General features: G+C 42.9%; 1 protein-coding gene across 11 annotated transcripts; it reads right to left on the bottom strand.

Moving 5' to 3' along the window:
* Window positions 1-15867: 15867 nt before the first annotated feature.
* Window positions 15868-61329, bottom strand: LOC147422192 (protein NARROW LEAF 1-like). Of its 11 annotated transcripts, none has more exons than XM_086502781.1 (8): window positions 61052-61324; window positions 60795-60945; window positions 58836-59352; window positions 30942-31085; window positions 30601-30844; window positions 28839-29342; window positions 27895-28384; window positions 27362-27498 (listed from the first exon to the last, which is right to left on the bottom strand). In XM_086502781.1, exons 2-7 carry the CDS (start codon window positions 60824-60826, stop codon window positions 27927-27929), a joined length of 1899 nt encoding a protein of 632 aa, XP_086358907.1. In that variant the 5' UTR covers window positions 60827-60945; window positions 61052-61324; the 3' UTR covers window positions 27362-27498; window positions 27895-27926. The 11 variants fall into 11 exon arrangements, with proteins under 11 accessions (XP_086358908.1, XP_086358907.1, XP_086358906.1 ...); XM_086502780.1 differs by having other exon boundaries at window positions 61087-61324; XM_086502786.1 differs by having other exon boundaries at window positions 58836-59348; window positions 61087-61324.
* Window positions 61330-72089: the final 10760 nt, after the last annotated feature.

Genomic DNA, 72089 nt, shown 5'->3' with positions numbered 1-72089 from the left:
AGATACATGGGGAGCTAGAGGGGCAACCTGGGTAACACCAGATGGGGAAGAGATACTACACATTGCACCAGTACGACCTAGTACGACCTAGTACGACCATCTATGGTAATTTATATGAGAGTGAAGAAGATACAAGCGAAGACCTATCAGGCGAGTCGAGTTCAAACATTTACCAAAATCAAAACCTTAACAAGAAACAAAGGTCATATAAGAGACGACGATATCGAGCAAATGTGAGAGCTAGGATAAACAAGGAAAGATCTACTGCAGAATGGCTTAGCTATCTAGGGGCATGTGATGCTCATCGAAAGCTAGTAGACAATTGGAGTGAACATCTCCAAAGTGTCATGTGGTGCAGCCCGCGACCCATTGACCTCGCTCAATTGGAGGTTACAGAGCCGAAATTGAGTCGAACTATAAGAAGACGTCAAAACCGAGAGTTAGCACAACAACAAAAGGAGGCAGAACGAAAAGAAAGGTCTCCGTCAGGACAAGAGCCTGCTGACTTACATACGGCTCCTGAACATTTTAAATCTTATACCACGGGGGAGCGAAAGGTTGTGTATGCCAAAGCCCAACGAATACCTACCAATGGAAGCAGTGGAGTCTATGATGGTCCAGCGGTAGTTAAAGAGATAGAATTAGCAGAACCAGGTGAGGAGTCTAAACCAGTCTTTATTGCTCGAGACCTTACCGAAACTGAAGAGGCTGTACTTAAGGAGCTCCTCAAGGAATACAAGGATATCTTTGCTTGGACATATCATGACATGAAGGGCGTTCCACCTTCTGTGGTGAAACATACAATTCCCATGATCAACATTGCTAAACCCGTCCAGCAACGACCCTATCCAATGAATCCTAAGTACGCCAAAATTGTACAAGAGGAGATTGAAAAACTTATCCAATGTGGATTCATATACCCTATTGAGCACTCAGAATGGGTTTCTCCAATAGTCATTGTGTCAAAAAAGAATGGGAAACTAAGAGTTTGCGTGGACCTCAAGAAAGTTAATGCAGCCACTAGGAGAGATCATTATCCCTTGCCATATTCAGAACATGTGCTTGAAAGAGTTGCGGGCAAGGAAGCTTATAGCTTTTTAGTTGGGTACTCTGGTTACAATCAAATCACAATTGCATTAGAGGACCAAGCTAAAACTTCTTTTATCACAGAGTGTTTGCATTTCGTGTTATGGCTTTTGGCTTAACAAATGCCCCTGCTATATTCCAACGATTAATAAACACTGCGTTTAAAGAATTTCTAAGGGAGTTTTGTGAAGCCTTCCTAGACGACCTTTGTGTTTATTCTTCTTGGGAGAAGCATTTGTTATATCTACGAAAAATATTTGAAAGGTGCAGATTTTATCGCATCTCATTGAACCCTTTCAAATGCCAATTTTGGGTTAAGCATGGAGTCATTCTAGGGCATATAGTGTCCAAAAACGGGATATCCACAGATGAGAGTAAGATTAAAGCCATTGCCGATTTGCCACCACCTACTAACTATAAAGGAGTTCAAAGATTTATGGGCCATGTTGGTTATTATCGAAGGTTTATTCTAAACTTTGTCGAGATATCGCGTCCATTGTACAAGCTTCTTATCGAGTTTCATTGGACGGAAGAATGTCATCAATCTTATGTGTTATTAAAGAAGGCCCTAACAAGTGCTCCAATCCTGCGAACACCTGATTGGAATGTACCTTTTCATGTGCATATTGATGCATCAAATTTTGCTATTAGGTGTGTTCTAACTCAACCAGGAGAACATAAATTGGACTACCCTATTAGTTTTTCAAGTCGCCAATTAAATGAGGCCGAGATGAACTACACTACTACAGACCGCGAAAGTCTGCTATGATTTACGCAGTAAAGAAATTTCGCTATTATCTTCTTGCTACCAAGTTTGTGTTTTATGTTGATCATCAAGCATTGCTATATTTGGTAAACAAGCCGTGTTCCACAGGTCGAATTACACGATGGTTGTTAATTCTTCTTGAGTTTGACTTCACCGTTGTTGTGAGGCCTGGGAGGAAACATGTCATGGCGGATCATTTATCTCGTATCCCTAATGGCGAAGCTCCTACGGGGGTTGATGATGAATTTCCTGATACTCCTGTGTTCATTGTTGAGACAATGCCTGAATGGAGTGAAAAGATTGTTAACTTCTTAGTTAATGGTTTTCCACCCAAAGAGCTGCGAAAAGATATAGCTCGAAAATTAATCAAGGAATGCGAACCCTATTGCTTACTGGCTGGAACTCTCTATAAGAGAGGAAAAGATGATGTTCTTAGACGTTGTGCCCGCGAGGTTGAGTATTTATATATTCTACAAGAGGCACACATGGGCGTAGCTGGTGGTCACTTTTCAGGAAAGTTGACTGCTCGAAAGATCTTACAGTCATGCTATTGGTGGCCCACTCTGTTTAAGGATGCATCACTTTTTGCAAAGGGATGTGATGAATGCCAACGCTTCAACAAGACCCAAATAAGGGATAGGATGCCTCTACATCCCATCAAGGTAACCCAACCATTTGAAAAGTGGGGCTTAGACTTTGTAGGACCGATTAGTCCGGCTGCACGTAACACGCAATCACGATATATCCTTGTGGCTACCGACTATGTAACCAAATGGACTGAAGCAAAAGCAACACGAAAGGCGGATGCAAAAACAACAGCTAAGTTCCTCTTTGAGAACATTATCACACGTTTTGGATGCCCCTTTGAACTTGTGAGTGACAATGGAACTCATTTTATAAATGAAGTAATAAAAGAACTCACATCAAACTTCATGATATCTCACCACAAGTCTACACCCTATTATCCCCAAGCAAATGGCCAAGCTGAGAGTACCAACAAAACTCTCATCTCCATTTTGACAAAGACAGTTGAGGCTCATCGCACTGATTGGGACCTAAAGCTTATATCAGCTTTATGGGCTTATCGTATTGCGAATAAAGTTGCTATTAATTGCACACCGTTTAAGATGGTGTATGGCCAAGAAGCAGTTATGCCATGGGAGTTTGTCATTCCTAGTCTTTGAGTAGCTTCTCAAGAAGGTTGGGATGGTGACCCCTTAGTGAAGCGATTATATATCCTGGAAAGGCTAGATGAAGAGAGGCAATTAGCTATGCGAAATGCTCTAGTGGAGAAGGATAGGAGAAAGAAGTGGTTTGATAGCCATTTAAAGGATAAAGACATCAAGGTTGGTGATAAAGTTCTTATGTACGGGGTACGTAATGAAAAGAAGAAATTGAAATACGTTGGTAAGGGACCATATTGAGTGTGTGAAATTACCCCGTAAGGTACCATTCGTGTGGAGACTCTAGATGGAGTTGAAACCATTGGATTCCTTAATGGGAGTAAATTCAAAGGATATTATGATCCTCTAAGCCAGGAAAAGTTGCAAGCCATCCATCAAAAGAAGGCTGCCAAGGAACAAGCAGAGCTTTAAAAAATCCAAGCAAGAGTTCAGGCTCAAGAACGACAACAACGTCTTAGACACCAACGAGAGGCTAATATGGGAATCACGCAAGCATTTTTCGAGGACACAGATGACGACTCATTAGAATCTGAGCCACCCCTACGATACCCAATTGAGCTAAATAGCCCCTATGAGAAAGTACTATACAATGCCTTATTAGATACGGGAGCTAAACACAATATGTTGTCCTATGGAGTTTGGTGTCAATTAGGGAAACCGACCCTATCCCCGAGTACGATGCAAGTCAAGGGCATTAATAAAAACAAAACTACTATTCTTGGAGTCCTTCAGACCCCTGTTGTCTATGACAATGGAAGCATAGTGCAGAGGTTTCTAGTCATGCCCGCGGGAGCTATGGAAGGCAACGTAAACCTGGGACGCACGTGGATGTTGGCAACCAAATGCACTATTGATTGGGATACTGGTAGTGTCACGACGCGACCACCGACTCTTACCCCTATCATTCAAGCAAAGTCACCTACGTTGCAAACTCTAGCAAAGTTGAAGGATAGCCAACATTCACAAGCCAAGGTGGTTAACTCGTCCTTGCCGGCTACCCATGAACCTAGCAATTCAACACTTGTAGTTGCAGCAAGCAGTAATATTGCAAGTACTCAACCTGCACGACCTAAGAGTACATATCAATGGGTCCCCAAGGCCTTACTTCCAACTACCTCAACCCTTCCATCCATTCCAAGAAAAAATTTCCCTGGAAAACCAAGAGCGCGCTCTAGGAGGGTCAAGACCAAATCACGATGGATTCCAAAACGACTATTAGAAGCCCAAGGCTACTATGATGGAAATGAGCAAATTTGGGTACCTAAACGTAAAAGGTGTCCTTCCCTATCGACAACAAACCCATATGAGTCAAATAGTGTAACGCTAAAGCCAATGGCAGACCGTGGGAAGGGAAAGATCAAAAAATGCTAAACACCTAGTCCAGAGCTAGTTTGGGCTCCAAGGCAAAACCAATTTATTCCAGGAAGGGGGGAGTTCCATGAAGCTTCTAGCTCCTCATGTAATACATCCATAGAGGTAAAAGCTTCTACACAGCCTCCACCTACAATAGGGGACCTCCATGAAGCTACAAAGGAATCCACACCTTCCAGTGTTCAAGAATCACCTGATGAACCACTTCAAATTCGATCCTGGGAGAGTACCTTACCACCCTTGCAACTCGACTAGGCACCTAAGGTAATAGAAAACTACTGGCAAAAATCTTCACCTATAACAACTTGGAACAACTGGTTTCAAAGGGTGACGACATCATTTCAAACGGTATGATCTACCCAAGGAAGGGGGGAGTGTTTGCTGACAGTCATCACTCACTCACTTTCCTCTCAACCTTTCTCCCTGACCTCTTAATCTCCAATCTTAGGGAATATATATATAAAGCCTTATCCTCACAAAAACAAGATAAAACAGTAAAAGAGCAAGAGCCATAACACAAAATCATAAAAACAAATTATGCACAAGAACACGACCCTTGTAATATTTGCACTCTAACCATCATCTATTTGTGTGTACATATATGGCTAGTACGCTAGATTCATCCACTCCTGCCTTGGGTGAGAGGTACCCTCGTTACTTTTCACAAATATTTCACATGGTCTTTACAGTGCTTGCATGTGAATGGGATTTGATAGGTACGCTAGCATGTGAGAGGAATTTTGAGGAGTTAGAATGGCTGATACATCTCTTGACCACGTTTGATCCATACTTAGTAGAGAGCGTTTCTCCCATTGCACAAGCCTACCCTTTTGACCAAGATGACTATAGGCATCTAGTGACCTTCTTAGTAAACATGGGCACATATGATGAAGAAGAAAATTTACAGGACTACACGGATAGCACATATGGTCTCATGGATGATGACTTTGTTTATCTCGACGACGAGGATAGGGGTTTAGCCTTAGGGTTTCCCCCGAAACCTCTACAATATCCTATTCCCTTGACTCTCTAGGGAGAGTGCAAATAATTAGGTTAGGGTTCCTTATGTTTTTTGTTGTGTTCAATAAGTGTTGGTACCTTTTCCCACTAATGTGCCTCCTGGAGGTATTCCTTTTGTTTCCTAGTGTGTACAGGAGCGTGTTGCTATTGATAGGATTTGGACCTTCATGGAATCTTTATCTCGACTCACTCTTCAAATCAAGTGCGACCATCGACACAAACAGGTGTTTCTTGTCCATTAGCATTGCCCCTTATCTTTTTTGCATCTATGATTGTCTGCTTTAATTGTGATTGGTAGCCTAATATTCACCGCATTTGCTTAGTATCAAACATTTAATTCAATGTAATTGTTTGTCATAATCACTTGTCTAGGTTTAAAAATCAAGCAGTCAGACTAAGCTAGTTTGACCAAGTTAGGTGTTAGAGATCTTCTCTTAATACCATGGGGAATGCCTTCCTAATAATCAATGGTTACTTAGGTTCTTAATCCGATTTAGGTAGCATTGTGTGAAATGTACTAGGGCTTTCTAGTGGGCTTGACCCTATTGACCTTTAGCTTAAGTATTATAAAGGGAGTTTACTAGTGTGATGAGCCTGGGGAGGTGTATCAGTGTTATATGACCCCCCAAAGTTACAAAATTAAAATGCTGAAAATGAACTAACAAAAAATCAAAGTGCCACAATGTAAAATCTTAAGCTAGAAGAGAAATCTCAGCTTGATTTGGTACTTCACTCACATGTATTGCCTATGGTACTAGAGCCCTAGAGTTCCCAGTGTGGGCGCTTTTCCTTGAAAAGCAAAAAACCCAAGGCATACAAAACAAGCACACACATCAAATTGAATCACTGTGAAAAGACTTTGGGGGGTCAAAGAAAAGGTAATCAGTCAGGCGATGATTTCATGAGAAATTCCTTTTATCGTAGCTACACTACAAGGTCCTTTAGATATAGCCTCTAGTTAGCCCTCGAACATGAAATACTTGGCGCTCGCGATTAAACAACTTAATTAACCAGAGAAAATTAAGAAGCTTACCCATGGTATTAATAGTCGATCTCTAGTGTCTTTCGATCGTTAAATTAGTGACCCCATACTTGTTTAATTTTTTACCTTTACATCTGTTTATGCATTTGATTTCATTGCAATTTAATGCTTATTGCTGACAAATTGTTTAAAATTCTGTTACCAATCAATTGTCTACCTAAAATTGCATATGCTTTTTAATCGCTTATGAGAATGCAATTACTATGCAATGTTGTTTGATTTCGCAGTGACTAATGAAGGCTAAGGACATTCATTTCAAATGCTCTTCCACCTCGACCAACGAGCTTCAACCCAATAGCTTCCGAGGACGGAATCTACATCAGGATGGGGGGCATGTTAACCCTCACGGCTCACGGACACCCTATCACCTACAAGACGGACGTTGTAACCTACGGTGGACATTGTATTATTTATTTGGTAGAGTCAGGTACCGGGCTTGTCGGTCCAACAAGAAAAGGGTAAGAGTGATTGCCGATGAGAGGCGCACTCTAACTAGGACATTCAAGGGATTAGTTGGCTAAGCATGGGCGCCCAAGTGTGAATGGGATGAGCTCATATAAAAGCCAACTAAACCTAAAATTCACTCATTCTCTCATTTGTGCAATAGAAGAATGCGCTTGCTCCATCTCCATCTCCATCTTCTTCTTCTTCACCTCCTTGTGTGTGTGTGTGTGTGTGTGTGTGTGTGTGTGTGTGTGTGTGTGTGTGTGTGAGAGAGAGAGAGAGAGGGAGTGCGATCGAGCATTGCGGCGGCACGACGGCGGTGAAGCGGTTGAGCGCGACGTAGCGGCGTCTCCTTCTTCTTCGCGGCGAGGAATCCTCCACGGCAGGAGCATAGAGCAGTGAGTGACACACCATTGCCCTCTTTTGAGCTTACTAGTTAAGCTAGTTGTGTGCTTGGAGCCGTCTGTGGCTCGCGCACAATGTTAGGCAAGTCCCTTGCTTCGACAGTGCGGCAAGGAGCGCATACCCACCCTGAGGTTGGGGGGGGGGGGTTGACCCTTTAAAAGCAATGCACTTGAATTGGAGCAAAAATGGCTTTAACAATCTAAAGAAGTGGGAGAGGTGAGAAAACCTCGTTATCAAAAAAGGTGTGTGGAGACTTTGTGTCACTAAAGGTCGAATATTAGTCTTTATGTGACACTGTCAGCAAGAAAATATAAGCACAACAACATTTTGTATTCATAGCATTTATTTACTTTTTGGCCTTCAGAAGGCCATAGGAGAGTGGGTGGAGAATTGGTGCACTTTTTGGACCGTTGATTAAGAATCATAGATTGGCGACACATGTCAGGTGAGTTTTTTTTATAATATATATGGATTTTTTCATCATTTCAACTTGGTCCCTTCCTTTAAATGCTCAATTGACTTCTTTGTTTAATAAAAGTTATATGTTTTTTTATAATGTAAATGGATCTTTCCATCATTATAATTTGGTCCCTTTATTTAATGTTCACTTTACTTTTTTTGTTTTTTAAATCTTTGTTTAGTTTAGAAGTTTTATAAAGGTTATATTTTTCTTTTATAATGTAAGTGTCTCTTTTCATCAATGTAATTTGGTCCCTTTATTTAATGCTCACTTGACTCTTTTTTAATCTTTGTTTAGTTTATAAATGGGTCTCTTCATTTAAGCATCTAATTACTTTCTTGTCAGCGTTTTGATTTTGAACATATTTTTTTCTTATAAATTTTCTTTTCATTTACAGACAATTTTTAACTAAAAATTAATAAATTGTCCTTAAATGAAACAATTTTTTCATCTGGACTAAGATTTTTTTTTCAGCTTTTAGTTTTGATATGAAAATATCTCTTTGTTACTTTAGTGCATATGTTATTATTAGGGATTAACCTTTTTTTTTTAAATCACAACTAAGATTTTTTTTCATCTTTTTGTTTTGATATATAAATGTCACCTTATTACTTTAGTGCATGTATTATTATTAGGGATTAGGTTTAGACATTTTCAATATTCATTTCTATCCTAAAGATACTATGTATTTATTTCATTTAATAGCATGCATCATTTTATTGTGTAATTTGTTTTATTGATATATTTATACAAGAATTAGATCAATTCCTACACTCTCACTAATATTTTATATGCTTTATATTTTCATGAGGTCAATTAATATAACACTCATACATAAGGGCATAAGGAATTCCTCCATCAGAATTGAATTGTTGGCTGATCTCCATCTGGCATTTGAACGTTTTTGGATTTTAATGTGTGCATATGGAGTGCCCCCCCACTCTCTCACTTCGTTGGAGTCAAGGTATCTCTCTCTCTCTCTCTCTCTCTCTCTCTCTCTCTCTCTCTCTTCCTTTTGTAGGCCGTCGTAAATCTTTACCTTGTTTAGTTAGAATGGATACTCATTTAAATTATCCAATGCCTCAAAACAAGACATAGATTTGTAGATGAACTAGGTTCTCATTTTCAAGGTAGAACCGCAACACACCTAAACATCTTTGCGCAATGATGACTCTCACTTGCATCCGTATAAACATGACAATATATTTTGTTAAATTTGGGCATATTATACGTGTCAAAGAGTCTTATGATTTGTTATCCATGACTCTCACTTGCATTCATATAAACATGACAATAGATTTTGTTAAATTTGGGTGCATATTATAGGTGTCAAAGAGCCTATAATTTGTTGTCCATGACAAAACTTAAATATAATTAGTGTAACTACATTCCTACTTTATATAAATATACAAACTTAACTAGCTTGAAATTTATCTAAGACATTTTTGTCAAAACAAAAAACAGAGTATCCAGGTAGTGTTTCTTTTATAATCCAAGCACATCATTTTTCTTATCTCTTGAAGGTTTATGATCCCAAGACCCACAAGAAATCCAAGCTTTGTGTGCACGCGTGCTCGCGCAAGCATACCATCCTTTCCCAAACACTATATTCAAATGAGCTAGTGGGTCCATTGAGTATGGACCCACTATCTCATCAATATTATGAGTATGTAAGTAAATCATGATGTCATGCTAGTAGTCATCTCTAATGATAGCTTGTGTGAGAGTCTTGCCTAGTTTTTCTCAAACATTTTATAATAATTATCAATGATTCATGAACATTATACTCTAGTAAGTTTTAAGGATTTGTGAGCCAGTATTAGACAATGTTTCTGCAAACATTGTATTCTAGTAGGAGTTTTAAGGCTTTGTGGACCAATATTAAACAAAGTTTTGTTGAAAAGTATACTCCGATAGGTTGTTCATTTGAATCTCGTCTTTCCTTGAAAAAAGATATCTAGTTTTAAAAAAATTCTACAAAAGAAGAGTGAAATTGATAGTTCCCATCTCCTGAAACTAGTCAAGTCAAAGGACTATCATCGTAAGAAGGAAGCCCGTTTAGAGTCATTGTCCAAGACGCTTAGCACCTGTCCAACCTAACCAAGGATTACCGATAGTGGATCTATCCAAAGACCACGAAGCAACCTACTGTGGCCACTTCTAGTTGTGAGACTGAGTACAGGGCAGTCTTCATAGCTATGGTTGAGTGTGTATGGCTCAGACGCCTTATGGTTGATTTGGGTGTTGGACAAGACACTGCCAACACTATCTACACTGACAGTCAAAGCGCATTGGCAGTTGCGAGGAGCCCAATTATTCATGCTCCCACAGCACATTGAGGTGCATTACCACTATGTCAGGGAGAGGCTCTCATCAGGAGAGATCAGCTTGGCTTATGTGCCAACACAGGACAACCTTCCAGATCTTTTCACAAAGGCATTTTCCCGTGAGAAGCTCGAAGCTTTCCGCAAAGCTTTGGGCTTACTCTCCTTTGTGGACTGATCATGTCCTCAGGACATGGCACTTCCCTTTATTCATGTGCCAGCTTTAGTTCACTGCGTATACTACAGGGGGGATTTGTTACCATATACATGTGGTACTAATGTGTGTAAAAACACTAAGACCACCGGGGCATTTTTTCCCTCTTTAGGAGGTTTTTTCCCCCGTGCATTGTATATACACCATCACTCTAGGGCTATCTATCTTTTCATCGTACACTAAGTAGTAATACAATCTCTATTGTGTGCCTTAAGCTTCCTTCGTCTTCTCAAGCTGTGTGTGTTTTCATGCAACCCTAATTCCAACATAAACCAAAAGATTTTTGAAGTAAACCATTCTTGCCAAGCATTACCTCTTATCATATGGCAAATAGCTTACACCAACCACACTAGCAGGTGAAGATTCCTAGCAAAACAATGAAATTTTATTTAGATTGAAACATAACAGAGTGTTATTTTCAAAGTAGTGCATATTTAAAGGTTATTACAAATCTTTCCAAAGCAAGGATCAACCCCCTAGATCAAAGAAACCGTATTTAGCTGGTAGCCCAGCAAGTCAATTGTATTAAGTGTAATCAGTATTGTGAATACTAGCCAAGCATTCCATTATGTATAAGAACCATATAAAACAATAGCCAACAAGTATTGTCCTCGCACACAATCTCATTATCTCATAAGAAAAGAAACAAAAAACTACCATAAGCTAAATTGAGGGATACAGAACCCTCACCTTGAGTAGTAACATGTGACAAAGTATACTAGTATATGTCTCCTTATTAACCTCAACATAGCCCATACTCAATGTTTTGGAAGTCTTTACACAAAGGTAAAATGTAAGAATCATCCCAACAAAAAGGAATTAGAGATTGTCTCGTAAAGTATAGAAACCAACGTAACCTTAGTAGGAAAGCGAGCCGGTTGACAAAAATAAGGGGGAGTACAAACGAGGAACACAACGGGTAGACTCGTGGTGCATAATCAGCCATGATGATATTATTGCCACAAATCAAAGTGGGTATAATCTGTAAGGGTAAGCCTTTCAATGTATGCAATATTCAGAAACTGATGCACGAAGGAGTCATCAAGACTTAGAATGAGAGGTTGAGCCCGTCAGCATATCACAGGGGATGGAGATATCGGGGTGCATCAAGGACAATGTGGTAAAGTGGAGACGTCTCACAAAAGGTAGGAACAACCAATGGAAGTAGCACAATGCAGAAATGGCCCAGAGAGGGGAGCACGATTTCATGTACTACTGAGGCGTACTCAATGGCAAGCTTGATATGCACTAGGCATGACGAAGAGAGAGAGAGAGAGAGAGAGAGAGAGAGAGAGAGAGAGAGAGAGAGAGGGGGGGGGGGGGGGGGGGGGGGGGGGGGGGACTGTAGAGATTGTACAAAAACTTATATATCATATTGGTACTTTAGGTATTCGTTATTTATTTGCACATGCGAATACACATACATGTGTGTATACATCTCGTATCCATGCATACATATCTAGGGCTATACAAAAAATATATCATATCGGTATTAAGTACTTTAGGTACTTGTTATATATAGTTTGAATTTTTCTGGGCTATGGATTCCAACTCTAGAATTGTCTCACTTTTCAACCTAAAATGTGCCCAAAAAAAAAAAAAAAAAAAAAACGTGTTCTATTTTTGCACATTTTTTTTGCCATAGACCACTCTAAAATGCCTCTTAGTGAGTTCTAGGGTGCTACATAAGTAGCCTTCATCATTTTAAAGGTTTTGAAATGATTCTAATGCATGGATACTCAATCTGTTTGAAGTTATCGCCTACTTATAAAAATCGTGCCATGCAGATTTATTACGCTTTGATCAATTTTTTGGCAATGTATATGCAATAGAAAGGCAAGTTTGATTGTGCATATAGACTCATCACGATGTATTGCACCTTTCTTGAGTTTTGGGGCACCAGATATCCCCCACAACTAACAACACAAAGTCGAGGGGAAAAAATCTATTTTACAAAAATTGGACTCATTTTTTAGTTAGAAATGTATTATGCCCAATATTTCTCAAGTCTTTTAATGAAAATAGTCAATTTGTAGCTTAGTTTGGACCTAATACAATACCAATTGGCTAAAGGAACAGTTTCCAAAGAGATTAAGATGGCCACAATGTGGAAGCCATTTTTTCGTTTTCATGCAATTTTTGGCTTTGTAGTTATGTCTAGAATTGTCATAAGAAAACCTTTTTGGAATAGGAATCAAGAAATATGCATGATATTGTAGAGTGGGTTCTTAGCATCAAGCTCATGTAAGGACACTTAAAACTTCACCCATATACTATTGGAGTAAATGCATTGTGCCTCTTACCCCGCTTCGACATGGTAGAGATTTTCAACTGCCCATTACTTGTGCACACCTTATTCTTTACTAGAAAGAAGAATAAGGGGATCTCTCGCACACATTGTGTTGAGCTGCTCTACCCACATCTCTCTCTCTCTCTCTCTCTCTCTCTCTCTCTCTCTCTCTCTCTCTCTGTGTGTACATGCACCGCATTCGTGGTCTCACAAGTGGAATCAGAGCACACAGCGAGTGCAAAGAGCATGGCAACGTAGTGAAGATTTTTGTGAAGCTAAGAAAGTTTTCAACAATGTTGTGTAGAAAAGTTTTGGTTGATTAGTAGTTCAATTTTTTGCTTGGTTCCCGAGAATTCTTACCAAAAACATCGTGGTCTACAACTTTCCAATTGAAACTTTTTCCAAATTCAACACCAATTTTGTTTTACATTTGGCAAACTGCTTACAGGTCGAGGGTACACAGCTGTAGTTTTTTACAGATTTGTTTTGACTTATAAAAACAGCTTGTTTCATACTGATATGGTGATGTCAGGACAAGTGGATACAATCCCTATGGACGATGATGGAGTAACGACTACCCCAGAGTCAGGATTGACACGTCCATCGACGACTAGTTCTAGTAGTGTTACAATGAGGGTTGAGATATCTACTTCGGATAGATTGGCAGAGATCACTGCGCATGGCATTGATGGGATTGGCATGGATATGCTAACAGAGATTACGCGTTCATCATCAGTCTTCGAAACTCTCATGTGCGACCTCTTAGTGTCGAGACCTGACATAGCAGCTACAGTGAGAGCGTTCGCAATTGGCACTGTCAATCGGGCGATGGCTGACACTAGCATGATGCATCATGGAGCGATGCAGGTCATTATAGAATACTTGCAGGATATGCATGTTAAATACGTTTTCATGCACCACTAGAGCCTATACGGTAGCGTGCATTTGCTTCGAGAGAGCCAATGGGTATAGGTTGAGATGACATTCCTCTCTATACCTCTTGTACATACTACTAGATCTTATAGAGTACCACTTATCAACACATTCACCTTTAAGTGGGAGATTGTTGGGGTAAATGCAGTGTGCCTCCGAATAAGGGGCTCTCTCACACACATTATGTTGAGTAGCTCCACTCACATCCTGTGTTCTCTCTCCCTTGCTCTTCACACACGCACCGCCTGCATGCACTCACATATACAAGGAGTGTTGCTTTTTTCTCCAAAACCGTGAAAGGGCACTTTTATGTCATGTTTTGTTACCAAACTAGTGGTAAGGATGCTTTTACATGTATACAAAGCATGCATACGTACACATGTATGTCTACTTGTATTCAATACCTAGCAAATCTGTCATACTGATAGTGATTACCTATACTGTATAATGTTTTTTTGGTAGTGACTACCCATTCTATAGTGATTACTCTTATTGTAAAATGTTTTTTTGGTAGTGACTACCCATTCTATAGTGATTACTCTTATTGTAAAATGTTTTTTTTCGTATTTCCACTTTGAAGCTACCAAACTTTTATGTAGTTAGTCACTATTTTTCAAGATGGGTATCCCACTAAGTCGTGGCAACTTGGAGGGAGAGTTTTTCAACAATGCCACTCAAAAGAATATGAAGATTTCCTAGAGCAAATCTCCTTATAGGAAGGAGCAATCAATTGCTTCATTTTACTTCGACAACCGACACTTTGTTTACATGCATTGACTTCTAAGTCTTGACCTTCATCTTATCGGGTGACAAGTGCATGCATTGGTAGTTGTCAGAAAGAATGACATCAAGGAGGGGGAGAGAGAGAGATTTTGTTGATTTCTTCAAAAAGCCAAACTCAGCTTGTGAGACAAATCAATATACATATGTGGTATATCCTCCATCATTCGAAAATAGAAAAAGCTAAATTGGATATGAGAGACTATCGCTAACGCATAGGTTGCTACTAGGACACATCAATGAGTGAGCCGAGAGCATAGTCTTGTCCTCTCTCTCTCTCTCTCTCTCTCGCGCACACACACACACACACACACACACACACACAAAAAGAGAGAAACAAAGAGTGAGCAAGCTTGTCCATTGAATGAAAGGAGGAGGAGGTTGGACGCAATCCAATGAGATGTAAAATAGAGAGTGACTTCCAATGTTAAGAGGAGGCAACAAACAAAAAAAGGAGCAATCTAAGTTCCTAGAACATTGCCAACACGAAAGTGCACATCTTGAAATTTATACCTAATAGTTGAGAGGCAATTGGGATAACCAATCTACCACAATTGGTTGATAGAAAGATTATTCCAATTTTCACTTCTTATTCACACACACATGCGAGAAGCGTTTAGAAGTTTTTCGGTTACAGGAAAGAAAAATCCAGAGAAAGAGGTATTCAAGATGTAAAATCTTTGGTAGACATTATTTGTACATTTTAAGGGAATGTTAGCCTCTTAGAGAGACATGTGATGGATGAATTTGCTTCGCTTAAAGAAAAAACGATGTTTTCATCCACCTAGATCTCTCGAGCCCTATCTTTCATCTAGTAAGAACTTGTAATGAAAGTTGGCTTTCAACCCTCCTATATCCTATGTTACTTTTAGTTTCATTTCATTCTAAATTGCGAGCAAACTTCAATTACTTTAAGAGTAGTGATGATTGTTGAATAATCAAGTTTTTATCACCATGGGATTCATCCTTAAATCATGCACTAGTTAAGAGGCTAAAAATAGGGTGGTTAGACTCTATGCTCTTTATAAACGTAGGGTTTGATTCGATTAACCCTCTTTTTGGTGACACAATCTTGAGGATTTTGTTTTCTCGTCATGAAGAAACATATAAGTCATATTATTACCATGCACAATCTCATGTTGCGATTATCTAGAATCGATGCCAAAATCAAAGAAGATACTGCTCGTACCGTTCACCTCAAGAGTGTACAAGACTACAACATAGTCACTACCTCAAGGTTGCCTCACTATAGGAACAAGAACATGCAACTCTTAACAACCATGAATCTACCGTACAACAGCTCGACTTTCAGAGTACAACATCAAAGAACCTACTATTCCTTCAATCTTGATCAAATTAAGCCTCAAGTCAAACGTTTGATTTGTGGAAAAACTACCCATATCAAGCATGCTTGATTTTACAAAATCAAACCAAAAGTGACTTGCTTTAAACATGAAGAAGAAGATGATCCAAGTTTTAAAATTTAGATTTTTCCTCCCTTAAAGTTATCTCTACAGTCTTGGATTTATGTGTTAAATGCTTGCAATAAGAACTCTAAAGCTTGCAATGATTTTAAATAATTAAAGTATACACTCAAAATCCTACCTTGTAGATAAAGTAGAAGTTTATACATCATATTTGATTTAAAGCTTTATAATGGATGGATAACCATGCTGTGAGGAGCTAGCATCCATAAACAAATGATAAAGTTACTTTGAGGATCAAGGAGGTGTGATTTTCTACCAAAAAAGGAGGCCAACTTTGATAGTCGAGGACGACCAATCAATTAAAAGGAAACCTCTTTTTCAAGTTTAAATTTTGATAGTCGAGGACGACCAATCAATTAAAAGGAAACCTCTTGTTCAAGTTTCAATAAGGTACAATTTCATAAAAAGGAAACCTCCAAGTGACAGAATTCTGTCGATTAATGAGTCCTCATTTTGCACTGTTTGACAACAACAAGGTCAAAGTCGGAAGGAACACTCAGAATTCCCATTTTAGCAAGAGCTTTTCCCAAACCAAGAGCCAAATCTTATCTCACCTCAATTTAAAGCCAATATCAAGAAAATAGTATAGGTTCAAGAATGCTCTAGCTCATTACAGCCTAAATTAATGCAATTATATCATCTCCAGGACCATATCCTAGAGTAATGAATTAGACCATAGTCCAACAGCATGATAAGAAGCAACCTTCCCACAATCCATCAAAAATGGATTTTAAAAACCATCAAGAAAGAATCTACAGCCCCATTTTTTACCACTTTACAAAGGCATCATAACTGTCCAAAACCAAAAAATGCCTTAAAAAATCATAAAACACAAGAGCTTAGGTCAAGGTCCATCAGTAAAGCAAGAAAGTCCACTAAAGAGCCATAAGCAGCCCCATCTTCTTTGTATGTTATGGCCAAAACCAAGGAACTAGGTCAGACTTTGCGAGAAGAGAATATACAACCCCAAATCTTACCATAGTCTAGTATCCCCAAGCAATTCCAAGGAGATTTTCTGACAGTAGGCCAATTTTTGCTGCCAGATTCATTTCTAAAGACATCCGCAACTCAAAATCAAGGGATGATTGTAGGGTCATCAAAAATCATCAAGGCCTTGCAAGATATACAAGATCATCAGATTTACCAACCCCTCATGGCCGCCACCAAAAAATCTTTAGAAGACTCAAAGAACAAAAAGCCATCAACACTAGAACCTTGTATATTTTAGTTTATTTTTAAAACAAGTAAGACCAAAACAGAAGCCACGTTCCTGATTTGGAAAAACCAAATATTTCCAAAGCAAAAGACTATTTGGTGAATCAGAATCATAAAAGATTAAACCATTTGTCCCAATTTTTAACCAAATGTTTCAAGGAAAACATACTAAAGTTGCACTACGGCACAAAAAGATTGACTTGAGAAGAGGTAGGATCTCAGCCAAGTTCATGTCTGAAGTGAAAAAACCAGCAAGGCACCCACAAGCCCACTCTCTCCCTCAAGTACAAGTATTCAAAAAACAAGTGCAAATGCACAAAATGAAACAACTAAAACAAGCCAAAGCTAATTGAGGGTGAGAAACCCTCACCTTCAAAAAGGGTTTGTGGGCAGTAGACCAAGTCATCCTCTCTCCAAACTAGGTCTACAAGGCATGGTACTGCCAAAGTCCCTTCCATCCAACGTCAGCCAGCAGTACCTCATGAGAGAGATTCTCCGAGGCATAAGCACCACATTTGTTTTGAGCCTACACATCTTGACTAGCATAAATTCTCTCAAGGGGAGGCACAGACTTTTGGTCTACTCCTATAGTTAAATTCTCTAGGAGAGACATTTGCTCCTATACCCCGTTGTTAAATTCTCTAGGGGAGGACACTTTGTATTTGGGTGCTACATATAGCACTCACGGGGAGGCTTGTTAGGGTGTGTGACATTCTGCTCACTTATGGAGCCCTTCCCTAGCTAGTTATGCATGCCTAAACATTCCAAATGATGCCCATATATGTATACATGATATGGGCAAATTAGAAACAAAGAAGTACACCCTAAGAAAAAAGAGAGAACATTACTCAGAGAGTGGGATTGGTCTTACTCTATTCATGCTAGCAGTAGCCATAGAAGATATTGTCTCAAGTTGCCTATGCTTTCTGATGTCCTCACATGCAAGGGTTCAGAGAAGAAGCTCCACGATCAGGTGAGCACAGCATGGCACAGAACCACAAAAAACCACAGGTACCCATGGGGGGGATGGGCAATAACTACTCATCCAAAATCCCAAGTTCTTTAGAGGCACCAACGACCAAGATACCACGGGGTGGGTTCCCATCGAAGATTATCAACCACAAGACCAAGAAAGGGACAAAGGTTCAACATCGACAAAGCCAAGAGGGAGCACATTCCCATAGTGTATCCCATAAGAGTAAAAAGAAGTCCAACGAGGGATGGTCTCCTCTTTTTGCTCATGATTTTAATTAGGCCACGGTCTTCTCCAATGATAGTACCTCATTGCCATGTTCAATGGTTTGACAAGGTTAATCCCAAATTTGCATGTAAGTTTGCCACATGCAATGATCTCCAAACATGAAGTCTAGGTCCTAAGAAAAGGCTAGAATTAGAGTAGGGTTTTGTGCATGTAGAGGTAGAGACAACGCCATATGCACAAATATGTGTGTGTGTGTGTGAATGAAGAACTTGCTGATGCCATGGTTTTGCATTATCAACAGGTGTTTGCTGCTGCTCCTCAGGCATCCTCGGTTGCTTGCCATGCGCATCGATTGATGCTTTCCTTTGTTCATCCGATCATATCCCCACAGGAAGCATGTCACCTTGAGGACCCGTTCACTGCCTCGGAATTGCATAGTGTGTTGCTTGCTTTGGGCCGTTGGCGGTCTTCTGGTTGGGATGGGCTTACTGTGGAATTCTTCCTCTCCTTTTGGGAGGCTCTTGAACTTCCATTGCTTTTCATGATAAATGCAGCATGGCAAAAACAAGATTTGCTGTAACAGACTTGGACACTCCAAGTCAAGAATCAATCACAACAGCACCAAATAACCACTTCAAAACAGTTCACAGTTCACAATAGATTTGCACTGGCCCAGCGGAGTTCCGTGCCTAGAGATATTGGCCCCAAAGACTAGCACCCCTTTCGGTATTTCTTTATGTATTAATCAGTTCAAAGTACAAGAGAGCGGTTAGGGTTTCACTCTCAAACTCTGCGTCCAGATCCTCTGCAGAGTAAGCCCAAACCGCTTATTTATTGTTTACAAGGGATGCCAAAAGCAGAGCCCCAAAAGCTTCAGAAATAAAGCAAACTCTCTTTTTTTTCTCTCACAAACTCACTTGAGTTTTTAAAAATAAAGCAAGAGAATTCTCTCTCTCTCACACACAAATTGTGTAGCCAACAGCTGAAACTCAGCGCCGCAATTTCCAGAGATTTCCATACGATGCCACGTCATCATGCCAGCGCATTTCACGGAAATATCAGCTGCTGCTTTTTAGGGTTAGGGTTAGGATTTAGGACAGGTTTTAGGATTAGGGTTAGTGTTTTTGGCAGATTTTAGGGTTTGCAGGTTTTAGGGTTAGGGTTTGCAGAATTAGGGATTTCAGCAGCTCGGCTCCCGGGCAGACACGTCATCACTTTGTGACATATCCCCCTCTTGAAAGCATTGTAATCGCCGTCGATTATGCCTGTAAAACAAAGAGAAGCCATAAACCGTCTTAGCAGACACTGATTGTTAGTACCTACGTACTAGGAACACACATCTAGCACATGTACCAATCGACAGTCACATCACAGGACATCACATGACATTCAACATTCATTCGGATCTTAGACCATGATTTATCGGCAATGTAGCTAGCAATCGCATCTAGATCCAATCAGGACCTCATCGATGTCCAATTGACTAAACCCTATGGCAACCATGTCTATTTGAGATCAATCAGACCAAAATGCTGCAGTCATTTCGTCTATCAGTTCCTGCACTTAAAAGAAGTCAAGAACAAATCAGTATCATAATCAGGAATTCCGTTTCATAAAGTCATACAGCAGAATACTGTCATCTTTCAGTATCCCTGAAGCTCGAAGAGACATCAGTGACTCTAGTATCTAAATCAAGGTATCTGTTGACAAAGGAGCGGAGTGACTCCCCTCTTGTGGATCCCACTGCACCAGATCTCCAGCCAAGCTGAATTCTCGGTTCCATTTGGAGTAGTCTATGCTAAACCAAAAGCCTCGAGGTAAAGTTTCACAATCTTAGGAGTATCTGCTAGGTCCTCCTCCTCCATCCACTTCGCATCCAATGCAGGAACTTAACCAAGAACCGCCTTCGGACTTTACCTTTATTCTTCGTATCCTTATGTGCCAAACTCTGTTCAGGAACAAGAATCTCCTCGTTTTCTTCCACTTCGGGTTGCTCATCAAGCTCCCCATCATCAGGCACATCACCTTTAAAAGGTAAGAAACTCACATGAAATGCATTGTGAATCCTCCAAGTATCAAGCAGTTTCAGTCGGAAGGAGACGTCATTTATCTTTTCAGTGATCTGGAAAGGTCTGTAGTATCGCATATTAAGCTTTGGAAAAAGCCTCTCCTTTCCCTTTTTCTTTCTCAGGCGTGCCTTCTCAAAACGCAAGAGCACCCAATCATCCTTCTTCAATTTCAAGTCGTGACGATGGCGATCCGCTGCCTTTTTCTGTCGTTCTTGAGACTTCTGCAAAGTCTCGCGAGCCTTGGCAAAACCCATATCTAAGCTCGCGTATATTCATCCGCTTCAAAAATCTTATCTTTCGTGCTTAGGAAGGGTGGAACCTTTGCACCACCTTCAACAATCTCAAATGGCGCCTTCCCCGAAGAGTGTATCGTGTTATTGTAGGCAAATTCCACGAAGGGTAGGTACTTTTCCCATTGAGTCTTCTAATCCGAGATATAAGACTTCAATAAATCTAGAACCACTGAATTTGCAATCTCAGATTGCAAATTCAGTGGTCGGTCTGCAGGTGTAACGATGACGAGAACTGCAACCGCGTGCCAATGTTCTCCCAAATTGCCTTCCAAAACAAACTCGTAAATCTGGGGTCTCTGTCGGAGACAATCGTCTCAAGCATGCCATGTAATCTGAAAATCTGGGCCACAAACAATCTCGCTAAGTGATCCGGCTTGACTACTTTCTTCACTCGAATGAAATGAGCCTGCTTGCTAAATCTGTCAATAACAGTCCAGATACCATCGTGACCACTCTGTGTTCTCGAGAGATCAAAAATGAAATCCATTGCAATACTTTCCCAGGGGCGGGTGGGTTTGGGTAAAGGCTGTAACAATCCCTGTGCTTTATGCCTGTCAAACTTGACCTTCTGGCATACTAAGCAAGTTGCCCACAAACTCTTCCACATCCTTTTTGAGTCTCGGCCGATAGAAGTATCTCTCTACCCCTTTCATGGTGGTAGCAATGCCGCGGTGACCCGTAAAAGGTGGACAGTGGCATTCAGTCATAACCTTTTCCCTCAACAGCTATGTAACGCACAACATGGTTTTTCTCATCAAGTAGCCATCCCGAATGGAATATCCCGCTACTGTCTCCCCATCCCGTATCCGTGTGAAAATGTCTGCAAAATCTGTATCTGTGGCATACTGGTCGACCATATCCTCGAAGCTCCTATAATGTATCGCGGAAATAGCCAGAACCAACGGCTTCAGAGACAAAGCATCTGCAACCACATTCTTTTGTCCCTACACATAGACAATCTGGAAGTGAAACTATGACAAGATGTTCGCCCACCGCATCTGCTTTTCCGAAAGCTGCTTCTGTGACAAGAAGTAGCGCAAACTCTGATGGTCTGTAAAGACAATAAAATCGGCTCCGAGTAGGTAATGCCGCCACTGAGTAAGCGCATAGATAACCGCCAAAAGCTCTCTCTCATAAATCTGTGCTGTCATCTCCGGCCTTGAGAACAATCGGCTCTCATAAGCAATGACATGGCCTTCTTGCATTAAGACCGCGCCCAAACTACGACCATAAGCATCACAATATACTTCAAATGACTTCTGCAAGTCCTCCCGTAGTCAATTTCTCTTTCAATGTCTGAAAGACAGTCACCTCTGTGGATCCCCACGAGAAAGAGACTCCTTTCTATGTCAAGATATGCAAAGGGGAAGCAATCTCTACAAACTTTCGAATGAACCACCTGTAGTACGAACACAGTACCAAGAAGCTTCTAACTCCATGGACATTCTTCAAATCGGGACAATCACGTATAGTCTCTATCTTGGCCGGATCCATTTGCACTCCTGCTGCTGAGACAATGTGTCCCAAAAAGTGTATCTCTGGTAGGAAAAATTCACTTTTCTTTACATTAATCACTAACTTGTGATCTCATAATGCCTGAAAGACCTGAAGCAGATGATCTCTGTGTTCTGCCTCATTCTTGGAGAAAACAATGATATCATCAAAGAAAGTGCCAACAAATAGCCTATACTCTCGAAAAATCCTATCCATCATCCGGTTAAATGTCGCAAGAGCATTGGTTAAGCCAAAAGGCATCACCAAAAACTCAAATAACCCAAAAGTCGTCCAAAAAGCTGTCTTGTAGACGTCTCCCGGCGCGATCCTGATCTGATGATATCCACTCTTCACATCAATCGTGCTAAAGCACGAGGATCCCTGTAACCTGTCGAGTATATCATCGATCCTAGAAATCGGAAATCTGTTCTTGATGGTGATTTTGTTGAGAGCTCTATAATCGATGCACATTCTCCAAGATCCATCTTTCTTCAAAACCAACAACACTGGAGAGCAATACGGTGAAGTACTAGGCTGGACAAGACCCTTTTCCAAGAGGACTTTCACTTGGTTTATAATCTCTTCATTCTGTGCTCGGCTCACACGGTAAGGTGGCCGGTTCGGTGGTGTGCTTCCAGGTATCACATCGAAGGTATGATCTTCAGGACGAACAGGTGGCAACTCGCCTGGTAGGCCCTCTAAGAAGCAATCGGCATGAGAGTGGAGAAAATCTTGGCGTTCTTTATCAAGTTTAGACATATTTGTCCTGTCCTTATCGCTCAATTCTTTCATAAAGATCGAATAAACAAACAGACTGGATTTCATTAATTTAGAAATGGCCGAAGCCGATACAATAGAGACAGACTCTCCCTTCAATTTAATATCAAGTACAATGGTTCTGCCCTTTTCTGTAGTCAATGTCGCTTTCCTCGCCCGATAATCGACCACGGCGTTGTTCTTGTGGTACTAGGGAATCCCTAAGAGAACGTCACAACCTTCCAAAGGCATTATGAAAAAGTCCTCATGCCCCAAATACCCCTGACAATGCAACCGAAGTTTGCCAATGACAGGTGTAATGGCTACGTCCCTGCCGGGTGCCGCTAGAACTACCTCCGCAAGTGGTCCCATCCGATGAAGTCTCGCTCATATATTTTGCAAACTTCGGGTCCTTCGCAAAACTGAGCATCATCTTTGTTGCATCGCCGATCAATTGACGATGCTTCATCTCTCGTTGCTCCGCCTGAGTAGGTTGAGGCGGGCCATACTCTCTGCCACGTCGACTGATCCTTGTGTGAAGCCATCAGTGCCGCCGGAAAAAAATTTGGGGATCGGATTTCCTGTAGAAGAGAAATCGGCCGTGCTCTGATACCACTGTAACAGACTTGGACACTCCAAGTCAAGAATCAATCACATCAGGACCAAATAACCACTTCAAAACAGTTCACAGTTCACAATAGATTTGCACTGGCCCGGCGGAGTTCCGTGCCTAGAGATATTGGCCCCAAAGACTGGCACCCCTTTCGGTATTTCTTTATGTATTAATCATTTCAAAGTACAAGAGAGCGGTTAGGGTTTCACTCTCAGACTCTGCTTCCAGATCCTCTGCAGAGTGAGCCCAAACCCCTTATTTATTGTTTACAAGGGATGCCAAAAGCAGAGCCCCAAAAGCTTCAAAAATAAAGCAAACTCTCTTTTTTTTCTCTCACAAACTCACTTGAGTTTTTAAAAATAAAGCAAGGGAGTTCTCTCTCTCTCTCACACAAATTGCGTAGCCAAAAGCTGAAAATCAGAGCCGCAATTTCCAGAGATTTCCGTACGATGCCACGTCATCATGCCGGCGCATTTCACGGAAATATCAACTGCTGCTTTTTAGGGTTATGGTTAGGGTTTAGGACAAGTTTTAGGGTTAGGGTTAGGGTTAGGGTTTCTAGCATATTTTAGGGTTTGCAGGTTTTAGGGTTAGGGTTTGCTGAATTAGGGTTTTCAGCAGCTCGGCTCTCGGGCAGACACGTCATGACTTTGTGACATTTGCCACTATCTTGGAAAGAAGGTTTACTTAAATTGCTACCTAAGCAAGCGCTTTGCGAGCGATTCTCTCACTGGCCCCCGATTACTTTGATGCCGGTGATTTACAAGATATTGGCTAAGATGCTGATGCACCGCATTAATGACCATTTTTTTGCAGAAATCCATCAGGCTCAATATGGTTTCATTCCACGTCGCCAGATTATGGAAAATTTGGCTGCTAAGTACACTCATCAGGATGTGCTGGTTATGCAAGTTGATATTGAAAAGGCCTTTGACACTGTACAGTGGGATTTCATTGCTGCCACGATGAGGTGCCTAGGGTTTGGTCCTAAATTCGCAAATGTGGTTCATTTCTTGTATGCATGTAGCACGTCATCGGGAATCTTGGAAGGCGAATTAACAGAATCTTGGCCTCTTGGTTGTTCGCTCAGGCAGGGTTGCCTCCTTAGTGCTCAGTTATATGCTATAGCCACTCACCCGCTATTGATTTATCTTGATTACTTGACTTCTGTTGAGCGTCTTCATGGTTTGCGGTTACCTTCGGGTCGTACCTTTGTTGGCCAGGCTTATGCAGATGATCCGTTGTTTATGCCTCGTAATCAGAAGGCTGATGTCGAAGTGATTATGGAAGCCTTGGAACTTTTTGGCACTGCGGCTGGACTTAAAGTCAACTTTTGTAAATCGAAGCTTCTTCCTCTTCGTTCTTGTGATTGGCACAGTCTGGTGTGGCCAGGTGAGATTGTTTCTCCAAACGTGATTACTGCCAAACTGCACTACTGGAAGTTATCCACTTGGCCATTACATGTTCGTCTGCGAATTGTTCAGAGCATTCTGTTGACTTATGTTCAGTTCTTTTTGCCACTGATGCATTGGCCTCGTCGTTGTCTTGAGAATCATAGCACGTCCTCAGGAATCCTTGCAGGTGAAATAGTTGATTCTTGGTCTCTTGGATGTTCTGTACGCCAGGGTTGCCCGCTTAGCACCTTATTCTTTGCCATTGCCACTCACCCTTCGCTTTTACACCTGGATTGCTTGATTTCCATTGGCCGTCTTCATGGATTGCAGTTACCTTCTGGCCAGGATTTCATTGGGCAGGCATATGTTGATGACTCCTTGTTTAGCCCAAGGAATAATCAGGATGATGTGCGCGAAATTATGCAAGCCTTAGACTTGTATGGTCTACCTGCGGGTCTCAACGTCAACTTCTACAAGTCCAAGCTTTTACCTCTCCATGCTCAGGATTGGCATCAGCTTCTCTCGCCAGGTAAAATTGTTTCTCCGCATGAGGTCACCAGACATTTGGGATATCCTATTGGCTGGCATGTCAATAGCTCTCAGTAGATTGATTGGGTTATGCATTGTATTAATATCAAGCTACATTACTGGAAATTGTCTACTTGGCCTTTACATGTACGACTCCGTATAGCGCAGTCTATCTTGATTGCTTATGTTCAGTTTTATTTGCCTTTGTTGCCTTGGCCTCATCATTGACTTACCTCTCTTCTGTCATCTATCCTTTCGCATCTATGGCGCACTAAGGCTCACAAACGTGGATTGTGCTTGATGCCTAAGTGGAAAATTTGTTGTCCAGAACGTTTTGGGGGCCTTAATATTCTGGATTTGAGGAGACATGCTCTTGCTCACAAAGCTTTGCTTTTACCTACACTTGTTGAGCAAGGTCAACCATGGACAGTGATGATTGCTGCCTTATGTGAGCATGTGGTTACTTCAGCCTTTGGACATTGGCAGCCATCTCTTTGGGAGGTTGTGTTTGGAAAATTAGACGGACATATCCCTGGCTGTCCTTTTACATCTTTGATATCTGATTGGAAAAAGGTCATGGTGCATTTGTCTTGGGCTGGTCGCATGGGGCTCGAAGGTAATTCTTTGAGAATGGAGAATATTCATTGGAGTAAGGCTTTCAGGCTAACTATGGTGGATAATTTCCCGAGACAAGCTTACTTTCTTTCTCATCGTGGGCTGTGTGTGGTTAATGATGTAGTGGATTCAGATGGCAATGTACTTGGTTTTGATCTTGCTACACGTCATTTTGGACTGGGCATGCACTATCGGCAATTCTGGAGACAGGTGCAAGTCATGCTTTCGGACTTCTTACCTATTCCACCTTCAGCTGCTGAAGATCGTTTCTTGGATTGGCATCTACAGAACTTATCTTTAGCGGACCTTTCAACTCGTCAGGTCTACAAGGTTCTTTAGCCTGCTCCTTGGCTTGCGGATCACTGCAACACCCTAAGGTCATTACATCGTTTTGTTTCATGGTGGCGGAGGGCTCTGAATGCTAGCTGGAAGAGTCACTTGCCTCTTAAGGAGCGTTTGTTTCTCTGGCGTCGCTTGTTAGGTGTTTTACCGGTGGGCTCCTTTCTGCAAGCTCGTCACATCACTTCTTCGAGGTGTGTTCGTTGCTTATCCTTTGAGGAATCTGTGAATCATTTACTCTAGAAGTGTCGCGTTACTCGAGCCTTTATCACTCGAGTGTCCGCACTCATGCGTCTCCGCTTTCCCTCCACGAAGTTTGGCAAGATGTTCTGGCTTTTTGGGATTCTGACACCTGAGACAGGACCCTTTGCTCCTTTTTTCGCATGGGTCAGATATTGGGTCTATTGTAGCATTTGGTATCAACGCAATACCCGCACGTTTGATCGAGTTGATATAGATCCTTTCCCCTTCTTCAAGTTCTCACTTTGACAATCCTTGTGATTTGCTCTGGATGCTGGGGACTTATCTCCTGAACTTCATCAGCTTTCTCATCTTTGTTTCTGATCCCGTTTCACTCTTGAACACATTGGTGTTCCTCTTTATGTATCGGCTTTATTTCGTGGGTTTTCCTCACTTTGAGGTCTCCCACTTGTAATTAATCAAGATGCTTTTACAAAAAAAAAAGTGTGTGTGTGTGTGCGTGTGTGTGTGTGCGTGTGTGTGTGAGGATATCGTATGCTAGAATAGACTACACACACAATATGCTATGAGATAGATGTATGACAGGATGAGAGTGACACTTAGAGAGAGAGAGAGAGAGACAACAAAAGAGGGAAGGGGGGGTGGGGTTAGGTTAGTAGTGCAATGGCTGGTTACATCTAGGCACGTAATGATGAGAGGAGCTAGGTCTTTGATATAATGAGATTTTATTTACCCAATTGTAAACACTCTAATGCACCCTTCAAATTGCAAGCTAACAAACTTCCTCTCTCATTGAACTGAGATGTCCTTCTAGGTGTTCAACTTCTTGCCTGTTTAATCTCGCTCACCAATCATCACTAATTGGAATCACTGAAGCCAAGATGCACTCTTCCAAGGTGAAATTTCTTTGAGCTTCATAGACAAGAGACAATCTGGCTCCAGTATTGCCAATTCGACCAAGACCCCCTTGCCGCCTGCCACAGAGACATTGTAACTCCAATATTAGCAATTCAAGTAAGACTCCCTTGTCTACCATGTTGCAGTACATAATCATTCAACTCTACAAGATAGTGGCAGAATTGCTTGGATATTTTTCAAATGGGCAATATACTGAAAACCTTTGTAAGGTTGTAAGAAGTTACTGCCCTTATGCTCTCTACATGTATCAATTGATATAAACAAGGATAAGCCTTGATGGCAAGCATGACAATGAAGCTCTCAGGTGAGAACAAGACTTGGATTATATCTTCGATACAAGCTTGCCTCAACTGCATCAGACCAGTATTTTTAACACCATATAATCACAAACAACATTCAAAAAATCATGTTACTTACAGACTATGTGCAAAACATAGAAAGGACATATCCACCTGTAGGATGTACCGTTGAGCATGAGAAATGTCTACTGCCGCCTTCGCTTTACATCCTTTCCATGTGGAGCACCAAAGGAAATCTCATCGACGCCAGGTACATTTGGGCTAGTTAACTGCTGCGCTTTGTCCTCCATGTCTGGCTCTGATCGTCTAATGCCAAAATCTAGCTCTTTGAGAGTCCTGTTAGGTGTATTTTCAAGCTTGAATACGGCCGGCAAAAATGGGTAGGTTTCATTTGTTGAAAGAAGCTGCCCTTCTGCTTGAACTGTTGTACGATGGGCCCATCTCTTCTGGGTCATGTAAGAGTCTCTTGATTCTGATAAACTTTCCATCCCTGAATGTCTTGCGAGCAACCCGCCTATATTTGCTACCCCTAAGGCTTTCCTTTGTTGCTCTACAATCGCCTCTGTAAAAAAGCACTGGCTGAATGACAGGAGAAAATTTGTTTCAAGCTGGCTATGGCAAGGTCTTTCCCATATCCAAATTGCTTCAACCATGCAGCACAATGAAAATCCTTTAAAAAACCTTCTTTGCAGCTTCAATTGCAGGCTTGCAGCACAATGATGAAGGAAGAATGCTCGTATCTAAAAAGAGGGGGAAAAATTAAGTGCAACAAACACAGGCTAGCGAATATATGCATGTGCAGAGGGCCACAAACAACCTGCTCTTTGCAATGCAAGTGCACATGTTACATATATGGATGCTTTTTAAAGGATTACTTACACAGTAAAAATACATGAAAAAGGAAGAAAAATGCTTAACCCTGAAACAAGGTACCAAAAATATATACTGCAGCAACCACAAGCTAGCAAGCATGTGATTATGGACTATGGCACAAAAAAAGGTTATTTCCAGCTAGCATACCCTCAATGCATTCACAGCCATAGCAAAAATATGATGGACATGTTCTTTTGTCAATGAACTACCCTAATAAGGTTTACCTTCTAGACCCAATTGCGTTGTAATTAGGTCCAACTGGAGCCACTCAAGGAGGCGCCCTAGATCCACGCCACTCGTCCAATCTTCAGGACCCAGGCCATTCCGTAGTTTAAGCCGCCCACGATTCGCAGTGCCTCCCCAGATGATTCCTACAGGTCTGGGCTTTTTCCTTCCCCAGTCTTCTGTCATCAAGATAAGACTTCCACTATCACCTTCGAGATCAAAAGCTTGCTTGTTCTCCCCTACGATGAGGAAATCTGTGAAAAAACAAATGCCCTTTTCGTCATTGTACTCCAAGGCATATGCCATGATGGTACCTCTGGTTAGCCCTGAACTTCTACCAACTTTGGCTACTTGCTTCCCTACTATGCTGCTGATGGAAGCCTGCAAATCTATGTTAATTACATCTCCAATTTCCCCTATTCCATCAACAGTGGTTCTGATTCTTGAAAGGTCAAAGCTTTCTGCAAAGGGAATAAACGCACCATCGGCACGAACAAATGTCTCTGTCACAAATAGAATAAGCCAAAATAAAATCAGCGTCATTTTTTTGAACGAATATACTTTTGTGTGCAAGTGGTACTTATTGTAAGGATGTGCTACAACATGATGGAGAAATTCTGCATACGTACGGCAAAAAAAAAGATAAAAACCTTGTATACATGGGTCTGCACTTGGAAGGTTGAAACCCGTGGCATGACCACTGTACCTGTTCTCTTTTGAAGGTGATGAATGTGTCCTTTCAAGCCTTATATGGCCTCTTTGGTGCCAACTGTTGTTTCCCTTGGCTAGAGGTGGTGATGTGTTGTGGATCTAGCAGGAACTTGTCATCTAGTTCCAATGTTTTAACCTATCCCCTACATGGTGGTTTTAGATTTTTGTTTTGAAGGGAGGATCATCCTATTACATATGCTTAGGTAGAACAGAAGGATTGATAATACTGGCTGGATGGTGTTGAAACTACCTCATGACCTGTGCTTTATAGATGAAGAGAGATTTGACATTTGTACCTCTTGCATAGACTCGCGCAAGACTACGCGTTCTTTGTTCTACATGCGGTATGGAGAGTTATGTTCAGAAAATTACCCAAACCAGTTTGATGCGCATAGTCTTGATCACATCCCCTCTCCAGACTTGTTGTGCAAGAGTTTTGAGGGTCTCTCCTTGGTTTTCTGCCTAGAGCTAGGGAGAGGGGCTTCTTTGTGGCTGTGCCCGGCTCTGTAAGGCTTATCTCATGTGTACGGGCCCTTGGCAATGCCCATGTTTTGTTCAGCCAAGCCACTTGTAGGCATTTATGTGAGGCTGCCCATTTCATGCGCCAGATCTTTCATATTCCTCATGTATGAGGTCATGGAGTGTATATGAGGGCATGCAGCTTTGTTCAAGGTAGTTTTGAAGGTTTCAAATGTACATGATTAAAACGTTCAAACGAGATTTAAAGCATAGACCACATAAAGAACATTTAAAATGCTGACTTTTTCTCATAATTAGAAGGATAGATAAACATAAAACTAGGTGTCTACTTGAGTTCACATAGACCACATTTCACTTAGATACCACTTTCAGCTGAAGGTCCCGGGGGTTTGGGGGAGGGGGGCGGCATTGTAAGTAGTTATAGTGTGCTTTTTCAATGCTAAGAAAGAAAGTGAGGCATCTCAAAAATCAACAGTGAATGAAGCTATGCCAAGAATGCATACGCAAGGTTGCTGCCAGTGCCAGCCACAAAGTTGGACCTTATCATCACGAGGAGAGAGCAAAGAAAACCTGGGTTTGTACTTGCAAAAATGCTATACCATCCTTCATCTGTGATAAATGATGTGGCGCGTTCCACAGCACCAAGATAGACACCAGGTCCCACATTTGGAGGAGGCAATGGATGGTACATTTTCTGGCTTGGGTAGTCTAAATTTACTGCTACATGTCTATTTGTCAGAAAGCCAACTTGTCCGCCTCCTGTCCTACTTCGCACTATGGCTCCGAGAGTTCCTAGGGTCTCTTGACTGGCAACCTATAAAATTGACACAAACAATGTCAGTGTCAGACGAACTAAAACCACCTTGGTAGTTGTGAAATAAATTCTTTCTTCCTTCTTTAGACAACAAAACCTGAGATCCTGGGCTGATGTATGGATTATTCCCACGCAAGCCTTCCGCCAGGTCTGTATATACTAGCTCCTTTGGAGTAAAAGCCGGTGCACCATAGTAGTAGAATTCTACTACATCAACATCACACCAAATGCCTGCAGGTCCCTGAAAAGAAAAAGACTCCAGTGAGCATTAGCTTTTGTTGAAACTTCCCAGATGGTAAATAATTATCCAGCTATCATTTTGATCTCGTTAACTCACTAGCTAACAAGACTGTATTCAAAGAAAGATTAGAAAGCTTCCTTTGGCACTTTACTGGACTATAATGAGATTGTGTATGTTGTCAGTTTCAAAAAGAACAATGTGAGATTTCACAATGGCCTCCCAAGACAAAAACTTCAAATAGAGAAATAGACAAATGAGTTAGGTTTAACAATTTTACTTTATTGGACCATAAAGGAGGAAGGTAGAATAAAAAATTCTTCAGATGTTTGATCCACTGAAGTGAATTTTTCCAATCACAAGCATTCAAATCAATGTATACATTCCGGGTTCAAGACAAGCCCCAAACTTCCACTCGGATGACCCTCTATTTTCCCAATACCATTGGACCTCTTTTCTGTCCAATAAAGGCTAACAACTTAAAAAGACTGATGCTGGATTGTACACATAAAAAGGCCGAATAAGTTGATAGTATCTAATAAAAATTCAAGTACTACTAATTACATGTTACTACAACCTGCACTAGGCGCTTCAATTGCAAGACCAAAATCTTGCATATGTGGCCACCTGCCATGCATGAACTGTCCAAGTGTCCACTTGCATCTATGATCGTACTGTATAGCAGTACGGTACACAACATTGTACGATATTAAATAGTTCTTGAGTTTACAAAAAAAACGGACAAATCTAAACCATACATACAAATTCTAACACATTGTACTTTCCCGTCCACGACACTGTACTGTACTTTACTGTATGACCCTATGATGACAACCCTACGTGGTCGATAGGTGCTGAGAAACAATTGGCATAAGCTGGAAGGAAACTTTGGCACTTTGACTCTTAACTCTGAAAAACTTCAATCCTCACATTCATTGAAAGGTTTTAGAGAGATAAGAGTAAGCAAAAGGACTTGATTTCATTAATTTTGAAATGGCCAAAGCTAGTACGAGAGGGACTGACTCGCCAATTAATTTTACATCAATCACCACATCCTTGCATTTGATAGTCTTTAATTGGAGCTCCCTAGCCTTTGCCTTAACCATTACATCATTCTTGTGATGTCAAAGACATCGCCAAAAGCACATCACACCTAGGTCGCACGATATGGAGTCCTTGTGCCTATGTAACCCTAAATGCAAGCGGAGCTTGCCAATGAGAGGCGTTTCAACGACTTCATACCCTTGTGCCGCCAGCACTCCATCTATTTGTGGTCCCATTTCATCGGGCTTGACTCAAAGACAAGCCACCATCTCAGTAGAAATAAAATTGCCCCGGGCTCCCATGTTGAAAAAGATTAAGGCCTCCTAATCTTACACCTTGCCCAACGCTTTGCAGAGCTTAATACTCTCATCATTGTGCTCTTTGGGTGTCTCCATGAAGTCTCATACAAGTCCTGCTTGTGGTCTTTGAGTGTCTCCATGAAGTCCCATACGAGTCCTGCTTGGAAGACCTCGATACAAATATATATCCCGACTATCAAGGAGATTGTCAACATTGAATAGCTGTCCACACCAGGTCTATGAGTTGTTGAATACTTCTGCTTTAGATGCCAACAATATCGCCCCATCTGTCCTTTAACAGAACCTTTCGAAAAGGAGCTACTAATAGGAAAGTATCCCAAAATATCTGGCTGTAGTTGGAAAGTATATCATCCGCAGATAATTCCATCTCGTCAAAATTTCTGCTTCGTGGTGTCAACCAAAAACACAAAAACAATCTCTTATATCCCCATCTACGAGGTGCTTTTCTCACGGTAAGAGAGTTGACCAGCACGTCTGTGCATTCCCCTGAGATGAGATGTTGCTTTCACATCTCTTGGGGCTGATCCAGAGCTGATGTAGGCTGATTTGAAGATCCCTCTTCATCCTCACCCATCCTAGCCTTGTCACATGCCGATGTTCTCATCAACTATGTCGAAAAGTGATAATTTTGACTTGAACTCAGTCCAAGATGAAGAGTACGAGAAGAGGAAGTCAATGATAGAGCCACAAGTTGCGAGGAGTGGGGAGATTGGTCCCAGTTCTACTCCAACGTAGGTAATCAACCAATCAAAATTCCCACCCTTCCTACCTTCCTTCTGACTGGCAATTGAATCGCCACAACTATGCCAATTGGAAAGCGACAATGACGGCAGTCTTTGATTCTTCCGAGCTTGGAGGCTTTAACCGTAGAAAATTTTTGAAGGCGAAGGAACCAACCGGAGCACAGCTATGGGAGCATGTCAATGCTCGGATTCGATCATTCATCATCCTCAACACCATCTATCATCAGTCACATCCAATTGATGAAGCACGCGAAGCAAATTTGGGATCGACTTTCCTCCTTATATGATTGAGTTTCTCCGATGAAGAGGATTGCTTTGGAGGTGCAGTTGTGAAACATGGATGCCAAACAGACGTCCATGAGGGACCATATCAACAAGATGCAGAAAGTCTAGCACAAAATACTTTGTATGGGCAAGAGGATCAGTTCAAAGGACATGGTCATTCAACTTTTGGCCCAGTTTCCTCCTCGATATTCCAACTTTTATTATTTGTTGCTTGCAAGTGGCAGATTGAACACTATTGCATGGGACGAGACTATTCGAATGGTATTTGGACCAGGAGGAGCAATTCAATGGAGTGAAGAAGCTAGGCTGCAAAGCCTTGGCCAATTCTTCCAACTACAACAACAACAAGAATAAGGGTAAGAAGAAAAGCAAAGATGATACCAAAAAGACGGGCGTTGAAAAGGATGCTTTAAAACTTGATCGGCATTGTAATCATTGTGGAGAAAAAGGAAATTATTGACGTAAGTGTCCAAAGCGCGTTGGTGAGGCTTCTACTTCTTCAGCTACAGTAAAGGCCCCAGCCTTTGTTCACTTCGAGATGCTACGTACATAGACTTCTCCAAGGACATCAGAGGTTGAGACCACTTGCGGTTTGAGATTCTAGGAGTTGGATCCTTGATAGTGGTGCTTTGCTACACATGACATCGAAAGATCTGTTATCCATCATGCGACGACTCTGTGGTTCCATTTTCATTGGCGACAAATAGGAGATTCAAGTTACATCTTCTGTCCATGGTGGCTCCAGTATTTCCTAGGAGCAGTTTAGGGAGTGAGGGTTGTTTTGTGGATATGCCCAATTGTATCTAAGATAAACGTACCTTCTCGACAATACCAATTACGTGTGTTGTGCCACCTGGGTAGATTGACATGAGGCAAGACCCCTGTTCCTAGGGTTTCTCGGGATCAGAGTCTCTAGTTATCTGCATTTTCCCCTTCTATGCCCAATCGAGGACCAAATTTGTTCCCTTGGGTCAATTTATTATCAATTGAGATGATGTAGCATATTTATTGGCGCCCATTGATTTATTTGTTGGGATGGGAGTAGGAAAACTTTGGGAGTCCCTATATAGGAACCCCAACCCCTTGTACTTCATTCATCCTGTCACTTGCAAATATAGCCAGCGTTTTGGGATTTAGAATTCTCTCTCCTCTCTCTAGTGTTTCAATCACCTACGGTAGATCCGAGGTTTAGTGACTGCCCGGTCCCAAAAGGAGGTTTTCTAGCGGTAACAGACTTGATCATCATCGGATTCACCTTTTCCGCTACACATTTGACATGGTATCAGAGCCAAGGCATGCTCTTGAGTCGGATCGGTGATCTATGCAAGTTTGTGGTGCTATTTTTTGCGACAAAGAAAGGCATATTGCTGGTTACTGCTGTTTTTCAATCTTTTGGGGCTGATCCAGAGTTGTTGGGGGCTGATTTGAAAATCCCTCTTCATCGTAGCCCGTCCAGGGGTCATGAGCCTCACTTGAACTCAGTCCAAGATGAAGCAGTACAAGAAGAGGAAGCCAATGATGGAGCCACAAGTCACAAGGAGTGGGGAGATTGGTCCGAGTTCTACTCCAACGTAGGTGATCAACCAATCAAGATTCCCACCTTTCCTTCTAATCGATAACTGAATGGCCACAACTATGCCATTTGGAAAGCGACTATGATGGCAATCTTTGATTCTTACGAGCTCGGAAGCTTTGTCAGTAGCAAGCCAAAGGACCCAACGGGAGCAAATCTATGGGAGCGTGTCAATGGTCAGATTCGATCATTCATCATTCTCAATAGTATAACATCTATCTCATCAGTCATATCCAATTAATGAAGAACATGAAGAATATTTGGGATCGACTTTCCTCATTATATGATCGAGTTTCTCCAATGAAGCGGATTGCTTTGGAGGTGGGTGATCAACCAATCAAGATTCCCACCTTTCCTTCTAGTCGATAACCGAATGGCCACAACTATGCCATTTGGAAAGCGACTATGACGGCAATCTTTGATTCTTACGAGCTTAGAAGCTTTGTCAGTAGCAAGCCAAAGGACCCAACGGGAGCAAATCTATGGGAGCGTGTCAATGCTCAGATTCGATCATTCATCATTCTCAACAGTACAACATCTGTCTTATCAGTCACATCCAATTAATGAAGAACATGAAGAATATTTGGGATCGACTTTCCTCATTATATGATCGAGTTTCTCCAATGAAGCGGATTGCTTTGGAGGTGAAATTGCAGACCCTCGATGCTAAACAGACGTCCATGAGGGACCATATCAACAAGATGTAGGAAGTCCAGTAGGTGATACTCCATAGGGGCAAGAGGATCAATTCAGAGGACATGGCCATTTAGCTTTTGGCCTCAAGTTGCCTCCTCGGTATTCATGCATGGCCGATTGAACACTATCACATGGGACAAGATTGTTTCAATGGTCTGGGACCCGGACCAAGAGGAGCAGGTCGAAGCGGAGGAGAAGCCAAGATCCAAAGTCTTGGCAGGTCCTATCAATTACAACAACAAGAAGCACAAGGGTAAGAAGAAAAGCAACAAAAATACCAAGAAAACGTATGCTGAAAAGGATGCTTTGAAAGTTGACCAGCATTGCAATCATTGTGGAGAAAAAAGGCCATTATTGGTGGAAGCGTCCAAAGCGACTTGGTGAGGCTTCTACGCCTTCAGTTGCAATGAAGGCACCAACCTTTGTTCATTTGGAGATTCTACCCTCAGAGTTCTCCACGGACATTGGAGGTTGGCACAGCTCTAGCAGTTTGAGATTCTTGGAGTTGGATCCTTGATAATGATGTTGCACGGCACATGATACCTTCCAAGGATCTGTTATCGAACATGCGACGACAGTGTGGTTCCATTTTCTTGGCGACAAATGGGAGATTCCTATTCACAAGGAGGGTGCCATGGAGCTGATTCTAGAATGCAAAGGGGGTATGCACACCTCCAAGATTCTTTATGCTCCAAAGTTGGATTCCATCTCATGTTGGTGCACAAGGTGTGCAAGTTAGACATGGAGGTGGTCTTCACAAAAAATGTAGTGTCCATTCTGGATCTAGACTCCAGAAAGGAGGTCATTGGGGGCACAGTGGAGCAAGGTCTCTATATGCTCCAAGATCTTTCTTCAGTGATCGGTACTCCTACAAGTGATTTATAGCATTAGTGGTTTGGCCACTTGAATGTTGATGTGCTTCATCGTGCTTTTCGTGAACGGTTGATTGACACCTTATGAGATGTTGGGAGTAAGCATGGGAAATGCATCACTTGCATGAATGAGAAGATAGAGAGGCTATTTAGAAGCACTCTACATGCCGAGCTACTGCAGTTTGGAAGTTGGTTCACACCGACCTTAGTGAACCTATGACGAATCCTTCCTTGGGTAGAGCTCTCTAATCTCCGCCTTCTTTGCGCTTCTTCAAGGGTCACCGGCCTCAAGGATGTCTAACAATGTTTAAAAAGAGGTCACAAACCTCACATCTTTGATGGGAATGGAGAAGCCTTTACACACAAAGGCGTGGAGGGTGGGCAAGAATAGTGAAGGCCCGGGAGAGTCCTCAAAGCACAGAGCACTCACACTACGTTTCCCCTCCTTGGAGGAGTTCTTGAAGAAGAGGCCAACCATCAAGAAGACATGTATTTTTCTCAATGATGATCTCACCCTCTCGCAACTAGCTCACGTGAGAGGTGATGCCAGAGATTACAGCAGCAAGGGAGAAGGGAAAGACTGCATTCTACAAAAATGGTCGCGTGGTGATTGTAGAGCGACGCTCTACATGACAGTGTGAGACTTATGGGACCATATTGAAGAGGGCAGCCTGGAATTGTAATGGATCTCATAGATTGGATGTGGGCGCCTTTGAGGATAGCTTTCAGGACAGGGACATTATATTCTTCTTAGAGACTCATCAGGCCCCTGGACAGATGATGCCATATGTGACAGGATATAGATGGGAGATAGCTTGTCGGACTGACAAAAGATCTGAGCATGGGAGCAGAGGATCGAGGGGAGTGGCAGTATTATTTAGAAAGGAGCTACAACCACTTCTATACATTGTACGAAGAGACGATCGTGCTAGATACATGTGGGTGAGACTAAGGGCCAACATGGGCCGATTTTTATACATTGCCATATGCTACTTTCCTTCAGTGCATCAGTCTATGTTGGGCCTAGAGGCCAGTCACCTTTCTCAATCTTAGACAATGACATATCAAGGATGGTAACACCATCCTCCTAGGGGACTTCAAAGCCCGGACGGGCAATGCTCAGATTGTTTCTATGACACTTGAGAGGAGATGCTTAGAGGGCTGGATGTAGGAGATTTGGGGCTTGATAGACATTCACAAGATAGATAGCAAACAGAGTATGGGAGACATCTCACGAAGATGGAAACTACACATGGTCTAGCGATACTTAATGGCCCACAACATTTTCCTAGAGCGGCCGGTTTCACATGCTTTCCACACAGGCATGGGGCCAGCACAGTGGACTACGTCATGGCACGTCCGAGCTTCATCCCTTGCATTCAAGATTTCACAGTAGGACCAAGACCACTGGTTGTAGCAGTGGATCATGCTCTCTTGACACTTTGCGTCTCCTTTAAGTACAATACAGCCCAGGTGTCAAGAGGAAGGACACAAACCCACTACACATTTACACCAGCGACTAACTGTGTTTATACAGAGGAGATCTATACTATATAGTCATCTATGTACAGCAACCAGGCCAGGACTCTCAGTGGAGGAGCTCACCACTTTACTAATTGAGACATTGCATGATGCAACAGCAGAGGCATACCCGCACTCAGCCTAATCAGAGACGTCGTTCTGGGACCATGCCTCAAAACAGTTGGTATGACGAGGAGTCTAGAGAGACGAGAGCACAGCTTTGGAGCAATCTTCTCCTAGGGATCATCAATCACAGACAGCCATAGCTTTCAGGCGCCTTGTGCGACAAAAGAAGCGAGCATTCCTAGCTCAAAAGGAACGAGACTTATACCAATTGTTTTTTAGTAGAGACTCAAGAGAGGCATGGCGATTCTTTCATGAGCACTCCCCTCCCCCATTGATTACTTCTCTTGATGTGTGGGGTCAGTTTGCAACATCCTTATATACGGTCCGTGGGCAGACACCCCTTCCAGATTCTCCTAAGCCATGCCCATCTACAAGTACTTTACCACTGAGATGGTAAAGACGGCCATTGACAGGATCAGGACCAGGAGGGCATATGATCATGATGATCTAGTAGCAGAGCACTTCATACATGCTAGAAATATGCTGGCAGAAATTCTTGCAGTTCTCTTCAATCGTGTCGTGTGTGAGGGTCTAACCTGAGACTTGGAGACTGTCTACTATTGTGCCTATCTTCAAGGCAGGTGATCCTACGGAGCCTGGAAACTACCGTACTATTATGATTGGACACACATTGGCACGGTTGTATGTATCTATCCTTGAGCAACAGTTGAGTAGATAGGCACAAAGACATGGATTCCATTGTTGTTATATGTTGATGATATTGTGTTGATCTCTGACTCACCGGAGGGTATGCAGCGACATTTGGATGCATTACAATGTACATAGCTTTGCGGAGGATAGTGGATTGTCTGTAAACCTTGGTAAAACCAAGATTATGGTGTTTAACACCTCACCACAATGGATCCAAATATCAGCACCTACATTCACTTATGGTCAGGGGACTGTGGAGTACACAGATGCATACGCTTATCTTAGGGTAGTCTTCATTGGGCCAAAGTTTTCTTTGAAGAGAGCAGCAAAGACTAGACTAACCACAACGTATTCCGCCTTGGGAGGATTGGAGAGGATGTGTTCGCAGGTTCAGTTCCAGGAGCCCTGAACAAAGCTCTCGCTCTTTGATACCTTGGTAGCTTCAGCCATGCTCTATGGGGTTCAAGTTTGGGGACCCTCTGTGGGTCAGGATGGGTGAAGGGGTATGGAGAGGCCCTTGGTACTCGGCTTGTCACAAAGTGATGACGTGGCTGCCTGCTCTGCAAGAAAATCAGAAGCCCTAATTTGCTGAAACCCTAACCCTAACTGCAAAAATCAGAAACCCTAATTCTGCTGAAACCCTAACCCTAAAATCAAGAACTCTAATTATGTCCGAAACCCTAATTTTGCTGAAACCCTAACCCTAAAATCAAAAACCCTAATTCTGCCCTAACCCTAACCCTGATTTTGCTGACGTGATGGGCTGACACATGGCCTGCTGTACGGACAACAGTGCGATTTGCGAAAATCTGGGCAGATTTTTGGCATTGCTTTTGCTTTTGCGTGGGTTATTTTTTATTTCAGCTATTGGCATTGCTTTTGCTTTTGCGTGGGCTGTTTTTTATTTCAGTTTTTCGCATTGCTTTTCCACGCAATGGGAAAAGAGAGAAAGCCTCTTTGCTTTATTTCATTTAAGCGAGAGAGAGAGAGAGAGAGAGAGAGAGAGAGAGAGAGAGAGAAGAAAAGCCTCTTTGCTTATTAAAAGAAAGAGAGAGAAAGAACTTTTGCTTTATTTTTCAAAGCTTTTACTTAAGCTTTTGATTTTCAGCTTTTGGGGGCTTTGCTTTTAGCATCCCTTTGTACTCTTTAATTACGTGGGCAGGAGGGCCTCATAACTCAGAGCATCTGGACGCAGAGTCTGAGTGTGAGCGCCTGCCCGCACTCTTGTACTTTGAACACAGATTAATACAAAAAGAAATACCGAAAGGGGCGCCAATCTTTGGGGCCAATATCTCTAGGCACGGAACTCCGCCGGGCCAGTGTCGAATAAACTGTGAACTGTTTTGAAGTGGTTATTTGGTACTGTCACGGTAGATTCTTGACTTGGAGTGTCCAAGTCTGTTACAATGGTATCAGAGCACGGCCAATTTCTCTTCTACGGGAAATCCAATCCAAATTTTTTTTCCGCGACACCTATGGCTTCAGACAAAGATCAGTCGACTCCCTCTGTATCCGGAGATGTGGGAAGGGATCACAACGAAGATTGAGGCAAGGAGTGTGGCCCGCCTCGGCCTACTCAAGCGGAGCGTCGAGAGATGGAGCGTCAACGATTGATCAGCGACGCAACAAAGATGATGCTTAATTTTGCGGCCCGAAAATGGCAAAATATATAAGCAAGACCTCTTTGGAGGAGGTGCATACGCAGTGGCAGAAAACCACAACACCACCCCCAAAACCCGCTCTCAAGAAACCTCCTGTTCCCAAGGAAGTATACAAAGAAGGAATTAGCAGAGGCGGTGGATGCACGAACGAATTGCTCAGCTTTTTGACGCGCAAAACAAAGCTGAAAAGCACGACAAAAAGCACAAGAAAGGCACTGACTTCCCACGCTATTTGGGTCGTCAGTCGACATTTGAAAAGGCAAAGAAACAGAAGAAGCGTGTTCGATTTGAAGAAGTACCCAGTTCTTCTTCTTCTTCTGCTGCTGATAGCTCTTCTAGCTCATCTGACTCTAGCCAAAAAGACCGAAAAGGCAAAAAGCGAAGCAAAAAGAAACGCTTCAGAAAGGGTAAGAAAAAGGCAAAGAAGTCTAAATCTCGCCCCGTGAGTGACAGTTCTACAGAGGACTCGTCTACAGACAGTTCAGACTCTGACAACAGCAACTTTTATGCAAAGAAGAAGAATTTTTACAAAGCCAACCAGTATGACTTTCTGGAAGACAAAAGCAAGAAAGTCCGAGAGTTTAAGGAAGGTGGACAGTCAATTAAATTTGACACGTTTTCTGGTTATAGAGATGCTTCAAAGGCTTTGTCTTTTGTACAGCAATTTGACATCGCTTTCGCGAGAGGACACTACTCAGAGCACTCTAAGATTCGGAGAGTTGCCTCTTACTTTAAGGGGAATGCTCGAATTTGGTGGTCCACACTTCTATTAAGCAAGACTGCGCCAATTAAATGGCTGAAATTCAAGAGGCTTTTTATTTCTTCTTGGTTGACTCGAGAGTATGAACGTGATATACGAACTGCTTGGAACCATCTTCAGATGACCAAGAAAGATACAGTGGAGGCTTATTGCGAGAGATTCTCGAGCTCTTTTCTACCTCCCAGGGACTGCAGTTCGGTACTTGGGCTGTCAGATTGGTTTGGACTCGTCTCCCGGGCAACAAATTGCTCCCCTCCTCCTGTCTATTAGGAGGAAGTTGTTACATTGGAGCTCCACACGACTTTCTTTGGCTGGCAGAGTTGTAGTGGCCAACCAGGTGCTGTGGGCTACTATGTGGTACATCACTTCTTGCTGGATCTTCTAGAGTTCTTGTATCAGCCAGGTAGAGCGGCTGATCAGGAATTTCCTTTGGTCAAGGCGCGACACTCTGACAGCCCGGGCCAAAGTGGCTTGGCAAGTCATCACTCTTCCTTGTTCACAGGGAGGGCTTGGGATCATAGACCCAGCACAACAGAGCAGAGCCCTTCTTGGGAAGTTCATCGTCCGAGGTCTTCTTCCAAGTGAGGAGCCCTGGAAGGAGTTCTTGTTACAGCGGCTTCGTGCTAGGGTGCCTCAGGCAGGAGGCCCCTGGCAACCTTCGACCAGATGGATCTTCACAGAGATGCGTAGAGTTGGTCTGAGCAGGAGACTGGAGAATCGTTTCGCTGTGGGGTTGCTTCGATCTTGGGAGCACTTGCGGCGAGACCTGGAGCAGCGTCAGCCTACTTGCACGGAGGAGCGCCTGCGACAGCCCCTTGTTTGGAACACCATGGTTAGCACTTCAGAGAGGTCACTTGGTTGGTAGTCGGCCTCATGTTTCCTGGGGTTCCTTGGCAGCGAGTCCAGCATGCTCTTTAGCTGACTCGTTACAGTTTTCAGGCTTGTAGAGGAGCTACAGGGCATGAGAGGGGTGCAGAGCATGTGCCATGACATCTCAGAGGCAGTACCAGCTGAGTGGCTCACGCCTCTCAAGTCAGCAGCGCCCAGATGGATGGGAGCCTTAACGTGACTGGAGGTTCTCATCTCTGTTCGGGCTTGCTCAGAGACTGTTCCCTCCCACGATTTTGAGCTACAGGGTGAGGGACGCTTACAGAGAGTTGCAGTAGAGGCCCCGCAGGTGGCAGAGTGCTGTTTTCAGAAGATCCAAGTGGTGGACATCTGTGGGAGGACTTGTGTCATCGATCCTGACCCAACTGCTCTTCAGACTGGACATTGGAGACTGTGGGCTTGGGAGTGTTGTCCACTGGCACGAGTACAGTGGGACCCTGGAGAGTGGCTTTGGAGGGACCCCTTCTCTTCTGCAGACCACCCACGTGTCCCTTTCTTTCAGTACACTGTTCGACTGGAACGTCACGTACTGGCAGCACAGAGAGAGGCTCGCCCTGCTGCAGCACCTCATTGGCAGGAGGAGGGTCTCATAGCTGAGTTCCTGGCAGCTTTTTGGGAGAGGTTGTGGGACTCCACACTGCCGAGGCGAGTCACTTTGTTTCAGTGGTTGGTCGCACACAGAGCTACAGCAGTTGGGAGCTGGCTTGTGCATAGTGGTCTCTCGCCCGCATGCACAACTTGTGACCATCTTGTGGAGAGTCAACGTCACTGTCTTTGGGACTATCCCTTGGCACAGCAAGTGTGGCTTCGTGTTCTTCAGCAGATGCCCGCTCTTTCCACGGCTCGGCAGTACACTTGGGGGGCAGCTGCTTGGTCCACTCTCACGGGCTCGGCACTCAAGTTTGAGCTATCATCCACCAGCAGGATGATAGTGATGCAGGGGGGGCGATCTACACTCCAGCCTGCCACAGAGCTTACTCCACAAGAGTGGTGCAGTGAGAGAGAGAGGTGTGTTTGGAGCTCATCAGTGGCCTGACACACTCGTTCATCTGGCGGGCCCGTTGCTTCCGCATCTTCGAGGCTCACCCTGTACCACCAGCAGAGACTGTTCGGGACCTTTGGCTTGAGCTAGTCCATACTCTCAGAGGACAGTTCAAGAGACTCCAGGGCGTTCCGACCACATGCGGGAGCGCAGAGAGGCTTTCCTTCGACTTATTCCGAAAAGATCAATGATATCTCCTTTGGACTGAAGCTGCCAGAATACTTGGAGGATTCACAATGTTTTTCATGTGAGTCTCTTGAAGCCTTTTGAAGGCGATGTGCCTGTTGATGAACAACCCGAATTGGATGAAAACGAGCAGATACTCGTTTCAGAACAGAAATTGGCACGGAAAGGAAGAAAGAAGATAAAGTGAATTGGCGGTTCTTGATTAAATTCAAGACCTACTTCGCAATGGACGCGAAGTGAATGGAGGAGGAAGACCTAGCAAATATTCCTCGGAATGTGAATCTTTACCTTGAAGCTTTTTGGTTTAGCATAGTCTATTCCAAATGGAACCCAGAATTCAGCTTGGCCAGAGATCTGGTGCAGTGGGTTTGCACAAGAGGGGAGTGGCTCCGCTCCTTGCCTCGATTTTGTACACTAGAGTCACCGATGTCTCTTTGAGCTTCAGGGATACTGAGAGTTGACAGTATTCTGCTGTATGACTTTATGAAATGAAATTCCGGAATATGAAACTGATTTATTCTTGACTTGTTTTTAAGTGCAGGAACTGATAAACGAAATGACTGCAGCATTTTGGTGTAATTGATCTCGAATAGACATGGTTGCAATAGGGGTTAGTCAATCGGACATCGATGAGGTCTCGACTGGATCTAGATGCGATTGCTAGCTACATTGCCGATAAATCATGGTCTAAGATCCGAATGAATGTTGAATGTCATGTGATGTCCTGTGATGTCTAGTGATGTCCTGTGATGTCATGTGATGTGACTGTCGATTGGTACATGTGCTAGATGTGTGTTCCTAGTACGTAGGTACTAACAGTCAGTGTCTACTAAGACAGTTTATGGCCTCTATCTGTTTTGCGGGCGTGATCGAGGGCGATTACAATGCTATCAAGAGGGGCGTATGCCACAAAGTGATGACGTGGCTGCCGGCTCTGCAAGAAAATAAAAAACCCTAATTTGTTGAAACCCTAACCCTAAAATCAAGAACCCTAATTCTGTCCGAAACCCTAATATTGCTGAAACCCTAACCCTAAAATCAAAACCCTAATTCTGCCCTAACCCTAACCCTGATTTTGCTGACGTGACGGGCTGACACATGGCCTGCTGTACGGACACCAGTGCAATTTACGAAAAGCTGGGCAAATTTTTGGCATTGCTTTTGCTTTTGCGTGGGTTGTTTTTTATTTCAGCTATTGGCATTGCTTTTGCTTTTGCGTGGGCTGTTTTTTATTTCAGTTTTTGGCATTGCTTTTCCACGCAATGGGAAAAGAGAGAAAGCCTCTTTGCTTTATTTCATTTAAGTAAGAGAGAGAGAGAGAGAGAGAGAGAGAGAGAGAGAGAGAGAAGAAAAGCCTCTTTGCTTATTAAAAGAAAGAGAGAGAAAGAACTTTTGCTTTATTTTTCAAAGCTTTTACTTAAGCTTTTGATTTTCAGCTTTTGGGGGCTCTGCTTTTAGCATCCCTTTGTACTCTTTAATTACGTGGGCAAGAGGGCCTCATAACTCAGAGCATCTGGACGCACAGTCTGAGTGTGAGCGCCTGCCCGCACTCTTGTACTTTGAACACAGATTAATACAAAAGAAATACCGAAAGGGGCGCCAGTCTTTGGGGCCAATATCTCTAGGCACGAAACTCCGCCGGGCCAGTGTCGAATAAACTGTGAACTGTTTTGAAGTGGTTATTTGGTGCTGTCGCGGTAGATTCTTGACTTGGAGTGTCCAAGTCTGTTACACGGCTTATTAGATCCAAGGCCCCCGTGCCACATGAGATCAACAAAGCGGAGTTAGCAACCCCCCCTTTAGAGATAGAGGCGCTTACCAGATCAATCTCCTTTGTACACAGCTTACGGGATACTACCAGAGACAGATATGCCAGATTGGCCCTTGATTCCTCCAGACAATTAGCTTTACAGAGGGACACATCATGCTAGTACGCACAGACATCATCATGGTTTCACATACATGGCTTCAGCATGGACAACTTGCCTCCCTTCCAGTACTCCCTTGATGGCAGATGCACCATCATTGTCTCTTAAACAGGTGGAGATTACTAGACTCATTTGCCAAAATTTGACCCAATTGGACACCAGGAGGACATGGATAGAGCCGACACAGGAGTTGGGCACGAAGATGGCTTTCTATAGAGAGCATCTTCTCCAATTCATAGGGGATGGATTTGTGCTTCGACCCAGCTATATGGATACACATCTATCTCATGGGTTACGGTGTGCCATTGGTCAGATACGAGCATCTTCACACCAGCTTGAGATTGAGACTGGTAAATTCAGAGGGATACCAACAGCTAGCACGATATGCCGCCTATGCCATACAGAGCCAGAGACGGAGACACGTTATATATGTCAGTGCACAGCGTATTACGAGATGCAGGGTCACTTCCACTATCTATTCAGAGAAGGCTTCGGATCCTTCTCGAGAGTCGTAAGCTGTCAGGACCAGAGATGTGTTGGCCTGTATCTACTTGAGTTACACAGACACGGAGATAGTTTACTGAGGAGATTTGCACAGACAGATTACTGATTTCTTCACACCAAACACTGGACAGATAGAGGAGCAACCACCACTACAAAGCTCAGCCCAAACTCACACCCGTGGTACTCTCATTGACCGAGCATTGGAGCTAGGGAGATCGAGATGCCCACGACTAAGGAGAGAAGGTTCACAGCATCGCGACAGAGACTACAACAAAGGATTCGAGCCATACTATCTCGACATCCAGAGTACAGATAAGGATGGATTCATCACCCATTGTATCTTTCTTTGGCATTGGGCACCCATTGTATCAATGCAACAGGTGCATCACTTGCATTCGTGGTAAGCAACATCGAGAGACTATTTAGAAGCACTCTACACGCTGAGCTACTACGTTTTGGAGTTGGTTCACACTGACCTTTGTGGACCTATGAAGAACCCTTCCTTGGGCAAAGCTCTCTATTTTATGTTGGTGGATGATTTCATGGATGATTTCAGCCGCTCTACTTCGGTATACTTTCTCGAGCACAAGTCAAGAGGCCTTTGATCTCTTCAAGAACTCACATACACTCGTGGAGAAGGAAAGCAATAAGATAATTTGATCGGACAAGGGTGGGGAGTTCACCTCCAATGGTTTTATACAGTTTTGTGCGGACCATGGCATCAAGCAAGAGCTTGCAAATACTAGATTTCCCTCAAAGAATTGAGTTGTGAAACATAAGAATACAACTGTGGTGGAGATTGTCACAAGACAGGCACCACGTCCAATAGAAAAGAACAGACTGAACAGACTTTTAACACTTCAATAACAACTGAACTGAAAGAGAGAGCCGATACACGACACGGAGTGGCGGAATTCCACCCCAGAGAGTATTGGCCCTAAACCTTGGCGCCCCTTTCGGTATTTCTTTATATTGCATCAACATAGTACAAGCCGGTACTCGAGACTCTGCACCTTCTCTAGGAAGCATGCCAGAGAATGAGCCCTAACCTCATATTTAAAGGCCCTTGGCCTGAAAAGCAATTACAGTGAAAAGCCTTCAAACTCAAAAGCATCTGGTCCAAAAGCAAAGCCAAAAAGTTGCCAGCGTAAAACGCATCCGTACAGCCTGCCACGTCACCAGTCAAGGCAAAACGCGGGGATTCGTACAGCCTGCCACGTCATCATGCCAGTGCAATATTCGAAAATCTGCCACGTCTCAGTTTTTGCGTGTGTGCAGGTCCCGCTTTATTTTAATCCTTTTCTCACTTGGGCCCCATCGGAAGGGGTCCCCATAAGTTGGTAGGACTTCTTCTTCTGTTACTTGTTCTTCTTACGGTTTAGGCCCCTCGGCCAACATTTGCAAGTTGGCTCCATTCTTTGGGCTTTGACACGTCAGCAGTTTGTAACATCTCTCCTTCTTGAAAGAGAGTAATCGTCCGCGATTACAATATATCTGCAAAACAACTCAAGTTAGCTCAAAAATTTCCGAGGGTCATTCAGAGGGACAATCAATTTGCTCTTTTATTAAGCAGTCAGCTTCTCCTTTCTGCTCTTTTGATCAAGGAGTTAGCTTCTCCTTTCGGCTGTTTTGATCAAAGAGTTAGCTTCTCCTTTCTGCTCTTTTGATCAAGGAGTTAGCTTCTCCTTTCGTCCAGGTCGGAACTTTTGATATTCCGGCGTAGTAAAATATAGCGATCCCACTCAAACCGTACTGATCTTCCATGGGTGTCTTGATGCACTAAAAAAATTACATACCCAGGCAATCTCATCCAATTAGGAATATTCAGTAATTGGCACATCACAATGCAACACAAATGCTCACATATGCAAGTTACAAGACATAGAAACATAAAGCCACCGATGAACACTCCCCCCGCAAATAACCATCCAGGTCCGGGCCATGAGCTGTTCAACGACTCCCTCATCACTCCTCCCGCAAATAACCTAAAAAGGTCCGGGCCATGAGATATAGAGGCCTTTTACAAACAAACGCTCCCCAGAACGCAACCTGCGTCGTTTGGAGGTGCTGAGAGTAACCACCGCTCAGACTTCTTAATACTCCCCCCGTAAATAATCATGCATGTCCGGGCCATGAGTAACAACAATAATACTCCCCCCATAAATAACCACAAGGGTCCGGGCCATGAGTAAAAACAACAATACTACCCTCATAAATAACCACAAGGGTCCGCGCCATGAGTAAAAACAACACTTTTCAATCATTCAGTACTCCCCCCGCAAATAACCACAAGGGTCCGGGCCATGAGTATGAACAAGCATTCTCAAACATCTTTTCTCACTACTCCACCCGGGAGTAAAATCACCAATCATTGAAACCAGTATTAAAACCAAAGTGAAACAATTCAAATTGGCACCAAGACAAGTTCAAAACAGATACCATCCATTTCAAACAAATTCCAAACAAGATCACCAAACAAGATCAAACAGAACTCAAACTTAAAAAGCAATCTCGACATTAGTCGAGCTCGAAAAGTCGACTGACTTTCCATCTTGAAACCTGCACCAAAAATTAGGGTTAGGTTCCTTCCATAGGTCGTAGCTGAGCACAGCATGGTCCATTAGCTCTCGGACAGACAGTGTTTCTTTGGCGGCGATGGTAGTCCCAAGAGATAGCAATCACACCGAACCTCCAAGGTCATCTGCTCGTGAAGAGACATCTACTAAGAGATGTCGAGAAATTACAAGTTATAATCTGCTAGGGTTTCCATGGCAAGCATTTCAGGATACCCCACTCTGCCAGAAGTTGCACTCCGAAGGAAGATGTCAGAAACCATACAACTCCGGGCAAAACTTTTCTTGAAGCTTGCCCAAGTACTTGGAGTATGCTGCTTGGTAGGTGTAGACATCAACATCTGCATGGCACAGCTTCCGAGAAAAAAAAAGTGACTTGAAACAAATCTGGATCCTTCTCTTGCAAGTGATCTTAATGGATTATGCCCTGTAAGACATGAGCGGTGAAGACGGGAGCGCGCCCGATGCGCGATGAAGTAAGGGTGCAAGTGGCTAATAAGTCCGGGTTGGAGGGCGAAAATACCTCTGAGTGGCTAATAAGTCCGGGTTGGAGGGCGAAGATACCTCAGAGTGGCTAATAAGTCCGGGTTGGAGGGCGAAGATACCTCAAAAAAAAATTCCAATAGATCTATCTCCTCTTTTGTAGGACCGGTATGCTTTCAGAGAAAGCATATGCCTGATGCTCTGATACCACTGTCACAAGACGGGCACCACGTGCCAATAGAAAAGAACAGACTGAACAGACTTTTAACACTTCAATAACAACTGAACTGAAAGAGAGACGATACGCGACACGGAGTAGCGGAATTCCACCCCAGAGAGTATTGGCCCCAAACCTTGGCGCCCCTTTCGGTATTTCTTTATATTGCATCAACACAGTACAAGCCGATACTCGAGACTCTGCACCTTCTCCAGGAAGCATGCCAAAGAATAAGCCCTAACCTCATATTTAAAGGCCCTTGACCTAAAAAGCAATTACAGTGAAAAGCCTTCAAACTCAAAAGCATCTGGTCCAGAAGCAAAGCCCAAAAGCTGCCAACACAAAACGCAGAAATCCGTATAGCCTGCCACGTCACCAATCAACGCAAAACGTGGAAGTCCGTACAACCTGCCACATCATCAGTTAGCGCAAAACACGGAAATCCGTATAGCCTACCACGTCATCATGCCAACGCAATTTTCAAAAATCTGCCACGTCATCAGTTTTTGCGTGTGCGGAGATCCTACTTTATTTTAATCCTTTTGTCACTTGGGCGCCATCGGACAGGGTCCCCATAAGTTGGTAGGACTTCTTCTTCTACTATTTGTTCTTATTAGGGTTTAGGCCCCTTGGCCAGCATTTGCAAGTTGGCTCCATTCTTTAGGCTTTGACACGTCAGCATTTTGTGACAGAGATGGCGAGAACAACATGTTGGGTGCAACGGAAGTGAATGTTGAACTTTGCTCAAGATGAGTGCTCCGAACTGTGCTCAAGGTTCCTTTTACTTACGGAAGGGAGAGCCTTCCGTTCCTTTAGTGAGAGAGTGCAATGGACACAGACAAAGTGAATAGACACTGTGAATGAAGGTGCATGAGTCTGAGAGATAGAGAGAGAAGAATACGACACCAGAAAGTTGTCAAACCCTCCTCCAAGGGCCCCCCTCTCAGTGGCGAGAGTGGTCTACTATTAATTGCACAATCTGGTCAAGATGCTGATGCAAATCTAAGTGATGCTATGTCGAGGCCGACGGTGGTGCCGACGATGACGAGACTAGGGCTGAAAACTGAATGCTTGGAAATGCTTGCGAATCTGCAACTGTCGACGATGACGGGGCTGATCTGCTACCGTTCATGCTACTGGAAACCCTGATGTCATGCTGCTGAAATCGCTGATGTAATGCTGCAGAAAACGCTGATTCTTGTTGTCTAAACACGCTGGTCATGGACATGAAAAACGCTGGCTGCTGTCTATGAAAAACGCTGACTGCTGGTGTCCAAAAACGCTGAACTGCTGACTTTACTTGCTGGTTTTTATGGCTGAAAAACACAGGTCTGCTGTCTCCTAAAAATGCTGGTTCATTGGGCTGAAATTGCCAGGTTTAAGGGGGTGAAAACGCTGGTGTTTCCTTGCTGAAAATCGCTGATGCTTAACCTTGAGGGGAAAAACGGCAGGGGTCTTAGTGATCTTGCTTGAGAAGTTGCCTGTTGAGCAATGCTCCTGCTGCCTCTTCTGCCGTGGAATGCTAGCCCTGGTTTCCTTATATATTATCTTATGGAATTTGCCCTACCCAGTTCCCAACAAAAGTCACTTAATAAATAAGTGGAAAAATGTCAAAAATAGGGAAAATAGGTTTAATGCACTGGAAAATGCTCCTGATGGATTCTCATGGATTTTGATGGTAATGCTGATGATAATGCTGTGTGCAACCAGAGGATATGCATCTACTCTAAGTGTCTGGACATGCACGGTCTGCGAACAGACTCACATAAGTGCCATATCCACTTCCTATTCTAGACTAACTTCACTGAGCTGAACCCTGGTCATGTTGTAGCTTGTCCACGGACACATAGGGTTGGATGTGTCAAGTGACATCCCCTCCTTTTCAAAGTGAGGTACTGGTACCGAACCATATGGCGTCGAGGGAGATCACCAACAACATCCGGAATCCTCGAAAGGACTCTTCGCCAGCCCATTCTGAGGTGTGGGTCGTGCGATACTTGAACTTCATAAAGGTCTGCAAAGCTTCTTTCTTTGAGCCGCGCCAAAAGCGACACAAAGTCATCTGTGGCTCCTTCAATGCTTCAACTTCGTCTTTAGTCATGCGTCTACCTTCTTCAAGAATCTCCATGGCTGAAAATTCCTGAAACCACTTCCAACACAAAAACATGAACATGCCCATTCCATGTAAAGTGACTGGAAAAATACTATTCTTTCGGAAAAACTGTGCATGCAATGCAGATGAACAAAGTGACGGAGTGCCAAACCGTTCATCAAACAGACGCAAACAATGGGTCGAATCTTGACTTTCTGATCTAACTCAATCAACTCTGGCAAATCACAATGGAAATGCCGATGCTTGATGATCAACTCTTTCTGAGACAGTGTCATGCCAAGGAAGAGACATGGAATGTGAATTCCTTGAGTGCAAACATTTCATCTTTTCATGAGAGTTCCGCATACATCCATGCTCATTCATGAGTGATTCGTGCTCATCGTGCAACACGGCATGCCTGTGAAAAGGGATCACATAAGGGCAGTGACTAAAATACAGGAAAGCATCACGAATGAAATTCTCGAACAATGCGTGCTGACTAATCATTCGAACCATAATACTTCATGTGGGGGTTCCTTGGAACTCGACTCAAGAGCCAAAATCGGTTCTTCGTGATCGATCAAATCTGCAATGAGGTTAGCTTCACTAGAACAAGTATCAACTAAACCATCATTCTTGTGAACAATCACAGTTTCTTCCTGCAAATCACATCTTGATCATGCAAATCATCATGCTCGTGAATAATCACATCTTGATCATGCTTATCATTATCATGCAATCCATCATGCTTGTCATTATCATGCAAATCATGTGCGTCATGCTTCAGAGAAGAAGAGACTGAGAAAGTCTCCTTTTCTTGATCCTTTTCAAACTGCGCCTGCACAATAGAAAAAAATCGCCACAACTCTTTTATGTGTTGGTCGCCCCTCTCTTGTCTTGCTTTGTTCTCGCGATCAAATGCTGCTTATCTTTCTTTGTTCTCGCGATCAAATTCTGTGTGTCTTTCTTTGGCTTCCAAGCGTGCTTGCTCGCTCTCTCGCTCTATGGCTGCCATTCTTTCTTCATATTTCCGCTCTTATGGCTGCTATTCTTTCTTCGCTTTCTAACTTCCTGTCCATCATCCTCTTGTCGAAAGTCTCCATAAGAATTAGTGCAATCCTTGGCATAGATGGGGAAATGAGAGGGTCAGTAAAACCTCCTTGGTGGGGAGATTCTTCTTCGCTACTTTCATGCTCACCACCTCCAAGCAAAGTATCCATTCCGCTTCGGGTGATGACAATACTCTGAGATCGTGGGTTCTTAAGTTCACGAGGAACTTGGGTTCTTGTGGGTCTTGGTTCTTGAGGTTCTTGAGGTTCTTGAGTTCTTGAGGGTCTTGAGGCTTGAGGTTCTTGAGGGTCTTGAGTCTTGAGGTTCTTGAGGGTCTTGAGGTTCTTCTTTAGCTTGCAATCTGTGTTAGAGAAGGATCTTCTCTTCACCCGAGTTCTGCTCTTTTCCGCGGGCGCACCCCTCGGCGGCTTTGCACTCACACCAAGGTTGCTTTTTCCCACCTCACGTCGATTGGCCGGCCGCTAAGTGCACGGTCCGCTCTCAATGAGTGAAAAGAGACACAAGGAGACTGGACAAGCCCTTCTTTCTTGGGTTTCCTGTCACTCTTCAAAAACACGATTAGGAATCGACACGCCCAAGTAGACTTGGGTTACATGCAACCGCAACAAGCAAAAAAAATTATGTGGTTCTTGTGGTCTCTCCTTGAGTGATACAGAACACTACCAAAGCTCTGATACCAATGTAAGGGGCAGCGGAAGTGAATGTTGAACTTTGCTCAAGATGAGTGCTCCGAACTGTGCTCAAGGTTCCTTTTACTTACGGAAGGGAGAGCCTTCCGTTCCTTTAGTGAGAGAGTGCAATGGACACAAAATAAGTGAATAGACACTGTGAATGAAGGTGCATGAGTCTGAGAGAGAGAGAGAGAGAGAGAAGAATACGACACCAGAGAGTTGTCAAACCCTCCTCCAAGGGCCCCCCTCTCGGTGGCGAGAGTGGTCTACTATTGATTGCACAATCTGGTACAAGATGCTGATGCAAATCTAAGTGATGCTATGTCGAGGCTGACGGTGGTGCCGACGATGACGAGACTAGGGCTGAAAACTGAATGCTTGGAAATGCTTGCGAATCTGCAACTGTCGACGATGACGGGGCTGATCTGCTACCATTCATGCTACTGGAAACGCTGATGTCATGCTGCAGAAAACGCTGATTCTTGTTGTCTAAACACGCTGGTCATGGTCATAAAACGCTGGCTGTTGTCTATGAAAAACGTTGGCTGCTGGTGTCCAAAAACGCTGAACTGCTGACTTTACTTGCTGGTTTTTATGGCTGAAAAACGCAGGTCTGCTGTCTCCTAAAAACGCTGGTTCATTGGGCTGAAATCGCCAGGTTTAAGGGGGTGAAAACGCTGGTGGTTCCTTGCTGAAAATCGCTGATGCTTAACCTTGAGGGGAAAAACACCAGGGGTCTTAGTGATCTTGCTTGAGAAGTTGCATGTTGAGCAATGCTCCTGTTGCCTCTTCTGTCGTGGAATGCTAGCCCTGGTTTCCTTATATATTATCTTATGGAATTTGCCCTACCCGCTTTCCCAACAAAAGTCACTTAATAAATAAGTGAAAAATGTCAAAAATAGGGGAAATAGGTTTAATGCACTGGAAAATGCTCCTGATGGATTCTCATGGATTCTGATGGTAATGCTCATGATCATGTTGTGTGCAACCAGAGGATATGTCTGGACATGCACGGTCTACGAACAAACTCACAAAAGTGCCAGATCCACTTCCTATTCTAGACTGACTTGACTGAACTGAACCCTGGTCATGCTATAGCTTGTCCACGGACACATAGGGTTCGATGTGTCACGTGACACAACAGGTGTTGCACACATTGCAAGTTTAAGACCTTCAAAAGCGTGCTCCTCTCTTGCTATCCACTTCAATGGCATCGAGACATGCCAAAGTCTTTGTGGGCGGAGACAGTTGCGACAACAGTTACCACCACTAACTGGACTATCCTTGTTGATGATTAGCCTCTTGAGGTTGATGAGCCCTCTTCTCCCGTTCCTATCCCTCAGGCTTCGGAGGAGGATGCACTAATGCATGATGATGCAGCTGATAGCTGTCCTCAATAGGGTGTAATGTTGAGGAGGATGTACCAATAGCTCCCTTTTCTCGGGGCAAACCCGACAAGTTACCGAAGTGGCTATTGAAGACTTGGTGAGATGCAGTTACTTGAGATTTTCCACGAGATTGGCATGAGGTGGATACTACATGATTGTCTCGCTTCAGAATGCCAAGACAGATGGGACTTTATTACATGTGAGTTATGCTTTGATGTCCTCACTCACAAAGGACAAAGAACCTCTTACAGTTGAGAAGGCCCTTTCACAACCAAAATGGAAGAAGGCCGTGTAAAAAGAGCTTCATTCCATCAAGAGGAATAAGACATGGGAGTTGGTTTTGCGGCCAGCAAAGTAGAAGGTTATTGGTGTCAAGTGGGTCTAGAAGACGAAGTACAAATCAAATGGGTCGTTGGATAAGCACAAGGCACGGCTCATTGCAAAGGGCTTTTCTCAGAGATTGGGTGTGGACTATGAAGAGACCTTTGCACAGACCACAAGGATGGCAACTATTCGAACAATTTTTTCTCTAGCATCCCATTTTGGATGGACCGTGTTTCAGATGAATGTCGTGTCAGCCTTTCTCAACGACGACTTAGAGGAGGAGGTGTATGTCGAGCAACCTCTAGGATTCTCATATCCAAGATCGATCGACAAGGTTTACACGTTGTGGAAGGCTCTTTATGGACTGAAGCAAGCCTGTTGAGCGTGGTACCAAAAGATTGACTATTTTCTCCTACGGTGTTCCTTTCATTGTTCTTCATATCTTTTCAGAAAGGGAGAATTGGCGACTCTTATTATCCTCTATGTGGATGTCACAATTGATGACATGGCATGACCACCCATGGCAGGACGAAGGACGTGGCAAGACAGGTGACGTGGCAGGCTGTACGGAGGTCCCGCAAATTGCATAGACTGCTGACGTGGCTGCCGTATGGTTGCTCCGCAAAAAGCGCTGACAATGGCTTGACATGCCACGTGGACAGTTGTACGGATTTTTCCGCCAATTGCGCTGGCTGTTTTTTGGGCAATTTTTGGACCAGATGCTTTTGGGATTAATTGCTTTTGAACTAAGAGATTTTGGGGCTCTACTTTTGGGGCATCCCTTGTAAGAATAAATAGACCCTTGGGGCCTCACTCTACAGAGCATCTAGGCGCAAAGTCTGAGAATAAAGATCCCACGGGTGTTGTACTTTGCTCAAGCATTAATACAAAAAATAAATACCGAAAGGGGCGCCAAATTTTGGGGCCAATACCTCTGAGCACGAAACTACGTCGGGCTGCATTGACTCAAATTTTAAAGTCGTGAAGTATTTTTCAGTGATACTCTCGTGTGTCGTGCGACTTGGGGTGCCCAAGCCTGTTACAGTGGACAATCTTGTGATCACACATAGCTATGACACTCATATACGCGGTACTATGGAAACCTTCACAAAAGAGTTTGAGATGACAAATCTTGGCTTGCTTCACTACTTTCTTGGACCGGAAATATGGCAAACAAAGGGGGACATCTTTCTCCCTCAGCACCGCTATGTCCAAGAGTTGATGGAAGCATGTGGTACGACCGAGTGCAAACCTCTCTCTTCTCCTATGGATCCCGACCAAGAGTTGTCATAGAATGACCCCTTAGACGTAGCAAATGCTACAAAGTATCAGAAGTGTGTCGGTTCCCTTATTTGGGTGCTAAACACCCGGTTTGACATCAGTTCTCAGTGGGACTTCCACCTTTATTTATGCAAAGACCCCCCAAGTCACATGTGAAGCAAGCTCTCCAGATCTTGAAGTATTTGAAGTAGTCAAAGTCATTGGGCATATGGTATGTACCTAAGGTACAGACCTCAGGAACAATCTTTGAAGATAGAGTGATTCATATTGGGGCGGTGATCCGGATGGACAATGGTCAACTACCACTTTTCATTTGGGACGAGCAATTTCATGGTGAAGTAAGAAGAAACCTACAATTGCCTTATCATCTAGAGAGGCTGAGTATCAGACTGTTTCTAGTGCTACGTGCGAGTCAGTGTGGTTATGGAGGCTACTTTTAGAGATTGGCTTGCCGCAGCAAACAACCACGATCTACTCTGACAACTAGAGTTGTAAGCCATTCCCAAACCAAGCATATAGAGATAAAAGTACCATTTTGTCCGTGAGAAGATCAAGGATGGCTGTCTTTGACTAAAGTTGTCCTACGTCAAATAACCCTGCTGAAATCTTCACCAAACCTCTACCACAAACGACATTATCCCCTCATGCCAACTCCCATGGATTGGTTCCCCATCCAAGAGCTGAGAGGGGGAGTTGAAGAGTTACTACTTCTGTCCGATGGAGGCTCCACTATCTCCGAGGAGCAATTTAGGGAGTGGGGACTGTTTTGTGGATGTGCTTGGCAGTACCTAAGGTAGGCGTGCCTTCTCGACAGTACTAGTTATGTGTTATGCCGACCCGATAGGCTCGCACGAGGAGGGACCCTTGTTCCTAGGGTTTCCAGGGTCAAAGTCTCTAGTTATCTGCATTTTCCCCTTCTATGCCTAGCCGAGGACCAAATTCGGTCCCTTGGGCAGTTTATTATTAGTCGAGATGATGTGGCATATTTATTGGACATCCCATTGATTTATGTGTTGGGATGAGAGCAAGAAAATATTTGGGAGTCCCGATATAGGGACCCCATCCCCTTGTACTTCATTCATCATGTCATTTGCAGATATAGCCAACTTTTTGGGTCTACTGCTCTCCCTAGCATTTTCTCTCTCCTCTCTCTGGCGTTCTAGCAATTGCTCTCTCTCTCTCTCTCTCTCTCTCTCTCTCTCTCTCTCTCTCTCTCTCTCTCTCTCTCTCTCTCTCTCTCTCTCTCTCTCTCTCTCTCTCTCTCTCTCTCTCTCTCTCTCTCTCTCTCTCTCTCTCTCTCTCTCTCTCTCTCTCCATTTTTGGTAGTGATCCCTCTCTCCCTAGCGCTTCACTCTCATGCTCCCCCCTCCCCCTTTTGCTGGTATCACAACCAAGGCCCATACGGTGGGCGGTCAACACACAAAAGGACGATAGGACGATAGGACAACGATAGGACGATACGAAGGAGACCTATAGCAGTAGATCCAAGATCTAGTGGCTGCCCGGTCCAGAGAGAAGGTTTGCTCGCAGTAGCAGACTTGATCATCACCTTTTCTACTATGCCTCACTTTACACTCTTGGAACAAGACACCTGCCATTGCGCTTGGAACCATGCGCATTGAGCGTCAGAAAAAGCGAACAAATGTATATCGGGTTCATGCGTGGTGCACTGAAGAGGGCATAGAAAAGCTGCCTTGAAGATAAGTCTACAACACTCCGTTTGCACAAGGGAAGGCATCCTTGCATGGTCAAGACTCGTAGCAATAAGGAATACTCTGCACATCAACAAGGCGAGCATCCTCCTCCAGTGGGTCTACCACTAGATCTTCTTCAATCTCCACCCCACCACCTGTACCTAGTCCAATGCCTCCTCCAAGCTGATCGATGTCTCCAAGGATAAGGGAAAGATGGTTATCCAAACGGTGCCAAGGTTCAAATCTTATAGGCTGATTGAATATCAATTTTCTTTGTCGCCATATGTTGCTCACAAATCAAGTCGAAGAAGTGATGCAAACATTGCATTCTAGGGCCACTCGCTGAATATCTTCTTCCATCCTTGGTGATTATATTGAAGTAAATAAACATGCAAGAACTCGAGTCTCATTATGTCGAGGTAGCCCAGCCTTCACATCAAGGCACAAACTCGGTAGTGGTTGCAGGTGCAGCTAAACTGCAACCCTGAGTATTCAGTGCTTGCCTTTCCTACTCCAAAGTTGCAGTCCTCCCCAATTGGTAGGCCTTGTAGTCCTCATAGTGGGAGTAGTGTCCTTGGGGCCTTTGCAAGCTCTTAGTCAACTTCCAAAAATTAAGAGCATTTAGCAGCTTTGATGAAGCAAAACAAAACCCTCAATCCTTTTACATGCCAAATGGGGCATGTGACCAACCAAAAATGCATAAAAGTGTGAGTAGTAATAGGAGCTAGAAGCAGGCACTAAATAGAGTATATCCATTCACATTTTTCTAGATTGTTCCAGTAACAATCAAAAAACTACTTGGTGGTCTCGGGCATGGTTAATGAGAAAACTGTGGCACGTGCTCAGGCAAGACTCAAAACGCAGATAGCAAGAACAACGAAGCCCATACCTCAAGCTGAAGGCTTTGAAGCCAGACATCCATTTTACCATATACTTCACCCTTTTAACCTGAGTCAAAACTACTCAGGCACTCAAGTCAAGGCTCCTTGAACCACTTTTGACAGTTAAAGTTTTCGTAGCACAGAGCAGGCATGTCACAAGGGTCATGTTGCTCTTAAACAAAAGCAACCATCTAAGGAGGTCAGTCTAATCTTTCCTACTTACAATCAAAAGAAACCGAAAAGCAAGAGCTCATGAAGGGACAAATTGAAGGGATTACCTCGAGATGCGTGGGAAGTGTTTCACTTTCACGCAGCCAAGCCTTGTGAACCTTGTGGGCAACAAATACGATAATTGCTGGAATATTTGTTAGCACACCCTTCCTAGTTCGAAATCCAACTGCTGTTCCAAGACTAACTTGACGTAGTAGCTTGCTATTGTATGCTCGTATGGTCATGAGGTCCAGAAGCGTTGATGCTTGCGGACCTTTTAAGATCCTCTCAATCGATCCAAACTCCACAGCCTTTTGAAGACCTTGGAAATAATTTGCTCGTTCTCCTGCGCTGCCATGAGGGCGATAAACAGGAGGCCATAGAAAATACGCTGCACTACTTTCTGAGCATTGATTTGTGAGTGCTGCTGATGATGGTGATGGTGCACACTCAATGATCGGTTGGTGGTTTCGACCACCAGTGCAAAGGGAGATTTCACAATCCAGAGTAGATTCTTCTGAAACTGGAGAAGAGCAACACCCTCCAGAGTAAAAAATTTTGCTGCCATGCATCTCCCCACACTGCCTGCAAAAGTAGCATTCTGGTGTAAGCAACAAAGGCACCCGGCCTCTCTGACATGCATGTGCAAGCATACACAAGCCTGATTTCTCATCAACAAGTGCCACAATACATGCACGAAGACACCTTGAAGTCAGGACTCAATATTTCCACTTCCATACATTGACAAGTGTTTAAAAGAAACTCAATCAGTACCCTTATATCATGCCTGTGCAAGCATACAAGCACCTTCAATCGGTCCTAATTTGCATGCACAAAATGAAAAAGCAAGTACTTCAAAATTTGTGCAGAAAAAACATCAAAGGCATGTTTGCAAGCAGCATGCCTCGAACAATCTAGTGCAGAGGTTGGAAAAATATATATATATGAATCTAGTCTACAAAAAATTCAATTTGTCCAAGCGAAAATCCATCAAACCAACTTTTCTTTTTATTATTTATCTTACGACAAAGTCAAGGAACATCATTTAATACACTGGACAGCACCAAAAAGTTGACAGGTGATGGTAATCCATATGATTCAGGGGATGTCATTGTGCATCTTCACCCACAAACATCACTTAAAGCAATTACATGGCACAAATCAAGTGTACTTAATGAGTATGAAAGTTTCCATCTTCAACATTCTCTCTTAAATGTGCTTCCATAGACAGACCCTCAAGTTTATTTGTTGAAATCCTCTGTAATTCACTTATCATTACTAAAACGTGTAAAACTCATACATGTATAGTGGCACAAAAGCACCATTAAAACATATTTTGATGATCAAGAGTGTGAGTTCAGATATCCACCTAGCAACTGCACATCTTGATACATAAGCCAGAAAGTAAGGAAATGTCATAACAAAAACAAGTATCAAATTGACAGTTCGCTGTCAAAACATCTGATTTCTTTTCTCTGATCATTTCTCGTCCTCAACATTCATATACGTACAATAGCCAAGACCCTAAGCCACCGGTGAACAATGCTGGCATCCATGAATTAGACCAGCACGTGGAAAACAAACCTAGGATGCTATAGTATATGAAGGGAAGATGTCGGTAGAACGCAAAGATCATAATTTGGATTCAGTTTGTAATGATCAAGATAAACTGTAGAAGCACAAATCACCGAAACAAAATTTAAGAACTTAATAGCAAAGAGATCGAATGATTAAATGTATCGACGCATGCACAATGGTTCACAAATACAAGCTCACATAGAGGGCATGGGCATTAAGTGACTAGATCCATTAAAACATAAATAGCAGGGCATTCATGCAAGTGAACTTGAATGGTTGTTAACTGTCAAAGCATGATTGGAGAGACAAACATGAAGGCCTTCTTGCATGCACGGAGCAATCATACAAGTTACATGCAAAGAACTCAAAAGATACCATCCTTATGCACATGTCTACATGATTGATGAGATAAATACACACAGGAACTCATGAATAAGCAGGGCACTAACCCAAATTGTTGCTTGGCTGTGTCAGAGTCCATGGCTGGCTATTGGAGAAACCAAGACGACTTCTCCCGCTGCTCTACAGAGCCCAAAAGCAGGGCCTTCTCCGCTAGAATGTTCCTGCTCATCATTGTTCCCTGCTCATACGTGTTCTCTCCTGGTGAAAATGAGCACGACTTCGACATTCAGCAGAAAAGGCACTTTGAGGAGGCCCATTAAAAAAGCAGAAAGAAAGGGAGAACAAAAGAGAAAGTGCCCACTACATAGAATAATGGGGAGCTTGTAAGGTCAAATGAACCTGAGCCTGACACGTTTTATGCGGAGAAAGGCTGACGTTGGGCGCTTCACCAATCATTCACAGCAGAGGTATTGTAGGATGTGGGCGCTTTTGTTGAGTGTGCGGCGCTCTTTTGATGCGGCTCGCGCGCACTGCGCAGCGAAAGGAATGTATGTACTATGCGGCTGTGTGTGTGAGAGAGAGAACCGTGTTGCGTATGCCACCGGTTTGTGGTTTGTGTGTCGGGCCCGACGTACTGTTGGAGAGCGCTATAGTGAAGACTGAACCGTATCCCATCCAATTATTCCGATCGTCTTGTCTAGAATCTCCACTCCACAAAGTCAAAGTAGGTCCATTGGCGATTGCAAATCGCTCAAGACCTTTCCATAAGAGCTGAGTAGTCCCGGGGCTAGTGGGTTTAGTGAGGGTAAACCTCACCACTAGGTCGCACTATTTTTGCTAGAGTGGCTACTGTTGTCGCTATCATGTAGATACTTATTTGGGGAATAGTGGATATGGATGTGGCACCTTTGTGTGTTTTTTTATTTAATAAGATGTCTAATTTGGTTTTGAGATGTACATATGCAAATGTTTCATGGTGGCACACTCATCTCGCCTATAAAGATTGATGCGGACAAAAATTGTTAAAAATATTAACTAACAAGTGTCGTATAAAATTGCATAGAAAGTGACCCAAAATGGAATATTGATGCACATTTATGTTTTTTATGCTTATGCGAGTGATCCCATGATTTTAGGGTTTTTTTTAACTTGTTTGGGATTTTTTCGCATCAAAAATGGTTTCTTTGGATAAATAATGAGCTGAAAATGGTCTAGTTTTTGTCCAAAGTGAAAAAATGGCCTAAAAATTGACACATTAGCTGAAAATTTCGTGGGGACGAAAGAGAGGGCTGCTATTTAGTGGAAAAACCTGCAATTTATCACTACTATGAACTAGCTTCTATGGTTATCCAATCTATGTGTGATGCAGTCCCGTCTCTTCGCAATCTTGTATTTGAGTTTGTGAGGGAGTGAATTAGGGTTTCTCCTTACCAAAATGGTGTGTGTAATTAAAATTTTAAAAGCTCATAAATCTCTGCAAAATCAAAAAATAGTCGCCGTGAAGGTGGAAGCTCGTGTATTCCTTTCAACTTTTTGATGCTACAACTATGTAATTGGGGGTGAGGCTACATGATACCATGAAAAAGGTTTGGGTTTTGATTGGGATTTGTGCTTGTATGAACATTGAGGTTTCATAGCTGAAAGTTTAGTGTTCTTAATTTCTCTTTTTAAGTGAAATTGAATATAAATTGGTAAAATTTTCATCACAAACCCGCCTACGAAAATAAGCAAACCTCAAGCACAATAGGGGAGAGGGTTTGTGAGCGTCACGAAGGCTCTTAGATTTTCACTCATCTTTAGAAAGAGAGTTGATAATTTTTCATAAACGCTTTTTCTTAAAGTGTTTGTGATTTTCATCACAAAATGTCACAGCCAGAGGTTCTGCACCTTCCTAGATAGACCGCACACATCCTGAAAACGAATTGCTTACCATAGATTAAAATGATAGCAAACTACTCTAATCCACACATTGCTATGATACGATGGATAGATTTTATATGTTGTCAAGAGCAAAGTGTGAAGACAAGAGTATATATGCCATAAAATCTAATATCTAATATCTAACCAACCCAAATGATTTTCTCATATTAAATTGATCACTTAATGTGGGAGAATAAACGGGAACAAGTGTTAAGATATAGACATGTGCTTATAGATCTATCTCAACATGGGGCCAATGGTAGAGGGGCCCAAATGAGAGATAGTCTATCAAAGAGCAAGGCTAACAAATGGAGCATAAGACCTTAGGTTAGCTTCATGGAAGACCTCCAATAATGTGTTTAAAAGGCCTTTGACCTTAGGTAAGCTAGTGTTGAGCTTGAGGCACGGGAACCCGACCCAGCTCGAGGTGCTTGTCCTACTTGTCATGCTTGATGACTAAGGTGCTTGAGATGCTTGAGGTGTTTGACATGCTTGAGATGCTAGGGTTGCACTTGAGGTGAGAACCAACCCCAAGCTTAAAGTGCTTATGAGCCAAGCTTGTGGTGGGAAGTGGGCCTATGCATGAGGGGTTGAGGTGTCAAAAAGGCAAAGATTCAATCCCTACAAGGAGGGGACGAGCCCTACATGAGGGGGGATGAGAGGGAACACCTACACACTCTCACAAGACATGCATGGTACAAAGAAAGCAAAAGGGACACTTGTCAAGTTCCTCCTCATGTTGCCCTCATGGTGTGCCTGAAGCCTATTGGTTGGCCACCCAAGGGGTCCAATAATAATTTAGGAGATTTAATTAATTGATTTAGCATTTATCTAGCCCTCTCTCTCAAAGGGGAAAGGGGGACACTTGTCTCAAGGCTACCCTTGCTGCTTGTAATGCCTCCTGTTTGTGATTGGCTAGGCCTGGAGGGGTCCAATGAGCTTCAAGCATGAGCTACAAGGGCCTACCCTCATTCCCTACTAGCTCTCTCCACCTTCGAAGGTGTTTGAGGTCTTGGGACTGAGGATTGGGATAGTTAAAGCTTTCTTCAAGTTTATGTTATGTTTGTGATGCATGAAGCTTTCCATCTTCATTGCATCACCTAGGTCACAAGGAACACAAAGATTGTATTGTAACAAGTCTCTCTTAATGGGAGAAATCATAATACAAATGCCTATTGGAGGGGGGACCGGCTCCACATAAATCCGGTCCTCAACTGTTGTCATGTTCTCTAAATTCTCTCTCTTACAAAAGTATTGTTCATGCCAAGTTAACTAATTGCTATGATTATGTTGCTATCTTCAATTATGTTCACCCGCTATGCTCACAAAGTCATTTCTCAAAAGTACTCTCATTAATTTCCGCTACTCTCAAATTAAATAGGCCAATTTCATTACATTGGTATCAGAGCATTTGGTTTCTCTTTTCTTGCTTAAGAAGAGAGGTCTTTAAGTAGCCTATAAATGGTTGATGTTGTTAATTATATTAGGGTAAGTGGAACTGGGATCTATTATCGGTTTTGTTGAGCCCACTATGTGGGGGATGGTGCACACCTCAGGAGCTTTGGACTTAATAATGGAGTCTTTTTAGACTTGCCTACGGCTTTACCATTATTGAGCCATAAGAATTCCAAAAGGAGCTAGCCCTTGGCAACTCTGCTATGTTAGACCTACTCCTATACTCTCTATAATTAACCACTTCGAGCCGTGGGTGTAGATACTTAAGAGCCGATATTCAAAGGCTAAGAAGAGTGGCAACTAAGGTTTTGAATTGCCAAAGCATACACTAAGTACATACATAAATTTTGTTAACATGGATGACAATAATCAAGAGAGTAGAATAAACATTGATAGCTTTGATTTTGCACATGAAGGCGCTAATGATGATGCTCCCATGTTTGTGAATTATCTCGTCACTAGGTTGCAACAAGCTATGGGCAACTCTGCTTTACAAGCCGAAGTTACTCAACAACTTCGTGCTTATGGAATTTCCCTTCCTCTCCAAGAGGAGAGAGAGCTTAGGAGGCCTCTTGAAGAGACCCCCAAAAGAAGACTCTCTCCAATTCGAGAGGAGGAATCCAAAGAGCAAGAAAGCAATGAAAGTTTAAGTTCCTCTGAAGATGTGGCTCCACGAAGACGGCGGTCTAGACGATCGCCCACTCCTCCCAAGAGGAAAAGATCAACACATAGTCCTTCCCCTCATCACTCTGAAAGGCAAGAGAGGAAACAAAGGAAGAAAAGGGCTAGGAAGAGGTCACCCTCTTCTCCTTCTTCTTCACCTTCCTCCTCTTTTGACGAAAGTTATGGTTATTCTCCTAGAGAATACAAGAGGGGAGACATCGCAAATCATTTCCTGCATGGCGAAGGTCACAAAAGCTAAAGAAGTTCAATGTGGGAGGAAAGAGTATCTCTTTTCTCACCTATGATGGCACCTTCGGTGCTACCGACAAAGTGTTGGCCTTCATCCAGCAATTTGATGCGGCCTTTGGAGATGAGGGCTTCACAAAGTCCTCTAAGCTACACCATGTAGCTATGCACTTCCAAAAATCAGCTCGTCAATGGTGGGCTAGCCTTCGTGGAAATGGTGAAGCCCCAAAGACATGGAAAACTCTACGAGTTTCCATCATGAAGCAATTCCTTGTAAGCGATACAAAGGACAAAGTGCTTACCGAATGGTGCAGCTTGAAGCTCCTCTCCCATGAGTCTATCCACAAATATGTAGACAAGTTTTGGGATTTACATCTCAAGGCTACTGTCTTTCAAAAGATAGACTTTGCCGAGCAAAGGCAGCAATTCTGTGCGGGATTACCTGAAGAGATGGCCGAATACATCAACTCTTAACGGCCTGGTACTATTAGCGAAGTAATCCATCACACCATGGTTGCTTCACGCATCAATTTCCATCAAGGGGCTAGACGTAATGTCAAGCCCATGGAAAACAAAGACAAAAATGATGCAAAGGGGAAAACCAATATTCAAAATACTTCCCAAGTCAATTCCAACAACAACAATAATCGGTCCAAGGAGAAGGGAGTTTACAAAGGTAAAAACAAACTCTCTCCTGAAGAGCTTAAAGCTTTTCGCAAGGACCATAAGTGTTTCAAGTGTGGGGAGCAAGGACATGGCTATCGTTCTTGCCCCAAGAAGAATACTTGCAATGAGACTCCTAGGGCTTCCACCATCGAAGCTCCAAAAGAGGATGCTCATTGCAAAGGATCATCACTTTCCTATGCTTGGGGAAAGGTAAGAGAGCATGATGCCTTCATCTTGTTTGACCTTGGCTCTACTCTTAACTTCATATCAATGGAGTTGGCCACCAAGTTGGGCATTCAAGCTTTTGAGATGGGAGATATAGTAGTGGCTGATGCAGCTTTCAAGGGACAACAAGCCTCCGTTACTCCCTTGATTGGGAATTTGAGGCTTCATGTCCAAAGCTATGTCAACAAGGAGGACTTATTCATCTCTCCTCTCCAACATGAGGATGTTATCCTAGGGGCACCATGGTTTGATCGCATGGCTGCCAACATGAAGTTCCCTGAAAGGAGAATCTACTTCACCTACAGGGGAAAGAACATGTATATAGATGCTAGTGAGCATGGTCGCACTATTCCACTTGTAAATCCTCTTGCTTTTGATAAGTCAATGAAGAGCTCAGTTTCTGCGTACATGATTTTTGTCAAAGAGTCTCTAAAAGATACTAATGTTTCATCAAATGTAAATGGTAGGAATCAAGAAGAGTTAGACTTGTCTAATTTTTCAAAAGGATTCCAAGATGTGCTCATCGATGATATCCCTATGGACTTACCTCCAAAAAGGAGGGGATGATGACCATCGTATTGAGCTCCTTCATGGAAGCTCACCACCTAACAAGCCTCCTTATCGAGTCTCACAAGCTCAATAAGACGAGATCATGAGGCAAGTACAAGAGCTGATAGACAAAGGGATGGTGAGGCCTAGTTTCTCTCCCTTTTGTTCTCCAGTCCTTTTAGTGCAAAAAAAAGATGGTACATACCGTATGTGTGTGGACTATCCAGCACTAAACCATATCACTATCAAAAACAGATTTCCCGTACCTCGGGTAGAAGATCTGTTTGATAAACTACAAGGCTCGACCTACTTCAGTAGGATTGACCTTAAGAGTGGCTATCATCAAATAAGGATAGTGGATGAAGATATCTTAAAGACCGCGTTTCGCACAACGTTTGGTCTTTATGAATATCTAGTCATGCTTTTTGGCTTGACTAATGCACCGGCTACGTTCAATCGTTTGATGGAGAAAATTTTTAGACCATACCGCAAATTCACTGGAGTGTTCTTTGATGATATCATCATCTACTCCAAGTCTTTGGAGGAACATAAGCAACATCTCCAAGTGATTTTCAAGCATTGAGGGAGAACAAGCTTTTTCTTAACCAAAAGAAAAGCGAATTCTTCCTTCAAGAGATTCAATACCTAGGTCATATTATCTCTAAAGATGGTATCCAAATGGATCCATCAAAGTTAGAGGTAATAAAAGCATGGCCTAACCCAAGAAATCTACATGAGCTAAGAAGCTTTGTTGGTATGTGCGCATACTATAGACGCTTCATAGCAAAATTCTCTCTCAAGTAGCAGGACCACTACACGACTTAACTAAGAAGAACGTTAAGTTTGTATGGACTGCTAAGGAGCAAAATTCTTTTGAAAAGCTCAAAGAGAAGCTTACTTCTAAACCAGTCCTCGTGCTTCTGGATCTCTCAAAGCCATTTGAGGTCCAATGTGATGCTTGTGGTGATTGCCTTGGAGCAGTTTTGCTTCAAGAAGGGCATGCCATAGCATATGAGAGCCGAAGTTTATGTATATTTATGAACGAGTCTTGGGCATTTATGAGAAAGAGCTTTTAGATGTTCTACATGTCCTAGACACATGGAAGCACTACCTATCGGGGACTCCATTTATCCTACGAACCGACCACCAAAGTCTCAAGTATTTCATGACGCAAACCAAGCTTTCCGACAAACAAATGAGGTGGGCAAATTTTCTTTCGCAATTTAATTTCCATATTGCTCACATAGCTGGTAAGCACAATCAAGTGGCTGATGCACTTTCACGATGACCCAAAGTTAATGCGGTGTCTATAGCTACTCACAATGATCTATCCTCTATGATAGATGAGTAAGCTACTGACCCTGACTATAGAGACATAATGTCAGCCCTTGCTTTGGGGAAGAAAGAGGAACCATTCACCTTGCAGGATGGTTATCTTCTCCACAGGAATAGGCTATGTGTTACCCATTCCCTTCGTGAGAAAGTTATGTATGAATCCCATGCTCCTCCATATGCGGGGCATAGAGGTATTCAACCTACTCTCCGAGGAGTAGAGACGTACTTCTATTGGCCTACCATGAAAGTGGACATACAAGAGTATGTTTCAAAATGTGTAGTAAGCCAAAAGACCAAGTATGATAGGGGGAAGCAACCTGGATTACTCTAGCCATTGCCTATCCCAAATTCACCATGGGAGAGTATATCCATGGATTTCATCTTTGGATTACCCAAGTCTATCCATGGGAATACAGAAATATGGACAATAGTTGACAGGTTTAGCAAGCAAGCACATTTTATTCCTGTCAAAAAGACTATTAAGGCACATCAAATGGAAACTCTCTTCATATCTCATATTTTCAAGCACCGTGGATTACCCACATCCATTGTGTCAGATAGAGATCCTAGAATGACCAGTAATTTCTGGAAAGGTCTCTTTGAAAATCTAGGAACAAGATTGAATTTCTCTTTGGCCTATCACCCACAAACGGATGGCCAAAGTGAGATAGCCAATCTTACGATACTCGATCTCTCAAGACTTATGTTACCGAAGTAGATCAACGCTCACAATGGGAAAAGTACTTACCTCTTGTAGAGTATGCCTACAATAATACTGTACATACTTCTACGGGAAAAGCACCTTTTGAGATCATTGAGGGAAGACCTAAAAGTCCATTGCTACTCAAAGTACATGGGAAGATCTTCGCCACCGATGAGTATAGCCGTGACCTACAAGAATCTTTTCAAAAGATTAAGGAGGCTATATCCATCTCTCAACAAAGGCAAAAAGCTGCTGCTGATAAGCACAGAAGAGCCTTAATGTTCAATAAAAATGATTGGATCTTACTCAAGTTTCCTAAGGCTCAATTAAGGCAAACGACGGGCAAAAATCTGCGATCTGCGATGCACAAAATGGTTAAATGGGTTTGGACCTTATGCTTTGATGCATGTTTATAATAATGGGACATACAGACCATGTGAGCTTGATGTTAGCAAACATAGAGTGCCTATTGCAAGGAAGAGAATTAAGTTGTTTAAGAAGCAAGATGGACAATTGATTTTTGACAATCAAGGCTCTGGTCATTGCTAGAGGAGTTCTACCAACAACGAGCAACCGAGCAAGTTTCTTTGAGCAAAGACAAAACCGAGCAGGTTTTCAAATTCAATTGGGAGGGGCATGATGGTTTGCTATTATTTTTGTAGCTGCAAAACTATACCACTAGGCTACGACACATAGGCACATTGTCCATCTCTCTCTCTCTCTCTCTCTCTCTCTCTCTCTCTCTCTCTCTCTCTCTCTCTCTCTCTCTCTCTCTCTCTCTCTCTCTCTCTCTCTCTCTCTCTATGCTTCTAGAAAATATAAGACTCTACATCCATAGGTTGATCCGATGGTTTGCTTTCACCTTTAGGAATCATTGACTGAGAGAATTGATTCACCTGTTTGTGATCCTGCTCTCAATATACCATCCAACCATGGCAATTGGTGGTTTTAGGTGGGAAAAGCCACTTGGCTGTAGTTGCCTTGTAAATTCCTTTTTTCATTATAATTTTACATCATTTAAACTGTCCAGGCGTGACGGGTAGTCTTGAATGCCATTATGAGATGAGAATGAGGGGTTCTGCTCAAATCTGACGCGCGCTACTTTTGGGCATTCTCTAAGCTGTATCACCGCCCTGATTCATGGGGGTTTGGTGGAGTTTGATGAGGGCTCTGCTGCGGTGAATCCTCTTTCCTGGTTAGCTGCTTTCATGGTGGGCTCTGCGGCGAGCTAGGGGTGGCTCTAGGATGAATGGAATCTTCTGCAATCTATACATAAGGTGAGCACTTGCTCACTTAGTTTTCATTCATCATTTTTTCTTTGTTTTCTCCTTGGTAGTATCTGTTGATCTGTTTCGGCTCCCTGCCCCTATCAAGTGCACTCAAGCTTTATGGCTCCCAGCAAAAAAGCCACTGCTGAATCATCTGAGGTAGCATTATACTCGGTTACTGGTTTTTTCAAATTTGTCATTATCAATTGCCTCTTGGAAATTTCTATAGGACTTATGATGGTCTTGTTGTTTCTGGATGTTTAAACCATACTGTTGTAGTAAAGAAAGAAACTCTGTCACTGCTGCTCTTTTTGAGGTTTTGGTTTGGAAAGAAGAAGGTGTTACAGTAATGGTTTTTGTTAAAATCATACTGGCCGATTGGTCCTTAGACAAAAGCTGGCTCAAATCTCTTACTAATGTTACTTTGGTTCTGATTATTTTCGGCCGGTTAAAGGTGACTGGTGTTCTTTGCTGGCAACTAGTTCTCACTTTACGTTTGATATCTTGATGATTCCACACTGTTTTACCGTATCATGGTAATGATGGTACCACTGTTTTATGGCTACAACAAGAGCCAGTAGTATTAGGAATGAATGGAATTAAGAAAATAGATTTAGGAAATGAGTGATATTAATTTCATACTGCTGCTTTTTAAGCTCTTTTCCATGAAAATAAGTTGCATGGAGGGGTTGAGTTAGGATTGTCTTGCCAACCGATCTATTGCCAATTAACATGGGAGTATCTAACTGGTTACTAATTTGTTGGGCTATTTTCGTCTCTGGTGCTTCTTAGAGATAATGCGAGTTGGCTCACATGCTATAGTTACTATTGATAAAACATGTCGGCTAGGAATGGATGGATATGGATATAATATGGCAGCTGGAGCTGTGTATAACAAATTATGTTTGGTTATTGGCATTGATCTCTTTTGCTAGTGCTATTTTTGAGGTTTCGGTTAGGGCTTGACCTACTGTTCAAAGCAGTGACTGATGTTGCTTAAATATCTCACCTATGTTCTTTTTATACTAGCCTTCTCGGAATTCTGGAGGTAAGTATACTGGCTGTTCTTTGGTGGCTGACAAAAATGTGTTCCAGTTGGTAATACCCATTACTGACCTGATATTGGTGGCCTTTGAATATGGTTATTGGGTGGAGTAGTATTGGGAACTATGATATATTGGATAGGGCTTTATTGTTGTTGTTCAGGGACTGGGAACTAGCATCATTTGCTGTTGCCTCACTTGAGAAGGATGATACATCTGGTACTTAGATACGATATTCGGCTAGAATCTGAGAGGGGATTAACCTTGTATCCAGCCATGTTGGGTAGATTTGACCCACCCATTATGCAGTTCTGCTCCTACTTTTGGCTTACAGGTGCTTGGGTGTACCGGTTCTACACTCCTTTATATGATAAATATGGTAAAATAATTGGGTTGGGGTTTGTTATACCTCCTGCTTGGTATATAAGCAACTTAAATACTTTGTTGTTGATGCTACAGCTAGTAGTGATTTTTTACTGGATTTATATGGTTAGATTGGGTCACTTTTTGCAAATATCTACCACCTATATGTATTTACATCTCCTGGTTATGGGCTATATGGGCTCATAATCAATCTAGTGTGTAATTTGAAACTTGTGTTAATGAACTACTCTCTGTTGGTTCACCTGGCTTGGAATACCAGGGAAGTATTACTCATATGGATTGGTTTGCAGGTCGGTTGGATAACTTACTCACAACTCAGATCGAAGTGAATCTCTTTTATTTCTTATCTAGGATATATTCTCTTTATTGCTGATGATACCTTCCGTGGTGAAGCACACAATCCGCATGAATAGCATGGCTAAACCAGTTCAGCAACGACCCTACCCAATGAATCCTAAATATGCAAAGATCGTTCAAGAAGAGATTGAAAAGCTTGTGAAATGCGGATTCATATACCCTATTGAGCACTCAGAATGGGTGTCTCCAATAGTGATTGTGCCAAAAAAGAATGGGAAACTCAGAGTGTACGTGGATCTCAAGAAGGTCAATGCCGCCACTAGGAGGGACCATTACCCCTTGCCATATTCAAAACATGTGCTTGAAAGAGTTGTAGGGAAGGAAGCTTATAGCTTTTTGGATGGGTACTCTGGCTACAATCAAATCACAATTGCACTGGAGGACTAAGCTAAAACAGCCTTTATAACCGAATTTGGAGTGTTCGCATTTCGTGTTATGGCTTTTGGCTTAACCAATGCCTCGGCTACCTTTCAAAGATTAATAAACACTGCTTTTAGAGAATATTTGAGGGAGTTTTGTGAAGCTTTCTTAGATGACCTTTGTGTTTATTCCTCTTGGAAAGAACATCTATCATGCTTACGAAAAGTG

Source organism: Adiantum capillus-veneris, chromosome 27 (genome assembly GCF_014529385.1).
Source record: "Adiantum capillus-veneris isolate H3 chromosome 27, ASM1452938v2, whole genome shotgun sequence".
NCBI classification, from domain to species: domain Eukaryota; kingdom Viridiplantae; phylum Streptophyta; class Polypodiopsida; order Polypodiales; family Pteridaceae; genus Adiantum; species Adiantum capillus-veneris.
This window is presented reverse-complemented; position numbering and strand designations above follow the sequence as displayed.

Bases quoted from the DNA above. Each gene is read 5' to 3' on its own strand.
- LOC147422192 (XM_086502782.1), bottom strand. From the start codon at position 60,826: ATGGACTCTGACACAGCCAAGCAACAATTTGG. The intron at 29,343-30,600 runs GTTTTCTTTGCT...TATTTGTGACAG, and splicing joins TTTTGCAAGTACAAACCCAG to AGACATTTGTTCGTGCCGAT. The intron at 28,385-28,838 runs GTAAACCTTATT...GCATGGTTGAAG, and splicing joins AACGCAATTGGGTCTAGAAG to CAATTTGGATATGGGAAAGA.